Source organism: Coffea eugenioides, chromosome 2, assembly GCF_003713205.1.
Source record: "Coffea eugenioides isolate CCC68of chromosome 2, Ceug_1.0, whole genome shotgun sequence".
NCBI classification, from domain to species: domain Eukaryota; kingdom Viridiplantae; phylum Streptophyta; class Magnoliopsida; order Gentianales; family Rubiaceae; genus Coffea; species Coffea eugenioides.
Window position 1 is genome coordinate 5,025,748 of NC_040036.1, and position 68,661 is coordinate 5,094,408.

The 68,661-nt window shown below is 39.1% G+C and overlaps 5 protein-coding genes across 9 annotated transcripts in view; 2 read left to right on the top strand and 3 right to left on the bottom strand.

Moving 5' to 3' along the window:
* Positions 1-270: 270 nt before the first annotated feature.
* Positions 271-20,709, bottom strand: LOC113762040 (structural maintenance of chromosomes protein 6B). 2 transcript variants are annotated; one of them, XM_027305284.1, is made up of 28 exons: positions 20,342-20,709; positions 20,076-20,181; positions 19,197-19,330; positions 17,291-17,346; positions 16,919-17,005; positions 16,368-16,688; positions 15,035-15,154; positions 14,544-14,678; positions 13,628-13,704; positions 13,434-13,509; positions 12,878-12,952; positions 12,603-12,707; positions 11,826-11,995; positions 11,629-11,731; positions 11,180-11,292; positions 9,698-9,902; positions 8,727-8,858; positions 8,479-8,593; positions 8,290-8,375; positions 8,114-8,209; positions 7,073-7,209; positions 6,899-7,001; positions 5,869-5,948; positions 5,690-5,768; positions 5,396-5,453; positions 3,812-3,909; positions 2,083-2,177; positions 271-518 (listed from the first exon to the last, which is right to left on the bottom strand). In XM_027305284.1, the coding sequence occupies exons 1-28, from the start codon at positions 20,496-20,498 to the stop codon at positions 461-463; spliced, it is 3,177 nt and encodes a 1,058-aa protein (XP_027161085.1). In that variant the 5' UTR covers positions 20,499-20,709; the 3' UTR covers positions 271-460. The 2 variants fall into 2 exon arrangements, with proteins under 2 accessions (XP_027161085.1, XP_027161084.1); XM_027305283.1 differs by having other exon boundaries at positions 11,180-11,295.
* A 696-nt stretch (positions 20,710-21,405) lies between these two features.
* On the top strand, positions 21,406-23,348 carry LOC113754994 (QWRF motif-containing protein 7). Its single transcript, XM_027299127.1, has 4 exons — positions 21,406-22,273; positions 22,407-22,496; positions 22,609-22,716; positions 23,265-23,348. Exons 1-4 carry the CDS (start codon positions 21,419-21,421, stop codon positions 23,346-23,348), a joined length of 1,137 nt encoding a protein of 378 aa, XP_027154928.1. The 5' UTR covers positions 21,406-21,418.
* Positions 23,349-23,750: 402 nt separating this feature from the next.
* Positions 23,751-28,643, bottom strand: LOC113762273 (leucine-rich repeat receptor-like protein kinase TDR). Its single transcript, XM_027305650.1, has 2 exons — positions 25,527-28,643; positions 23,751-24,407 (listed from the first exon to the last, which is right to left on the bottom strand). Exons 1-2 carry the CDS (start codon positions 28,198-28,200, stop codon positions 23,974-23,976), a joined length of 3,108 nt encoding a protein of 1,035 aa, XP_027161451.1. The 5' UTR covers positions 28,201-28,643; the 3' UTR covers positions 23,751-23,973.
* Positions 28,644-53,185: 24,542 nt separating this feature from the next.
* Positions 53,186-61,258, bottom strand: LOC113763844 (protein RFT1 homolog). 4 transcript variants are annotated; one of them, XM_027307809.1, is made up of 15 exons: positions 61,063-61,258; positions 60,867-60,946; positions 59,732-59,826; positions 58,063-58,223; positions 57,577-57,728; positions 56,986-57,104; positions 56,094-56,257; positions 55,869-55,943; positions 55,621-55,692; positions 54,952-55,089; positions 54,695-54,850; positions 54,331-54,383; positions 54,052-54,230; positions 53,823-53,911; positions 53,186-53,602 (listed from the first exon to the last, which is right to left on the bottom strand). In XM_027307809.1, exons 1-14 carry the CDS (start codon positions 61,154-61,156, stop codon positions 53,851-53,853), a joined length of 1,599 nt encoding a protein of 532 aa, XP_027163610.1. In that variant the 5' UTR covers positions 61,157-61,258; the 3' UTR covers positions 53,186-53,602; positions 53,823-53,850. The 4 variants fall into 4 exon arrangements, with proteins under 4 accessions (XP_027163610.1, XP_027163607.1, XP_027163608.1 ...); XM_027307806.1 differs by having other exon boundaries at positions 53,186-53,682; XM_027307807.1 differs by having other exon boundaries at positions 53,186-53,721.
* Positions 61,259-64,465: 3,207 nt separating this feature from the next.
* Positions 64,466-68,661, top strand: part of LOC113762586 — a 21,362-nt gene continuing 17,166 nt past the window's right edge. The window contains exon 1 of the mRNA XM_027306098.1: positions 64,466-64,604. Within this exon, the coding sequence (XP_027161899.1) occupies positions 64,577-64,604 (28 nt within the window). The 5' untranslated portion in view covers positions 64,466-64,576. The remainder of the gene's footprint in view (positions 64,605-68,661) is intronic.

Below are 68,661 nucleotides of genomic sequence, written 5' to 3' on the forward strand. Positions count from 1 at the left end.
ATTGATTGCTAGATTTGAGGTGCAGGAGAAAAGTGGATTTGTTTTTCTTGAGGGAAGGAGAAGATCAAAGGGCATCGATGCCCTTTAATTCATAAAATCACGAGGTTGGAGCGTCTGAAGCTAATATTGGAGTGCAAATATCATGTCTTTTTTTTAAAAAAAAAAAATTAAACATACATACACCTAGAGAGAGAGAGAGAGAGCAAAGGATCAGCTAATTCATCATCAACTTGAATAATAAAACTTAGTGAAGTTTAAAGGTACACAGAGAGAGAGTGAGTGAGGGCGCATGAGCATGCTGGCATCGCATACAAGAAGTCTTCAAAAATTTACAGTCAATTTGAACAGTCGATCTCTTGAAAACTTTTCAGTTTGACAAGTCGATGTCTCCCTCAATTCAAGAATGATGAACCATATAAACGCTGTAGTAAAGGGCACCAACTGCATGATGAACCAAGTATCATGCTCGAGGAGCAGCCATTTGTTGCTTCTTAATCCTCTGATCCTGTTTCACCATGCTGAATCAAAAAAACATCAGACATTAGATATGCTGTATTGGCATGGAACTGAGAAGTATGTGTACATGCTTCACTCAACCCTCGATTCAAGAATGCCAATCAAATGAAAACAAGTAACGATAAGAATTCTGCCAACTATATACAGCATGTCTAGAACAGCCTGTTTAAGCAACTTTATACATAAATTTTATGCAATCCTGATAGCTAGAAAATTTTCTTGAGAACCAAAAATGCCTAAATATCAATACACGCCTCGAGAACATCTTGACATGAGCCAGAGTGCCACACGGCATCAACAGCTATTGAATTCAAGCACACATTGACTCGAGATAAGCCACTTCTCCTGTTGACTACTATATCCAGAGATTGATACTTTAAGGAGTCCAAAAAATATATTGATGAGACTGCTATTTAAGTCTTCCGAACAAGGATCAATTAAGGCACAATGTTGATTTTTTGGGAAACATTCTAGCAAATCCAACTTCAGTATAGCTCATTGCACTTTAGGCAATTTAGCTCCAATTCACATAAAGACTTAAATTTTAATTAGTGGCTTTTTTTTAGAAAGTAGCAGATAACATTCAGAGGTTAACAACCAAATAACTTGTACAAAACTATCCGAAATTCTCGTACACCAGCATAAAATTTCCAACTAACTTAAAAATTATAGGGTGCAAGAACCGTCCTATGAGGATGGAGAAGGAATAGCTTTCTAAGGGCCATAAAACCACTCTTAAAGTCTTCCCTACGATCCTGCTTCTTATCTCACAAAATTAAAGGATCTTCTGTTTAGAGAAGAAGCAAAGGAATTTTCGGTCTCAATGACATGATAAGGAGAAAACGAAACATTCCGTAGACATAAAGAAATTAACCAACCAATTAAGGAAAAAGTTTAGAGTGAGCAATTCACATTCCATACCACAGCAGTATTCCTATTCAGGGAATTTAAAAAAATCTAAGATATGAAAACAGTAGACTTCTCATTAAAATCCATTAAGCTGCGCTTAAAATGGTGTGCTTATCCATTCAATTTGTAACCAGCGATGCAATTCTCATGATAGAGGATTGGCTAGTTGGCAAAGAACTCTCATAATTCAGTGTTTTTTATAACAAAAAGACACCAGAGAACACTTCATGTGTATCCCTCCACAGAAAGGGGACAGCTTACTATGGAATTTGGTAAACACACAGAGGTGAAATTCAGTCATACTAAAATGACAGGAAAAGATTATGCGAAATGAAGAAAGCCAAGGGAAAATCAGAATCTGATAAATTTTGTGCATTGTGCATTAGTGTGGACAACCTGGAATGAAAGAAAGGGCTTTTGAAGATTTTTGGGAAGGAAAATACTGAGGATTATTCTCTCTTTTGTTCTTGGAGAAATCACCACTTAGTAGAAATCTTTGAAGGTTCCCTGTATACTTTTTTGATGCAGTTTCTTTTAGCAAAAAGTTATTAGAAGAAAATCCAATATGACCACAATCCCAGGACACCATAATTGCGTAACTCAATGGTGAAAAATCATGTTCAATCATGAGACTAATTTTTGATGGTCAATAATTACCTTATATCATGCGGGGTGATAAATATCCATTGGGATCCTTGTGCCAATGCAAAATCCACTAGAGTATCAAGGCTGATTTTTCTGCTAACTGCATCCTGTGGAGAGTACATATACCATATCACGTGTTTGTTAAGAACACATACAAAATGCAAACAAACACAAGAGGATACCTAACATACACAGGCTTCACGAGGCCACATAAGATGTAGGTGATCAACTAAAATACCATAAAAATATGGCATGATCTAGAAAGAACTGCAGATTCAAAAATGCAGTTTATTTGCTTAGCTGTTTTGTTATGCGCACCAAAGGGGGCTGGAAAAGATTTTTGAAACCAATTTCCAGAAAGAAACAAGTCAACTGTCTCCATCAGCAGTCAAACATGCACCATGCAACTGTCTCCATTCTGTGGAAGCCAGTAGTAAAATTCCTAATTGCAACTACTTAGATGACTTCAGCACCCCTTAACAAAGAATTTTGTATTTGATTTAGCTGTTCAATTCCATTTGTCAAACATGCCGAAATTCCATATCCAACCACTCAATTTCCTTCAAGAACAATAGAAGATGAAGCAAGCTGAAACCCAATTGAAGATATTAATAATTCATCAGACACCAGTCTCAACAAACTTGAGTAATAAGTGATATTCACATATCCTTATATTTGATTAATCATGCCACTAGAGAATGCAAAATCACCCAAAGTCACTTGTCTTGCAAATTTGAATGTTGGCATACATAAAACTTGCTGTATGAAACTAATTTCTAGCTAAGATCACAGATGATGAAGAAGAGCTCAAAATTCAGGTAAATTGTATTAATAGACAAAGTGGGAAACCTACGTTTACATATCTTTGGGCTCTACCTTTCTATTTCTTTTTGTAAATAATCCATAATCCAATCCATTTTGAAAATTATTTCATAATTTATTAAAGAAAAGTATTAAAATAAGCGCTTGATAGTACAAAATAGTTTAGCACAGAAGGGATTAAAAAAGCTAGGATTTCCAAAAGAAGATGCCATCCGTTGTTAATTAAATCTAAGGAGAAAAAAGATGTCCAACTGCTATCTTTCTTGGTATATAAAAAGCAATGATATTTAACCGTAACAATCATCTATTTAAAGCAAGTCATTTTTTGGTGTAATCCAAGAACAAGACATTCAATTTGGAATCGACACAATATAGCAAACAATTTCCTAATCCAACTAATAACTTCAACTAGGCTACAAAATTCACATTGATACTTAACATTTATGTGAGCAGAAAACCAGTCTAGTATATTAACTTATCGATGAGAGAGCCTGTGGTGGTTATCAAGTTAAGAGATGAATATCCTGGTCTCAATTTTCACTCCATGTTTGCAGACTATAGTTCTGTACCATGCTTATTTGCAGATCCCCTTCTAGCAAAACACTGCAGTCCAGGCTCACATATTATATGGATATATAGAACTGAATCGCAGTGCTTGGTGGTAGTCTTAAGCCTTCTATTGTCTACCAATAAGAGTTCAATAATAAGAGGCTGATAAAACATGAATTTGCATCTGGGGTAATGATTGATAAAATCAGTCAACATCACCATTCAAGTAACTTCGACAACTCAATGTAATGTTTTACTTTAATCTACTGACAGTATTAAGCTAAGTTCAATACAGTAGCAACAGCAAATTGACACAAAAGAATAACACCAAAATATGGTGAAAATTTTTTTTTAAAAAAAAAAAACTCACCATAAATATATCAAATTCATCCATTGCTCGAAAAGGAGCTTCTGTCATCTCATGTAGAGCAAGGGCAAAGCATAATGTCGAAAAAGACCGTTCTCCACCTAATTTAACAGAAAAGAAACTGAACATATTGACAAAGAAAATGGAAAGGAAAAAACAAATCTTTGAAATGACTAACGTGCTAAGTACAAAGATTAACACAAGGGAAAAAAAATTCACAATGAGGTCTGTATGCAAATGACAATTGATACCTAGCTCCTGCCCACTATTTTTGTCAGAGGTTTTGATTTGGGATATTCTGAAAACAAGTGTTTGGATAGAGTATTATTTGGAATAATTACTGTAGCACTTTTTGTGATGTAATGTATGTGAGATAAAAAGTAGTTGGGAATATAAAAAGGTGAATTGGGAAATGTGATTATGATGCAAGCGAAATATTATTTGAAATAATTTGGCAATCCAAACACATTTCACCCTAAGATTTGATGTTCAAAATGGATTGGATTATGGATTATTAAGATGGCACTAAGTCGACACAATTATACATCAAACTGCACCAACTCTTTTTCATCAAGCACATTTCACCCTAAGATTTAACTTTATGACCCTTACTTTAGAACAAAAAGGTTTGTTATGATCCTCAAGTGTGTGAAATTTATCTCTCTATCATAGGCTCAATAATTTGTTTAAAACCTTGTGTCCAAATAATATCTGAAAAAGAGGCAGTTCTCCGATCCTCAGCCATGAAACATATAAACTCTTGCAACAAGATTTCATAGCAATGTACAGAGCCAGAGGTCTCTCTGTAGCCTCTCTTGTGTTGTGATCATATAAGGCAAACATATATTCTAAGACCAGTCTTGCAAATTGAGCAATGATTTGATGCCTAAGCAAGCAGTATCATAAATTTAGTTCTGTTTCCATTTTTTGATAATTCCATTTAAAGTACCCGTAAAACATGTAAGAATGGGTCAAGAAGGGTACAATGATGCAAATAGAAATTTATTTCAGGCACTATTGAACCTGTTGGAAATGTTTCCTACAGCTTCCCTTCCTTGTTGGGGGCTACACTCAATTTTACTAGCTTTACTTTGATAATTTTAGCTCTTCAACTCAAAGCAAGAGCTGTTCTTGCAACAAAATTGGTTTGCTAAGTACTCTCATGCTATCTTATTCTAAATCACTATAGAATATTGATATGCTAGCCAAAAGATCTCCTGCCATGTAACTGAGCAAAGTGTCCCATTTAATTGCTTAGCCGAATGTTCTGTGACAAGTACCCTTATTTTTCTATTAAGACTAACAACAACAACATTATACATGTAAAAAGCAGAGAAGCAATCCTTGCCAAGAGAACCTTGAAAAAATTCAAGTCCCTAATATGGTCTAGACTATGCCTACATTCAATCTAGGCTGAAGTCTTGGCTCAAAGTCCAATCATGCATGTTTAAGCGACATAGACTCTGGATTGAGTCCACTCATACACTGTGACACCTAACTACAACCCATCGAAAAAAATTAGGGGGGAATAAATATAAATTTCCCTAGTTTGCAAAGAAGTCAATTATCTATCAGTCAGAAAGATACCTGAGAGGCCTCTAGTGTCACAAACACTCTTATTTGATGCATCTTGGGGCATTGTTACCTGAGGACAAAGGAAGACGAAGATCAAAGATCAAGAAGAAAGTGATAGGTGTCTTCACTGAGGAACGATTATGAAAAATTGAAGATCAAGAAGAAAAAATAGTAAGTTGGAGACCTGCAGCTATTTCAAGCAAAGATATCTTACATACCAAACTCAACTGGACTCTCAACCAATAGATGAGAGAGAGAGAGAGAGAGAGAGAGAGAAGTCCTAACAACTTGTGTAAACATGCTTACCTCCACAGAGAGGGTCTCTTGCTCATAACTAACTATAACCTTGCCACTAATCCCTTTCTTCCCCAAGTGTGCATTAAATCTATTGCCAAAACAATCAATCAACAAGTTGCATGAAACAGACAAACTAAGAGATACGACTTGAAAGAGAAACTTCTAAAACTATTAAACAAAAGCCATACTTCCATGTCAGCTCGCGCTTTGCAAGAGTGGCATTCCTCTGGAACTTGCTTTGCCGCATATCTAGGGCCCTTCTGCATGTCTGGAACAAGGCAGGATTCCAGAAATCAAACATCAATGGAACCAAAAAACCACAGAGTTACTAAATAACTACATAGAAGGATAAGAAGCACACTAACTTTCTGAACAAATGTTCAAACCCCAAAAAAAGCCAAATCAAATTGAAATGGACAGCGAAACATCTACATGACCATGGCCCCAAACAAAGAGAAAATTGTAAACAATTGCAAATGGACACAGACACTAACCATATAAACCATTATCAGAATTTAAAATCAGGATAGTAATGGGCATTAAGTCTTCTACATAAATATATACAATGGATTCAAGTACCGGAGAAAATAAAATAAATGCATATATGGGGAACCAAGGAAATGACATCAAAAGCCACAAGGATTCAACTTCCACCCAAATTTAGTAAATCAACAAAGTTTAGTCTTCGATACCAGGAAGGTCCAAAACTGGAAGAAACAACAAAACCAAATCAAATCCGAAAAACTCAAGAAAAATCAAATCAATGTGAAAGGAACAGCAAATCAACATCTATATGACCATGGCCCAACAAGTAAAAAGAAAATTATTACCATTTGTAAAAGGACAAACACATTAACAATATAAGCGATTATCAAAATTTTAAATTAGGAAAGTAGTGGGTATTAAGTCTTATATACTAATACTTACAATGGATTCAAGCACCAAAGAAAATAAAATAAGGCTAAGAAGCTTGGAAATGACATAAAAAACCATTCATGATTCAACTTCCCACCAAATTTAGTAAGTCAACAATGTTTAGTCTTCCATATCAGGAAGAATGCTAATCTAGCAGGAAGCAATGAAGTTGAAACCCAAAACTTAGTTATCAACTAGCAAAAAAACAAAGAAATATGCAGAACATTGGACGTGACTGCATATCTGTTTGCATTGAAATTCATGAGTAAATTTAAGAGAAAAGAACTTTCACAGTTATCTCACTTTCAGTTTATCTTGAAGTGTTTTAAAAATTTGCTCCTTCCTCCGGATTCTACGATGTTTTCTTTCGTATAACATTCTAAGGTCTTCAATGGACTCTTGAAATCTGCATGTGGGCAACTTCTCAAAAAACTTATATGTCAGCTTATTTCAACTGAAATATGTCAAAAGACTTACCTCTGGCTCTCACGCTGGAGTCTTTGATTTAGCCTATTTAATTGAGCACTTAGCTCCTCAGGGTTCATATCACAGCAGCCACCTAATGCTTCAATCTCGCTCTCTGGACATATAATTGAAGCCTTTTTGCAACTCTCCTGCAATATTTCCATGAAGTTCAGAATAGGAATTCGAATTTTGCCGCATGTAATGGTTTCATTCCACACCCTCACCCTCCTCCCAAAAAAAAACAAGAAGGAAGCTGAATTTCCTCAAATTTTGCTGGAGGAAAGCAATGAAGATGAAGAACGAGAAAATAAACCAAAATTATAATGCACACAAGCATATAGTCCACAGCAATACAAGCAGGGACAGGTTATAAAGGAGCACAGCCACTCCAGACCGAGAGATAAAGCAACATGACCTAAACAAGGAGGACTATGCTAATAAAAAATTACATATCAATTCCAGAATATGTTGAACCTTTGACTTCAATATGTTGTGTAGCATCTTTGCAAATAGGCTACAGTAGGCACTGGCAAACAAGCTGATGAGATACACGGCCATAACTGTAGCTGTTGATGTTTAGAGCAAGATGCTGAGAAGAAAACTAGGAGCAGCAAAGAGGACAGCAGAAGAAGAGAAGAACTCTCAAGATAATTTAAGTATCGCAGCTTACTCAGAGAGAGAGAGAGAGAGTTTGAAGCACACAAACATAGCAACACGTATCCAGACATGTACCATGTACATAAAGAAGAATTTTAGTTCTCAATCTCATCCAAATAAGAGTCTACTTTCAGCAGTTCTCTGCTCAAGCAGGGAAGGCTTCAAAAGATGGCCAATATTCTCAAAGGTCAGCTGAGTTCTCTGCCATTCGGGGGATGGCAAAATTTTATAGTGGGTCGATTTGGAGTAACCTGAAGTCAGAGAGATACCTCAAACCATGAAAATAACAAACTTGTACCTTTATTCCCAGTTTTCAAGAACATAATTCAGGATTAACTCAAGATCTCGGCATCAATATAACCAAGATAGGAATTTAAACTTTCAGAGGAGGGTTACCTTACGGTTGTGCTCAAATTCAGAGCACTGTGCTTTTGCTGCTTCTAGGTCAACAATAACTTTTGCAGTCATCACTTCCTCAAAGTGTTTCTTCTTCTGAATATGAGTTGGACATAGAGGATCTCAGACTATTGCTACTATGGCAAACTCAAAGTATATAGAAACAGAGGATATACCGCTTCTGCTTCATTCCTATCTTTTTCAATCTTCAGTAGCTCATCCTCTGCTTTTTCCAACGCATCAATATCCACTTTTGCCGATTCTGCGTTCAAATTACAATGTCAAAGCATGCAATATATATATATATATATATAGTCCTGAAGTCCTGAAAGAAGTGCTAGACCCATACACAAAATTCGTTATACCACATAATTTTTCAAATGAGGCCCTTAGACTGGAAGCTTTATCTTCTGATTCTTTCAATCTCAACTGAACCTTTTGAAGCATAACGTCCTGTTCTTGTATGTCCTCTTGAACTTTCTGCATATTGGGTAGAGGGAAAGTGCATCCAACATAGAGATATTTTAGAAGAATGAAGGACAACTCTTGACTCTACATATAAATTTTCAAAAAGCAAGAAAAGACATAATGGTCAAATGGCTATAGCACAGACAGAAATCTCATGATGAAGCTCATCAGCGGTACATGTACTGGCAGGACAAGCATCTGCTGCATATGATTTCATCAAATCTTGCAGTTTGAGTTCCTTAGACCTCAAATATCGCTCCACTTGATCACATTTCCTCTGATAAACATTGAAAAACAAAAAATAAGAGTAAATAATTGTATCCATTAGAAATGATACCCACAGAAGACTACATTCAGCCACTTCTATTTGATGTCATGTAAGAACCATGAAAAAGACCCTTGAAAGTGAACAAGGAAATCTCTGAGGTCTCAGATATGATGTTCCAAGTTCCATAAAGAGTTTCAGAGAGGAACAACCAAAGACAATTATGAATGCACCTGGCCATTAATTCTCCAATGGCGCGGCCCTAACCTGGCTTTGCCATAGAGGCTGCCTTTCAAAGTGTGTTTCAACTAGAACACAAGCCACATTAGAGTAAAAAAGAGACTAGAATAATAAAGTTTATGCAGCGCCACTTGTACTCCCAATATTTGTTCGTCAACGGTATTTCCAGACCAGAAATTGACAAATCAGAGGGACCATTCATAAGTCTGATTCAGCATTGATAATACAAACAGTTATGATGATGATGATTGAGCATTTGTTATTAAACCCTTCGTTAACCAGGCAGACTAGTTGGTAACCTAATTGTGACCTGTCCCACAAGTTCTAAAGACATATGCTTAAAATGTGCCAATTGCAAGTAAAAACTACAAAAGATACATCTCATAATCTATCAAACACCTCAAATGATGCATGCATGATCAGCAATTTTAAGAAAATCAGTTTGCTTAGAAAAAACCAGCAGTGTTAAAATAATACTCAGTTCAGGACCTGTAAACAAGTGAAGAGGGCAAGAAATGCGACAGGTCAGCCAGAAGAAAAGCAAAACATGTGCAAAGAACTGAATCATTTAAAATGATAACCAAGTTAAACATAAACAAGAAAACTATCACCTTTGCACTTCCCAAGTTGCCTTGAAGAGAGTGAAGTTCTTCCTCCCTATTTCTTTTCATAGCACGTCCTTCTTTAGCCTCTTGTTCGTTATATAAGGCATCTCGTTCAAGCTCCTTTATTTGATTTTCATATGAACCACAAAGGCGGACAGCTCTCAATTTCCTATTTGGGGGAAGAATTGTCTGGGCTGGACCACGGGAGAACCTGCAGATACAATCTCAAGAAACATTCATAGTCTTGCATTAGATAAAGAAAATAGACCCAATAAAGAATACAAGATATGTATTTAGATACAAACAATAATTACGAACAAGAATATCATTCACAGAAAACCCGCTTTGTCAAATATACCTCATTCATAATTGCATATATGTCCTGAGATCATTAGACAATAGCAATCGAAGCAGGGCTCAATCCAAAGAAGTTTCATACCACACAGAATAAGCTTTTAGTGGTCTAATTTGCAATAAACTAAAATCAGAAAAAGGTTTTGTCGATGCTGCAAATTGGTAAAGACATTCCTCTTTGGTTCTCCATGAAACCTAATTCCTGTTTGGTCACATATTATTGCTTCAAATGATCCTCACCACTAATAGAGTGACTAATTTTCAGTACACAGATATACGTGGGCCATTTTAAAAGTAGGAGATATGACTAAACTGTTAAAACTTGTGAGGTTCAAAAGAAAATTGTAGTGAATAAGTAATTACTTGTGCGTCTTAAATCTGGAGTGCCTGCTTGTTAGTTCTAATGGTAGTTTTGAAGTTACCCATCCAAAACATTGACATGAACAATAAATAAAAGGAGCATATTGATGAAAAAACCAGCTGTGACTCTGTTAATAGCAAGATGAACCTCCAATATTCTCCCTAGACATTTAGTCAAACCACAAATTCAATCTCAGCCTTTGAAGAAAAGACAATTTCCGAGGTTTAATCCTAGAAGACCAGTGCCACGGCCGATTCATGGCTGGTACGGTCCAATTTTCAAAATGCTGTCCTTCACAAGCTACAGACAAACTCATTTACATACAGAGCCACCATAAAGAGGAAATGAGGATTGGGGTAAGCAACAGAATATAGTATTGTTGTATCATTTAAAATAACTGCCAACATCAATGTACATGGTAGAAAAGGATTTTACTGGAAAATCAAAATCAAGGAAAAACCCACATGCAAGATTAAGCACTTAATACAGTAGGTATAGCTTTAAATATCCAGGAAACCTAGCTTATTGGCACTTGCAAGGATGTTTAATTAACAGATAAGCAAATGCTTCGAAAAGCAATTTTCTTGTATGCATCCCATTCAAAGAAACTGGAGCTGCAAGCAGGTATTACTTGTAATTACTCTTTATGATGATAATCTTCCGTTGATAGATACTATTCTACAGGGGAACAATAAGACACTTAGGAACAGAAGACACAATAGTGTAACGCACAAATGTTGCTAAATGGAAGGTCATTTTTAATTTTATCTCACATTTTGAATCCATCAGACGTGTACACCTCCTTCAAGTTTGGAACCCTTTGATCAAAAGCAACTGCTTTTCCATCATTGTAGTCCTTAACAAGCACTTGCCTCTCAGCATTGCCCTGCTAGATGTTAAAAACAAAGTCATAATTAATATCCTTACAAGATGTTAAAAACACCAAATAACTTTTAGCATTTTTCAAAGGGTCACAACAAGGTCATAATTAATCTAAAACCCAGTTGCTGAGATTAGAGAACTTGAAATACACAATCTTCATTAAGGAACAAGCACATGACCAAATGTCCTCAATGAAAACATGACAAGATAACTAAAAGCACAAGGAAAAATGGCATGCTTTAGTATGGAATGCCAGGTCAATGTACCAGGCAGTACAAAAAGACAGAATGACAAGCTTATTGAGATATGGAATTACAAGAAATTATCATCAGAAAATTACCAGATCAATCAATACATTGACCACAACAGCGTTGTCAGAATGTAAAACAGAAATTGCAGTTGGATGTTTGGTTTGTGGAAGCATGTGACTTGGGATATTCAACCTGCACAAAAAGAGAGTATTGCTCTAATAAGTCACTTGATGGAGGTAAATGCAATATCTGGATTTTAAAGTAATGCATCCAATCTGTTCATAACCTTGGTCTTGAAAAGTCATATATGATGATCCTAAGATGGTTGTAGTTTGCTTGCTTAGCGCATGCTCTCAACTGAAGAGAATCTTTGTGATCTGTTACAATGAAAGCATTAAGCAACCCTCCAACAGCATTCTCAATAGCAATGCCCCACATGTTACCATTATCCAAGGTCTGCAAACCACATTACTAGATGAAATAAGAAAGAAATAATATCTGAAGTTTTTAACCATATATAAAAGTGAATAAACACGCTAATGCTTCTAGATTCATATACCAAGGCTATCAAATCATAAATGAACATGTCATAATTGTATATCAACAAAGTGGAAGGAACAAATAAAATAAGCCAAAGACAATTGGTTACTATCTTAAAACGAATTAAGAGGCTGGGAGTACATGGGGAAGGATGTATGCTTATTTTTCCAACTTTCTGAGGCGAAAATATTAAAATGAGTGATCAGAAGCATTGATCAAATAACTGGAGAGGAAGCGAAATAAAATATCACAAGAGAGCAGCGTAGAAATGGCACTTGTAGAAAGAAAATAACAAAATAAAATAGTTAATGTTGCTCTGCATAATAAATAAAAAAATGAAAAAGCTAAAAAACAGAAGTCGTGGGTGGGGAATTTTCAACAATAAAACACAAAATAAAAACTCAGCAATCAGAACAGCAGCAGTCAACAATCAAAGGAAAATAAGTAAGAAAGAGCAACAGCAGAATCATCTGATACATATACATATACACATATATATATATATCATTCCGTAATACTTTACCACATGGGAACCTATCGGACCAATGGGTGGCTTTCGGAATTTATGGTGATGCCTCTCAATCACTTGCAAAAGAGCTATCACCCTCTGTCCTCCAAAAGCTGAAACCTGCAAGGAAAATAAAGCATGACATTACAGTGGATGCCCAGCAGCAGATGCTTTGAGACCAATTGGCTGTTCAACTCTTTTAGTCCAACATAAATAGCACCAATAAAGAAGTTGCAATTAGGTTGACACACTAGACAAGGAGAAGCAACGTAAAAATATGTTATCTTTACCTTATTCTTTTGATTCTCTTGGAGGCCACGAATTTGAGAACATATACCCTGATGCTTCTTTTCATGATCTTCAATCTAAAAATGGGCAATAAAGTAATGAGACAACTCATCCAATACATCTAACTACAGAAGCAAACACCCAGATAAAGGACAATACTCAGTCAGCTCAACTGTTACAATCATCATTAGTGATTGTCAGCACAAAATTTTGATGGAATATTTTACATATTATCAAAGTAAAAAAGATGCAAAAATTGGCAATCAATTATTTTCACACAGTAGCAACTAAAATCATGATTTAGTCTGCTTTCAAGAAAGATATGTCACATGACTATTCCATGACAACCATGGTATCAATTGTCTGCAAACAAATATGAAGTTCCCAACACGTTAAGGAAAAAGTTACAGGCAACATTCCAGGTGTTCAGTTTTATGCAAGACCAGACAAATAGGTAACACTAAAAAAAGTTCCCTTATTCAACACGTTTCAGTGCTGCAGAAGAGGTCTTACAGCTGTTAAGGAATTCAACCACTTAGGTGGTTAACAAATCCAAACCTGAGAAGCGATATTTTTTATCTCATCCTTCAGCTTGGTTACAGTGACTGATAAGGACTCCTCATCATCCTTCAAACTGAAATAGTACCATTTAACATCAAAAAGAAAATATCTAAACTGTTAAACTATGTATCCACAGACAGAAGCTCACAAGCATGTAATAACAACCTAATGCGATAAAAATGTAAGATAACCTTTGCAGCTTCAACTTCAACTCACTAATTTCACCTTGAATCTCCTTCAATCTTTGCTTCATTTCAAACTCTTCAGCCTAGAGCAAAGCAACAAAAAAAAAAAAAGCATAAAGTTACTTTGACTGATATTGTCATTCTTACAAATAATCTCGCTCTCCAATTTTTTACTAATATGATAAAATCCACCTTAGATAACGGAGTTCCATGTAACTTAACCTGATTTTGTTGTATAAACAGATTGGGAATGCGTGCATAAGAGGATCACAGAAAAGATATTGCATTTGCCAATTATTACACCCTCTGTTTCAAAGGAGAGCAAATAAATATCTAACCAGCTAAGCCAGTTACAGAATTTTGAACATCAAAGTTTGTTCACTAAAATATGCATCACATCTTCAGCAGATACCAAGTTCAATGAAGACAAGAAAACCACTCTTGAACCAAATATACTCCACATTGCCATCAAGTACTTTAACTTTGAGTTATTGTAAAACACAAAAGATAGCACTTATATCACATTATTATACCGAGTTAAAGCAATAAAAACTTCAAAAGGTTATTATTTATTCCTTCACTGGCTGATATCCCATGCAATGTATGAAACACCACCTGTAGCTGACATGCATTTAGGACTAACATTGACAACAACAAACAAGGTGCTGAGTGGATAGCTATCACATCAAAGGAGAGATACAAGACATTGAGTAGATTGCTAGCACATCTTAGTACAGACATATGACATGTCATTTAGGTCCTGGCTTGTCTTGATGCTTTGGATTCCAAAAGTCTTTTATCAAGCCTCACTACTCTACCATCCAATAAACTCTTATTTCTGTATGATGACCAAAAAAAAAAAAAAGAAAAGGGAATCCCACATATCATTAGACAAGAAATAATGAACAGAATAAACCAAAACCTGAGTATCTTTTATATGCTGCTCCTGCATTTCATGAATTTGTCGCTCAAGCAACTTGACCTGTTCAACCAATTTCTCAATGTGGCTGGTTTTGCGTTTACAATTGCCGTCCAGCTCAAGCTTCTCTTTCATGGCCTAAATAGCAATGGCAAGCATGCAAGTCATCAAAATTCAGATAAAGCCAACTTTAGCAATGAATCCATAACCATTCCACATTCATGAAAGAACAATTCTTCAGAAAAGAGTTTCGGACATAATTGAGAAAGAGAAAAACAATGAAAAAGGATTCCTATAAAAGAAACTTTGGGTCTAAACAAAGCTTTGCATGGATATCCTGGCGACTTTTTGCTTATGCAATCTTAAAAGTAGCATAGCAACATATGTCCAATGAAACAATGGGCGCAGGCTATAAGTTGTTACTTGTGCAGTCAATGAACTCACTTAGTAGCCTTCATAAAAATTACAAAGTGAGGACACAAGCAATTCAGTACCAGGTGAATAGAGTGCTGCAAATCATCCTTCATTCTACGTACTTCTGATGTCCTTTCCATAATATGCCCAATCTGAGCTCTCTTCTCGATTATCTGATCGTTCAACTTATCCATCTTGTGCTGTAGAAAAATAAAACAGCAGAGTTATCAATCAACTAAATTGTCAGCAGAACAAAACGAAATTAAAAAATGGAGATTGAGATTTATCCACACATAAAAAAAGCACGTTTTGAAATCTAAAGGGACTAAAGAAAAGGCCATTCCAACAATACTCTAATAGGTAGGATGAAAGCTATACAGGAAAAAACCATTCCAAGCAGCTAGGCACCATAGAAGTCCTTTCCTCTTTTTTTGTTGTTCTAATTTTGGAAGCTTGAGAAACATTAAGGTAGATGTGTAGAGAGAGAAAAGAAAAATAAGATTCCCTTAAGCTATGACATGTTAAATTTTGCATAAATGGATGTTAAAGAAGGAGAATTACGAAAACTGTGTGATAAGTATTTAAGGTAGGCTCTTCATCTTAAACTTAATTTGCTGAAGGAGAATAAGAGCTACAGAACCTTGGCAGCTACTTCTTCAAGCAAGACTAAAATCGTTCCAACAACTTAGTTAGGTTATCAGTGAGCGCTAAATCAAATCCAAAGGAGCTGGACGGTACATGAGAAATAGAGGAAATACTGCAGAATAATGGGCTGCCCGGAAATTGCAGTGCTTGTCAAACGCTATGAATGAACTGGAGAAAAACTGGAAATGCTACATTCATAGCTAGCGTGAAGGTGTCAGATGGGATGATGTCAACAGCCCAAAGGACTTAAGTTCCATAAAGTTTGCTTGTAAGGTTTTCATTGTTACCAAATGAACAGTTCCACATTAGATATTTGGAAGCAAACACTTGAAACCGAAGCTCAAATTTAGAGAGTGAGATCTATCATCTCAATGCACACCTGTCAATCGCCAATTAACTTCCACAAATACTTCTGCCAGAAATCTCACAACAGCAAGTAGAATAGGTCGCAATCATCATTCAGCCATGTTACATCCAAAAGTTTTGTAACTCTAAAACTACAATTAATTATCCTCTCCAATTTTCCCAATTTTACCCATTTACAAACAAAAACACCAATTGACAGCAAAAAACATTGAGAATGTTGACTTAAGAAAAATTATCCCAACCCTAACATTAATGCTTTTTTCTCCTTGTTTCTTGAGTAAAAAATCTTCAGGGAGTCATAGCTAACAAACATCAAATACCAAATAGTGATGAATACAATACCAAGCAGATCAAAGCACACCATCCATCTCACCAAGAAGACGCATTATTGAGTTTACCTACCTTCTGATGATCTATCTTTGCTTGACAAATGGGTATTCTATCCTTCAGCTTTTCAATTAATATAGCTTGCTCTTTTAGTTGTCTGTCAACATCATATACCCATGACCAAGCCAGTTTCTTCTTCAAAAGCTGTACCTCTTTGGAAATTTCTTCCACTTCTTCCATGCTTTTAATCTTGGTCTCCAACTCATCAAGCTCCCTCTGTAATGGGCTTAATGACTTTTCCATTTCAACAACATACACAGTAGCATTGTTCAACTGGTTTTCAACATTATTTAACAAATCACCCAGTCGCTGAAGAAGTGTTGCCTTGTAAAAAAACTACGAAAAAATGTATGTGCATCAATATCCAACCAGTAATCGATAGTAAAAAAAAAAAAGCAATGAAACACCTTGGTGATCAGTTGTAAAGGCATTTGGCAAGCAGTGCAATTTGTACAGACCTTGCTTGATTGCATCTTAGCCTTTAGATGTAATTCACAGCAAAAGAATTGCTGAATTTTTAAGTAACAGGAAAAAGATGAAATGTTTAAAAACTTGAAACTTCATACCTTAAACTTATCTTTGTTATTTCCGGAATGTAAAAATTCTCTACTTTTGTCTTGACTCATTATAACACATGGATTCTCAACATCAATCTGCAAATGAAAGTAAATATCAAATTTCCAGTTAGACAGAACAGGTACAAGAAGCTGACATTCCAGGACTGCATCAGACTACAGCTTTCACTTCATCAAAGATCTAAAGCAGAACCAAAATAATGAGATAAATGTAATAATGTTAGAAGGAGAGGGGAAAAAATAAAAGGAAGAGACAAAGAAGATGAGAGATGTTATTTCTCTTTCTTTAACAATATCAAGCAACTTACACTTGCATAAAACAATCAAAATAACCTAGAAGAGTACGTTCTTCAAAATACTCACATTGAAATGCTCCACAAGCTCAACAAGTTCCTCTCTTTTACTAGCCACTATCTTGCCTGTCACATATGCCATAAATAAGTAGAAACAAGAGTAATTTTCAAAAGATCTGACAAATCATTAAGCACTGACATTTATCTGCCTCATTTATACATATTTTACGGGCAGAAAGACAAGGACAAAAGAAAACAAAAATTATTTCTTACCTGAAGACAAGGTGCTGCATTTTCTAGTGCATCTCAAGTAGCATTTTCTAGTGCATCTCAAGTAGCACTTTTGAAATGTATATGAATCATCATGTCATATGAAACTAGACTTTCAAACATTTAGTAAAAACTGAACCTAACATGAAGTATCCATTCCAAAAAATGCAGTCAGAGTATTTACTTCATAACCCCACAGAAAGGAAAGTGGATTTGCAAAAGAACAAGAAGCATAGGGCACCAAGCAGGACAACTTCGCATGCGAAGTAACCAGGTGATCACTGAAACTGCTAAAATACCATCTTACTTCTTTGAACATATCCATGACTCTCAAAGGAAAGTACGACCAAAAAAATACTTATTGCAAGTGTAAAAGAAAAATGAAGTTAAGGGTGTTGGTGAAGTACCCGTTTTCTCACATTGTCACGAAAAGTACACCAGGAACATGTAAACAAATTCATTGATAAGAAAAAAGAATAACTATCAGATCTTTTCTGGCCAAAGGAAAATTTATCAATGACATAAGGGAAGTCTAGAATCCAGTTTTGTAGACTTTACTATTTGAATGGTTAAGATGAACACATTTATACTTTTCTTGGCATAAAAAATTTGTCTGGATAATTCTTATAAAAACATGAGAACTAATGAAAAGAAAGATGACAGAGTATTTATCAACTCAAGCATTCTAAGAAGTAATAATCAACACATAAACTTTTAAACTAACCATGTCAAAAGCTACTTTTCCGAGATGTTCTGCCTGGTGTCTAAAAGTTCCATCCCAAGTGTCAATTCGTTATCATGGAGCATATATGTTTCATACTTTTTATCAGATCCTTGTTTTAACAATGAATAGGGAAGATGACAGCTTACAACTACTTACCACTATTTGGATTCTTACCTTCCTATCTCAAAGCTAATATCTGACTGTAGCATACACAAATCAAAAACCAATTTTTCTTGATAATAAAGTTCAAATACAAGTAATCCCAGCAATCCAACTAATAATTAGCTCAAAATAGTAAAGCACAGCAACTAAAATGTCCGGATGCCGGATTCCATCCATAGCCTCTAAGCATTCAAGTTCAAATTTTAGTGGTGTGGTATAACCTAGTGAACTAAGGACGATAGATGAGAGCAACGATGAAGACATCAATCAACCTAATTCAGATAAAACGGCTTAGTTCACTATCATAAATCTTGAAACTCTTCCCCTTTTTACCTTAAGAAATAAGACTATCTAGAAACTTCTCCACACAGAGAGACACACACTCTCTCACTCATTAAATTTCATGCCACAATTAGTCTTTGCGTGCAATGAATTTCGAAATTAGATTAATCAGGTTTACAGTCAACTAAGTCCTTTATGTTGCTTGAAAAGATCAAATTGCCAATTAGCTTTTATTTACCAAAACTACCAGCATCTCGATCTAATGATGGGCTTCTGTACAAAAACGTTTCATGGGGATGCATAAAACAGAATGATGCTAAACTTGAGATCATCTCCGTTGCTCCTTTGAGCAAACTAAATGCACATAGTTACTTCCTTTTTCAGATTACAGCTGTTTTCTTTGTTGTCTAACTAAGCCTAACCTCTTCAATTCCAGCCATAACGTTCACATAAACATTGAGAAAATAAAATGTTCCAGAATGTCGTAATTCATAGTTATTGAAAAGAAAATTAAATTCCAAAAGCATTCTATAAACACCTTCATAGCTCTTTAAAATGGTGGTAGAAGTTGACTGCAAAATCTTTCTCTCAAGAATGATCATGTCACCATATGTTTCTGGCTTGAAAGCATCTTCTCCCTGATTTTTTATTTCCACCCAGATAGATGCAGAGCTGCAGATGGAAACAAGGCCAATAAAGTTTATTAAGTTCAATTAGGGACAACATATTTGAAAATTCAGTTGTAATGGTCCCTACATACACCCTTCAGACCTATAACGAAATATGACCATGATGAAAATCACTTAGAACCATAGTATGCTTGTACGAATTAGCTAACTTTGAACAAAAAAGTTACCTGTGTGAGTAATTATCAAACAACCACCAAATAAAGTACATTGGATGAATCGCCAGATAGAAGAAAAATCTTTGAAAACAATACTTGCAGCTTAATTAACATGATATTGAATACATAATACGCTTCATCAGCACTAAACAACTATATTATTTGTTCCCTCCTGCAAATGACCACTGTTTACAGTAGTTGAACAGCCTGCAGCCCACAGCATGACCCTGTCCCCACTACCAAAAGAAAAATCAAAGCCTCTCGTAATATGTAGCAACCACTCATGCCCACCATCCTTGCTTCAAAAGAAAATTCAAGGCTGTAAAATTCAGGGGCATAGTATTGTCATGCAATACCCAAATACCAGATAAAACACGTTCAACAACTCGTGTAGTATTTCATTATGGTTAGTTGGGTAAGACGTGGCGTGGCATGCCTGCTTAAGAAATACTTTCCATCCTAAATATCAGTCACTGTATTCATCTTTACAAGACAATAATTGAACTCACACTGCAACAGTAATGCAAATATTTCAAAAGGAGACACATCAGAACAAGAGATAAAATTGAAAACCTGCATCCTGTCTTTATAAAATCCTTCATCGTAGTAGCCCTTTGTGTGGATTTGGCTCGGCATCCAAATGCAATGCACAAAGCCGTCAGTATCGCACTCTTCCCACCTATACCCATTCAAATCGACAAAAATTTGTAGCCCACGAAACAAGAAGCATGAAGATTCCACGAAGTTGGACCCCACACAGTTTACCGGAGAAACTTACTAAAGAATTAGAGTGTGTCTTTGTGAGAGAGATAGTATAAAGAAATAGAGAGAAAACTCACTTCCGTTCTGACCAGTGATGAAATTGACCCAATCTCCCAGTTCGATTTCGAGATTAGAGTGGCACATAAAATCTCTTAGTCGAATTCTGGAGATGATGCCTGCCTGAAGACGCCGAGGCCTTAGGATTGGGTCTGTATAAACCCTAGATGTCGCCATCAGACCTGGGATCGAGGTTCCTTCCTCCTAAAGAAAAAACTAAGGAAGTGCTTTTCTTTTTCACGGAATAGTGGAAGGCTGGTATGGGGGAAGTAGTAGTGCTTGCGCTAGTAGTGGGGGTATCTCGGCTATCTATCCCTCCACGGATTGGCGTACGGACGGGACCTGGGCAGGGCGTGGGAAAATTTGGCGGGAAGACGGATATGATCAAGTGCTCCAGTGAGGGGTAGGAGTGGTTAAAATGTGTCCCTCAGATTTTACTGATTTATAGCACCATCACCGCACTCGACGGCATCGTTTGCCAGGTCAGTGTACAAGCGAAGAGATGGTTAAAAATAGGATCACGGGGTTTGATCCATTTAAGGCTGCAACACTTTTTTATGATGTAATATATGTTACTTGAAAGTCACAGAACGTGTTTGGATAGGAGGTTATTTAAAATATTTATTTGAAATGATTATTGTAGTATTTTTTTATGATGTGATATACATGAAATAAAAAAGTAATTAAAAATTATATTTACAATGTAAGCAGAATAAAATTTGATTTTTTTTTTTTTTTTTGTAATCAGGAGATTGACAGTTTTCAATTTTGAAGACGGCTACGTTTTCAGGCTTCCCACCAGCGTCTCTCAAAAAAAAAAAAGAGGCTTCCCACCAATGAAAAATTATGCGAGTATAATAAAACTCGAAAGAACAACCAAACGACTACCCACCAACCTATTCGGTGCCAATGTCAAAATTCGTGGAAGCATTATTGAACACCGACTCGTTTCTCATTCTTGAGTCCTTGCCACTCAAACGTGGTTTCCACCCAAAGGCCATGGTTGCTAGCTTGGACAAACAAACAGTTACGTTCAAGAACTTCACATATATACGCATGGCATTCCACATTGCTCGGTCCAAAAACCGCATTAGCAAATGCATCCATCAATGGAGAACAGCAGCAATGGCAACACTTGCCATAAGAAGCATCATCCATTCACTAATCTTACTCGTTCGCCTCCCTTGCTACAAAGCAAAAGCAGACCAGCTCCAGCGGATGCACATATGCAAGCACCAAATTCTCGGCCCGCATTGCTGAATCCCTCAAAATCAAGGTCTCGTAAAGTCGAGGAGAGTACTCCGACGTCAAGAATCGATCGAAAGAAATTACCTCCAGAGAGTAGAGATGATGCTAACAAGCTTCTACTACGCAGGCAAAGTAAGATGGACGTGCCTAGACGATCGAGGTCCGCCGGTACTTCTCCTTCTGCTTGGGCTTTATCACCGGGTCGATCATTGCATCCCCCGTCACCGGCACCTCGGCGGCCACTTGATTTAGTGTCAAAATCGAAGAGGGACTCTTGCAGCGATAAGGGTAGCAGTGGTGTAGTAAGTGGGGTCTTGAAGTACTTGGGCAAGAAGATCAAGAAAGCGTCCCGCCTACAAGAAGAAGAACATCATCGGTTTCGCATTATACATAATGCACTATTGCAGTGGAGGTTTGCCAATGCAAGAGCTCAGGTTTCAACGACTGCGGTCAAGGGAGCTGCACAGAAGAAGCTTTTCAACTTCTGGCTAAAAGGGTCTATAATGAAAAACGCCATAGCTGGAAAAAGAATTCAGCTGCAAAGGCTCAACCAGCAGATCAAATTATATCATATACTCCGTTCAGAATTCTGTTTGCTAAAAGAATGGGCGAGATTGGAGATCAAGAACCGTGAAGCTGCGGAAGGATTGGCGACGAAATTGTCAGCAATATCACGCTGTCTCCCTTTGGACCAAGGTGCAAAGGTACGCATTTGGTTTAATCTCTTCGTGGTTGGTTAGTTGTGAATATGTGATCCTCATATTTTTTTTCACCTAATTTCCACTCGTAGGACGAGATTCTAATTCCTAATCAATCTTCAATTCTTTGCTTGCACAGGCAGATGTAACGTCATTGCTTGATTGGATGATCATGGCGACGAGAGTTATAGAAAACATAGGAGCAAAGATCACAAATATTCAAGCGCAGGTATAATTAAAACACCAAAGGATTATCGCATGAATCAATTCAGTTTACATATTTATAAAAACCGACTTCTGTAAGTTCTCCAATTTTCGGTTTGAGGATTCTGTTGGCGCAGGTTGAGCGACTATGTTACATGTTAACTGAGCTTTCAGTCATAGTGAACGAAGAGAAGGATTGCGCTATTATGCTCGAAAAGAATTTGGCCACGGTTGCATCATTGGCGGTGAGTTTCTACAGGATTTTCTTTGTTTTTAAAATAAAAAAAAAAAACTTTTCTATTCTGGGTCTAACTTATAAAATATGTCTATCTATCTCTGTTTTGATTAACTGTTTCTTGGAGTGTTTTTAAAAAATTTTAATATAGCAGTGTATATAAAAAATTTTATTATAAATATTTTTTGAAATATTTGATATACTGTATGGATGAGATTTTTTTTAATTATTTTTATTTGTATATTATTACAACATTGTATTTAAAAAACTTATTTTTTTAAAAAATGGTTGATCTAAACGGACTGTGCAAAAAGTTACTGTTCAAGTACAGCTTGCGGTCGATGTGGGCTGATCGCGCATCTCGAGTTTAGACCCAATAGTGGCTTCAAATAAACCAAAACTAGGCCCATAACCCAACCTCAGTTATCAATGGGTTTTCTAAGAAACTATTGCGTCTAATTAGTGCATTGTATAGCAATACATTTCCCATGCACAATCTGATTAGTTAAACTCGAAAAGCTTCAGATCTGATTGAAAGTTGAAACCCTCAATTTGCAGGCACAAGAGACAAGTTTAAGGTTGCATTCCATACAGCTTGATGAAGAGTCTAGAAGAGTCAATTCAGCAATTCTCACCCCTTAGCGTAAAAGCCTTTTGATCTTGCACTACACTTTGGTGTATTGCACGCGCGGACGTTGCATGGTGAAATTTAACAACATTTTCTTTCAACTCTCTATCATCATGCATATTTGACATTTGGAGTGATACGAGAAACATTATTATTATTATTATATTGATTAATTTTTTTACATTATTAATGTATGCACCAATGGAATTAAATGTATGTTATATCGTCTAAATTTGAATTTGAATACAAGATTTTTTTATACGTGACGTGTATTTAGAACCGTTGGATAACAATATGTCGTCCATATGTTTCCGGTGGAGAGAGGTGATGATGCTTAAGCTGCTTCAGCGGTGCTTTCATTTGTTTCTTCAAGCCTCTCCGGTACCTGAATTTATCACCAATAGCGATTCAACAAAAACTCAATCCATCCCTCATCAAGGGTTCGATGTTTATGAAATTTGCACGCATATATTAAGAACCATTTAACAAGCTTAATGTGCGAGTCACGGCAAGTGATAGAATCAGAACACTTGGAAGTGGAAATAAGAGGGAAAAAAAATTGACTTTCCTATACCAATCCCCACAATCAAAATTAGAAAAGTGAAAAAAAAAACCCCAAAAAAAAAAATCCCATTCCTATTAGCATTCAATTATAGGTGCCGGCTTTTGTGCCAAAGGAATAGCATCGCAAGCAGTGCCATTTTCTTCGCCGCCGCCGCCTCCAGTTACGCCGCCTCCGGGCAGTTTCCTCTTCGGCTTGGCCTCTTGCAGCATTGATACTACATCCCTCATGGTTGGACGGTCAGCCGGATTTCGACTGGTGCAGATCAATGCAATTCTTAGCACTAGCATCATTTCCTCCCTCACAGAGGCACACGACGCACCAGCATTTTTGTCCAGAATGTCAAGAAAACCATTTTTACTCTTAACCTTAGACCTCACCCAATCTACTATACTATTCCCATCCCCAAATTCTGCATCCACAGATCTTTTCCCGGTCAAGATTTCCAATAACACCACGCCGTAGCTATAAATATCACTCTTCTCATCGACTTGCAGCGTGTAAGCATATTCTGCAAAAACAAGTCGCACCAACTTCAGAGAGATCCATTGCAAAAAAAAAAATAGAAATGAACGCTGAAAATTTGAAAAGGAACAAGCTGGAAAAGCATGGTAGGATTTTAGCCTCAACCGCCCAAAGCATTTGACTTTGGATTCTCGTCAAGGCATGTACTAGCATTAAGCATGTTTATCAGACACCATGAAACAAACTTGACAAAAATAAGAGGTGGGACCAATTGACGAGAGAAAAGTGAAAACTAAAAGCAAAAGGGGTCTTCACGCCTAATAGTGCGCTATGGGGAAGAGCAGTAAATCACGGCGAGAAACATCCGAAAAGATAAAGATTGGGGCATTGGAGCAGAGAGTACAGTGCACAACATAATGCCTCCTGCCTCCTCTGATTTGATTGTACGGGTAAAGCTCGGCAATTTCAGTTCCATGGCGACCAACTATTATCCCTAGACCATCCTGGTAGTTATCACTAGGCTAACTTTAATGTGTCTTGCTTCAAGTAAGAAACTATTGAATTTGATTACATGTATTTCATCAATATACGTGCACAATGGTTTGATTTTACCTATATTTTGAATGGGTAATTTTCAAAAGAAACATTTTTTTTTAGTCCACTTACACGAATTTTTTATACACCACGAAAAGGGCAGGTAGCATCTGACAAAAATCCATAACAAAACTTAACATGTCCACCAATCCACTAAATTGACTTGCACCACATAACAATAATGTGCGCAAGACATGGCACTACCACGACCATGGGCACGCAAGAGGAAAGGGCAAAAGGCGTCTCTCGTCACCCAACAGAAGGTACAAAACCGACATGACGACACAACTACGGATATTCCCTACTGGCAGCGAATGAAGCAGACTCCCAATTCTTAGTTTAAGGAACATTTATTTTAGTTACTTCCTTCCAACTACTTCTGGATCTTGATTGAACCAACATACTTTACACAAACCAAAAAGGGCAAAAAAAAAACAACTATTAGAGCTGCACCCAGTAGCAGTGAAAGATTGGAAATTGACTTTATAACATCACGTTCGGCAATGAAATTAAACCCCAAAATCATAACTTTCGCAGCAGCAAATCACAGCAAAAGATGACAAGAACGTACCTGGAGCAATGTAACCGTAAGATCCAGCGATCACGGACATTGATTCATCACTCTGGATCAACTTAGCCACTCCAAAATCGGCCACCCGAGCCTCCATCTCGCTATCCAAAAGTATGTTACTGGGCTTCAAGTCGCGGTGGACGATCACCGGATCACAGTCATGATGCAGATAAGAAATCCCTTGAGCCACGCCCAAAGCAATCTTGTACCTGGTGAGCCAGTCTGCCACCAAATTTTGATCCTTATTTTTGCCATGCAACAAATCATCCAAGCTCCCATTGGGCATGTACTCGTACAACAACATGGTACATTCGTTGTTGCTGCAACATCCCAGCAATCTCACGATGTTCCGGTGCCGCACGTTCCCCAACACATCAACCTCGGCCAAAACTCCTCTCCTCTTCCTGATCGTCTCCTTGTGCTTCCCCCATAGCTTCTTCACCGCTATGATCTCGCCACCTGGCATTTCCGCCTTGTACACCGTCCCCGTGGACCCCATTCCTAGGATCTTGTCCGTCATGGTCAAGCACTCCAACACATCCTCAGCCGTGAAGTTCAATCTCTGGAATGCAGTTAGTTTCCACGGCCCGACTTCCCTGTCTCCGGCGAATCTCCTTCTGTAATTGGCATGAAAACACCGACTGGCCGCGATTAGAACGAACAATCCCATCCCAAAAGCAGCGGCCATGATCCAAACTATTGCACCGGCCGTCTTCTTGGGTTGCTGCCTGACCTCCACTGCTCCATCCGCGAGTCCATCGGTCCGGCAAGGCTTTTTGATGACCCCACCACAAAGCCCTTCATTGCCAGTGAAGGACGACGGATGCAGGCTAGTGAAGACGGAGCCCGAGGAGGGTACAGGACCAGTGAGCTGGTTGTAAGAAACGTTGAAGTTCTCCAGAGTACTGCAGTTGCCGAAATTCGACGGAATTGCTCCAGTAAGAAAATTGTGAGACAAATCCACGTCCGTAATGGAGGGAAGTGTTGATATTTCCCAAGGAATAATCCCTGTTAACGAATTTTTACGCAAATTCAAATGTATGAGCTTTTCACAGTGATCGATATCCCACGGGATGCTTCCAGTCAGATTGTTTCCTTCTAGCTCAATCTTGTACAAGCTTCGACAGCCTTTGAAATCCGGAATTGTACCAATGACGTCTGCAAAGCTAGCTGACAATATCTGTAAGGCTGGTGCGCTCCAGATATTATTCGGCAACTCAGAATCAAACGAATTTTCCGATATATTCAAGTACTCTAACTTGACGGCATTCCCTAAATCTTTGGGAATCGGCCCAGTGAAGTTATTCCTGCTGATGTCCATGAATGTAAAGTTCGGCAGGAAACCGAAACCTGACGGTATTGAGCCGTTGAGTTGGTTGTTTTGAAGCCGAACACGATTCAAGGCTGTGCAATTTGCTAGACTTGAAGGAAGCTCGCCCACGAATTGGTTGGAGAAGAGGATGAGCTTGACGAGACTGTTGCTTAGGCAAAGACTTGGCGGGATGGGACCCGAGAGCGAATTTGAAGAGACGTCTAGCTTTTGTAGCTTTGCATTTGAGCCTAACTTCTGAGGTAGAATTCCGGTGAGTGAGTTGTTCCATAAACCCAAGATTTCAAGGCCAGGAAGCTCACCAAATCCTTGGGGGATTTCACCTGTTAAGTTGTTACCCATCAACTGCAACTGGGTAATCTCTTTTAATCCTGAAAACGAGACCGGGATCGTGCCTGTGAGGTTATTATCTGACAAATCAAGTATCTTCAGTGATGTCAACTGAGCCAAACTTTCTGGTATGGCGCCCGTAAAATGGTTCCTGAAAAGCAGCACCGTTTCTATTTTTGTCAGGTTACCTAGCTCAGCTGGAATCTCACCTGAAAGATTAGCTGTCGAGATGTCAAGATATACTAAATTCGCTAAGTTGCCCAGATGAGAAGGAAGCCCACCGCTGTAGCCATTGTATCCCACCTCCATATGCTCCAGCTGATTCAAGAAACCTAATTCATTTGGAATTGGACCGGTCAGATTATTTCCAGCTAAATGCATAAACTTCAGCCTAGGAATACTTCCATAACTCGCGGGTATCGGGCCTTCGAAGTAGCTTCCCCCAAGGTTGAGGTACTCAAGATACCTGAGATGAATGGTTTCATTTGACAAAGGGCCGATGAAGCTGTTGCTGTAGGCATTCAGGTGGGTGAGGGACCTGAGCCTGGATATGCCAGGTGGGAATGTTGAATTGAAGTAGTTGTGACTAATGTCAAGCGTTCTAAGAAAAGGGAACTCAAATATGGACAGCGGTAGAGTGCCGTCAAATGCGTTTCCGCTCAAATTCAAATGATGCAGGTGGGAAATGTATGTGATATCGGCCGGAATGATGCCTGAGAGGTTGCGCCTGGAGAGATCAAGGGTCGTAACTTGATTGGTTTTCTTGTCACATTTGATACCCGACCACGTACACCATACTGGAAATTCAGGTTTGGAGAAGGTTGGTGCGGGGTCCCAGTCCTGGAAGGTGTTGAGAGGGTCTTTAAGAGAAGACTTGAGAGAAAGAAGGGAGATGAGTTGCAAAGGAAGAGCTGGGCTGACGGCAGAAATGACCGGAGAAATTTGAAGAAGAGCAACGATTATCAGTAGTGCTAAAAACTTCGGTCTGAGGAAGAGAGAATGGTGTTGGTTCATGGTTGTGGGATTGAAGGAGCAGTGGCGGTGATAAAGGTTGATGAGAGGTTGGCTTTGCTAAGAGATAGGGTAAATTTAAGGGTCGAAAGGCTTTGATGGCTAGAGTAGCTTTTTTGGAGTGCAGGGAGCAGAGGGTGGTGTTTCATGATGACGATGATTAGTTTCTTCAGTGGGTTTTGTTTGGTACGAAGAGAGAGAAGAAAGGAAGAAACTACTACTATTGCTACTGCTACCACAACTGTTGTTTCTTCTTCTTCCTCTCCTTCTACAAGAACTTTTGGTACTAAAAGTTCTGTTTGTAGCTCCCATCATCAAAACAGTCTCGCTACAAAACTCTACACATATCAGTTTACGACACTACTCTAGCTCCTTCCTCCTCTTAGTATGTATTTTGTGAGTTTAAGGACTGATTTTCTTGATTGTTCTGTTGCTTCTTTTGCGCTCTCTCTCTCTCTCTCAACTTTGTCTGCTATATAAGACTCCCAGCTATACTTTTGGTTTTCTTGGATTTCTTTCCGCTTTTCTTTTATTTCCGCTTTTCATCATTCCTTGTTTCCTTTATCTTTCGCCAGCAGAATGTTGATGATATATTTAGACAGTGAGGGCAATGTTCCGTCGCAGGATCCGAGAAAGTGATCTCAATTTCCCTCCAATTATACCAAAACTGTTACGCTTTGATCAATTGCTTGCTTGCTTATTCTCTTTTTCTTTTTCGGGTTTTCCTTCTCCTTTTTTTTTTTCTGTTGGAGATAGAGAGTGCTTCATGTGACAGCAGGTCGTGGAGGACCGCCCCCATCAAACAGAGAATTACGCAAATCAGCCCATCCTTCTTTTCATCATCAGAATCATTGGACTAGAGAAGTGTGATTATACTAATTTGCCAGGTGCCTTGCAAATATCTTGCCCATGATTGGCCAAGTTAATCATCTTAATTTCTACGCTACGGCAATTGTATTACTTGAAACCGGCAATTAGGAAGAGACACCGAGAAAATACCGCCGCTGCAGCGGCTGGAACTGGCATAACAACTCTGACAATGTCGTCCAACAGGGAAAAAGTAATAATGGTAAGATTATACTTACATAATAATAATGTGCAATAAGACTTTAATGGGCAAACGTATATAAATGAAAGTCAACTTAAACAATAAGTAATTAAGGATATTAATTCGTTAGTAGTGTTTGATTCGATCTTCAAGCCCTCTCCTTTCTCTTCCCTCGTAAGATTTGGATTCTCTCGCGAAGAGTACAACAAATAAAGGTGGGTGATTGTTGGTGAAAGTAAACAGCCGGCAGCAATTGAAGACCCGAGGGATTCATAGGCAACAGCAACAGGCATGCATGAAGATGGAAAATCTTTCTAGGGGACGTAATAATGGAGATGCACAAGAACAGCTACCACAGTTCTGTATTTACTTCGTTTCTTCTCGAAGGAGTAAATCTTTTTGTGTACTATTGAGGGCTTAAGCTCTTGAACATTTAACGACTGCAAAGCGGCCAGATGATTCAATAAACATTTTTATTTTTTCCCGGCCAGATGATTCAATGACGCTGAAGCACTTTGCCGGCGAGTACGAGAACATATGACATGATAGCAGTAGTGCTACAATTATGGCTGCCAAGTATTAAATTCTTGTCGCTTCATTGTCAGTTTTGACTTCTATAGCTCATGAATGATGACCATTTCCTTTGTATCATTAATGTCTCCAAAGTAGTAGTATTATCCTAGAAAAAAGAACAAGCTTTAGAGACAATCATTCTCAATTTCCCTCAAGCTTTAGACGCTTTAAATAATCCTGCGTTGCACATTTTGATGATTTGTAATTTTCGCATTGGGACGAGTGGAATGCTGTTCTCATAGTTTTCATTGCAAAATGGAAGTTACTAAAAAAATTTTAGAAATCAAATACTACTCTGCTTCTTACATGAACAAATGACAAAGATAGTAAGCGCTCAAATACCCACTGTATTTTTTTGTTAAATAAAGGTCGTTTGACAAATGAATTTTTTTGGTGTTTATTTAAAGCTCTAGTATAATTAATTGTAAAGGTTGTAGGAAAAATTTTAAAATAAAAAACTTTTGTCTTTTCTTTTTCTTTCTTTCTTTTTTCTTTTTTTCCTCTCTTCTTCTTCTTCTTCTTTCCCCCTCCCACACCAGAAGAACCAGCGCCAAACACTGAAATTTTTTTTTTCTCTCTCCCTCATCTCCCTTCCCCCTCATCCGCCAGAAGAACTAGCGCCAAACATGAATTTTTGTTTTTTTTGCTTTATCTCTCTCCCTCTCCTCCCTCCACCGCCACCTTCCCCCTCCCCCTGGCTGCAATCTGGTCGCGAGACCAGATCGGGCAGAGGGGAAGGGAAGGGTGGCGGGAAAGGGAGGAGAGGGGGGAAAGGGAGAAAGAAAAGTCACAAAAAAAGGTGGCCGGCGCCGGTGCCGGCGACAAAGGTGGTGGAGGGTTGAGGTGGAAGAAGAAAGGACGGAGGGAAATTTTTTGTGTGTTTTACATATTTTGAAGTGTGTAAGTTAAAAATTTTGAGAAATTTTTTGAGAGTACTATTGGTAAATAAAATTGTTAAAAAATTGGTAGGAGACAAATTTGGGCAAAAATTCATTTGCCAAACAGGCCAAAGTACACTTCAAATATTGGGAAGTTTTTCAAATAAGCAATTTTGCCAAATGAAGGCATTTTTTTTCCTTTTTATTTGTTTAGGACTATTCAAAGCATTATTCTCCTCTCCCCCCCTCCCCCGGGCCGCGGCCCGCGGGGAACTCCCTCCAGTAGGCAGTAGGATTGGAAACTTGCTTGAGAAGTCCTCCAGTTTTGCATGTATCACCCACACTACTATGAATTGTCACGAAGCCGCAAAAAAAAAAAGCCGTAGACGAACAAACATATAAAAAGATCAAATTAAAAAGCAAAGCGGTTCGTGATCAGACGCCAATCAGCAATGAGCAACAAAAGTTAATTGGAGTTTGGATAATATTAGCATAAAAATAATAAAAGATGAGTATGTACCAAAGGTTCCGTCCTTCCTAGCTCCGAAAGAACTAGCAACAGAAAAGCTTTCGTCTGGACTTACGCAAAGTGGCAATAATATCTGTTTCTATGTCAGCGAAGAACAAAACAAATGAAGGCCAACTAGTAATTAATTAAATGATTCAAACATTGGCAAGAAAGAAAAGTGGGGAGATAAAATAAAGCTTAAATTAATAGAACTAAGGGGGAAATTAAGAAAGCCTGTTGCATTGGTAAAGGATGCAAAGTGCACAGGTCTAGTCTTCTTCCCTATGACTATGAGTACGAGCCTTTCTTGGATGAATTTATTGTTAGTGCCTACCACAAAGTAATTTGACAGTAGCCCCCTTTCTCCATTCCCATGATGATCGGGATCCCATCCCCACCCACAGCCGAAATGGCACTCTTCCCACACCAGACCAGACCAGGGTTTGAATAACAGTAGCAGAGGCAGAGCTGTATCATTTTGCATGGCGTCATACAGACAATAATAATTAATATTTCCGTTTACTTTTTCTCATCACTTCTTGGGGGCCATTGCACAGAGATTTTTTTTTCTAAAAAGGAGCATCCATTAATCGTCCAGCAGTACTTTGTTGTAACTTTTATTGTATTTAAAAAACTAATTTTTGAAAAACACTCAAAAAACAGGAGATTCAAACAAAGCCATTTCACCGTAAATCGCAGAACTAGTAGTCACTGGCCGTGTGTTTATCATACTAAACTTTAGAAAGACAAAAAAGGATTTTGATATCCTAAGAATGGTAATTGGAATAATTAGGTGCTATCGAAACGTAAAAATTAAGAATTTTAACTTTCACTTTCACTTTTTTACAAGACAAAGAAGTTTGGATTGCCGGTTTCCGTCGAAAAATTACGTCGTTTTTCGTGATCACATTTCCCTATTATATTTTTTCCTCACATACATCAAATCGCTACAGTAATTTTTCCATGAAAAATCATGAAAAATGCAATCCAAACACAACCTAAAAGTCAAATTTCTCCTCTTGGCAATCAGGGCAACTCAAAAAGTGATTTCGTAAGACATTTGGATTGTGAATTTTTACAGAAGAATTCTTCTGGCATATTTCGTTAGGAGTATTTTTTTTTTTTATCTCAACATACATAATATCATTATAATTATTGGCACCAGAGGAAGCTATTTTAATACATATCAAAATATGTATCAACAAACACTCAATAATTTTATTAGTTCAAAATTTAATAATAATAATAATATCATGCCGTAATTTTTACTCTCTAGCTCACAACACAAATATCTCTTAGATAACTCGACAACTGAAATTTCTCGAGTAGCCAGCCTCTCGAGCTTTCTCTTCAAGAAGCAGCGTTCATAGACTAATTAGCCGAGTAATTAAAAAGCCTAAACAAATTCGGATTTGGACTCGACACTTATGCTTCAACCGACAAAAGAATTAAAGGTGACTTGCCAAATTAATTTGCAGGACTAGACACTTGGACTTTAACCACTAAGATATATGGTAACTAACTAATACTACTATCATGCTAGTACTAATTTGACAACGACGCTAACTTGATTCCTATGAAAACTAAAATAACTTTTAACAACCTAATTAATTTGGCAACTAACAAAAACACTTTTGACTTTGATGCATATGTTAGATTATCAATCAAGTTTTGTTTAATTTTTCTAATATTGCCTTCCTTAAATCAAACTCTTCGATGTTATCTTCTTCAATGCCATAACGAGTTTGAATGTTAATTTTTCTAATATTGCCTTCCTTAAATCAAACTCTTCGATGTTATCTTCTCCAATGCCATAACGAGTTTGAATCTCGGTATAGAAAACTCAGTCGCTATATAAATGATATGAAACACTAACTTGCGATTAATTTTTTAATTTCATCTTCACATGTAGTAGTGGACCAAACTCATACTTCTTGAATCATGTCTTGGCTTGATCATTTTTATTGAGAAATTCAAACATATTCACTTATTCTCGATTGAACACTTCAAAATTAATTCATCTATATCATCAATAAAATCTTTCAAAACCACAAAATCATAGTCACCATAACTAAAATTTTTCACCATCAACAAAATTTTGCTTTAATTTGTCCACTTGAACAGTCTCATCCATTAAAGTAGTATCAAATTATTCAATTAGATTGTTCACTCCACAATTGTTCTCAACCAATTCAACTATTTGATTTTCTTATTCAAATAACTCATCAATTCGAATTTTACCTCATCACGATCTTGAATCACGTCATTAATTTCACTAATAATTTTGTTTTCTTATGAAATTTCTTTTTGAATCACAATTTCTTCATCTTGAAATACAACCCGATTAGAATTCACTGAGTAGGTGTTGTTATTCACATCAAACCATTCAGGTTCATGAGCAAACCAACCCAATGAACTCCTGCGTATTCACAAATCACAGTAAAACAAAGTTGCGAATTTTTTTTTAACAAACCATGAAGAAAAGAATTCCCAATATAATGGCAATGAAAAAATGTAAACAGGACTTTAAAATTATTAAGTCTCCCTTGCCATCTTTGTATGTGTGAATTTTTTAAAAACATGCAACTGGACTTTAAAATCGAGATAATGAAGTGCCTTGCGATTCAATTCTCCATTCCTTTCTAACTCTTTAATTGCAATGCTCCATGATTCTGCGCCTTTTGCAAGTTCCATGAACCCTATTTGCGCAATATCCTAGACTCCAATAACTCTAAAAAAAAATTCTCCTTCAACATACTCCAAGTCTCAAATTCATTCATTTTTACCACCAAAGATGAAAACCGTACAATATAGATAATATGGATCCATATTTCATTTATTAAAAAAATTCAATCAATTATGACCAATTTATGTTCTAATTTTTAACAATAAATTTTCTATTTTTGTGTCCTAATTTCGGGCACAAGCCATAGGATTGAAGTCCAAAACTCTGATAGCACTTATTGGCACAAAAAAAAAAAAACACACACACACACACACAAACATACAATGGAGTCTATTTTTAACACATATCAAAATGTGTAGGAAGAGAAGAAAAATAAATACACCAACAAACGCTCAATAATTTTATTGTTTTAAAACTTGATAAGAATAATACCAAGTCGTAGCTTTTACTCTTTAACTCACAACACAAATAACTCGACAACTTGAATTTCTCAGATAGGTTATCAAGCTCTCTCATCAGGAAATAATCTGTCATCACTAGGAATATTTATAGACTAATTAGCGGAGTCAAGAATCTAAACAAATTTAGATTTGGACTCAAGACTTATGCTTAAAGTTAAACCGATAAAAGAAAGGTAAGTTACCGAGCTAATTTGCAGTACTAGAAACTTGGACTTTAATCGACTCAGATATATGGTAATTAACTAACGCCATCCTAGTACTAATTTGACAATGACACTAACTTGATTCTCATGGAAACTAAAACAACTTTTACCAACCTAATTAATTTGGCAGCTAACAAAAACACTTTGACGTTGACACATATGTTGGATTATCAATCAAGCTTAGTTTAATAATTTCAACAATAATACATCTTTCTCACAAAAACTTCACAAAATTGCAGCTTGAAGTAATGGGACAATTAGGTATTATTTGATAATCTAATTCAACACTTAAATTTCATAGATTCAGATCTTAATCTGTTTAGACGCGTTTGATAATAAAAGATTGAACATCTGAATTAATTTAAATAAAACTGAATTTTTTAAGCAAAATTTGCTTCTAAAAACAAGTGATAAGCTATTCATTTATCACTGAATATGATATACACTCAAATGTATTTGATTTAATAATTAATAATTCAATAACTTAATAATTTCATACTTCAGATTTCAAATTTCAATATTCATCTTCAATTTTTTCAAGCGTGCCCTTAGTTTGAATCATAGTTACTTGAACATCTTCATTGTAGTAAAATTACAACGCTCCCTACAACATCATTGCAGGTGAAATCAGAGGAGAACTCCATTGTACAATGATGCGACTGCCAAAAACCGTGTCCGAGCTGATGCGGCCGACCTGATTGGAAAAGTCGAGCTGGGATCGTGCTAGGTGACCTGAGAAGAAAGAACGGAGGTGGGACTGATGTCCCTGGGATAACTCCGACGGTCAAGTTAGTTTGGCCGTAGAAGGATGTAGTAATAGTAGAGAATACTTGTGAGTGTACCTTGTGTAGTCTTGATAGCGGAGTATATATAGGACCGTTCGAGTTATAGTTTCCTTATGGGAGTCAAAGTTCCCTTAGGGTTCGGAGTCTTCCTAGGGTTTCCCGCGGCGGCCCCTAAATGTTCGGAGACGGCGGCCCATCAAGCCCATCATAGGAGACCCTCGACATGCCGAGCTGGCTTTCTTAGGCCGAGCTGGCCCATGCCAGCCTCGAGGTACCCACTGCCGACCTGCCGCGTGTGGTCTACCGACCTAACACATGTCATGCGCGGATTTGCCCCACTACACTAGCCCCCCTTGAGTCTAGAGTCACCGAGGGGTCGCGTGAATTTAGACCAAATCTCGAGGCGTCAGGTCTGCCAGGGATGGGACCCACGATCCCACGACCGTGCACCTTGTACGGATAACCGCCACGCATGCTGTCATAACCGTCACTTCAGGGGTCACGTCCGCCCATGACGGTAGTTGTTAGCTCAAACGTTTTCCAAGGTGACGGTTTCTCAGCAACAAATTTTGAGATTTCAATTCGGGACTCTTCAACTTCCCGCCCTGGTGGCCTATAAATAGGCCCTACCAGACGTCACTTTCATGCTTCCTTTCTCATTTCTCCTCCTTCACAAATTTTACCAGCTCGCTCCCCGTCTAGAGAGTTCCAGAGTAGCGGTTTCCCTTAAGCACATATCAGCTCTTCATCCACTAGTAAGTCTTCTTTTCCCTTTTATGTCTTCTTCCTCCACGCACTCAGACATCACCAGCTCGGCACCTAGGCGTAGAGTAGTCCGACCTGCACCTATAGAAATAATCTCTTCCTCCTCTAGCTCTTCTTCTTCCAGCTCGTCAGAGTATCTACCTTCCCCCATTCATTCTCCTACTTTAGAGATGGACCAACCCATCCAACCTGTCCGGCCTGACGCTGGAGCTGCCGACCTAGGGATTCCCCTAGAGGTAACTCCAGCTCGGACCAGGGCGGGACCTTCCAGGGGGCCGGATATCGACTTCGGGGAAGTCGAGCTTATCCCCCCTATCCTAGACCAGGGAAGTGTCGACGAGCTGGTGGGGAGGTATGATATCCCCCTTCAGTTCGAGGCCAGGGCTGCCCGACCAGGGGAGTACGCTTGCCGACCTCCTTCTGAGTTTGTGGCTATCTACAGGGATCAGCTCATAGCTGGTCTCCGTCTTCCCATTCCCCAATTCCTTTACCAAATTCTAACCTTCTGGGGAATTCGTATAACCCAGCTCGTTCCAAACGCCATCAGATCGATCCTCGGCTTTTTTATTATGTGCCGAGTCCTCGAAATTCCATACTCTCTAGACCTTTTCAGGTCATTCTTTCAGATGAAAGTGAGCGGGCCAGTTCATGGCTGGTTCTATTTTGCTCGCAGGAGCGGGGGAGAACTCCCAACCCGCGAGCTGTTCACGCATACCCCCTCTTCCATTAAGGGCTGGAAAGCTCAGTTCTTCTATGTGAAGAACACGGGTTTCCCTCCCCTGACCTGGAGGGAGGAGACCCAGGTGTCCGACCACATTCCTTCACCTCTTCCTGCGGCCGAACTGGACCTCCTGGTCAGCTCGGATGCTCGATTATCGGTGAAGGAATTTAGCAATGCCCAGCTCCGGTCGGCGGGGCTGATTCGAGCAGAGGTGAACGACCCTGCGCCTGACCTCCGACCTCTCACACCCGAGGAGCTTACAGCTTGTAATCCCTTTGATCTTCTTTTCCTTGCTTTCCTTTCTTTTCCTTTGTCGCACGAACTGACCCCTTTCTTTGCTCTCAGTGAAGAGGTTCTCCCAGCTTCTGAACATAGGAGGGACAGGCAGCTCGCGCGCGGCTACCTCGGTACCCTCCTCAGCTCCTGGTGACGTGGCTCCTCCCCCACCAGAGCCTATTCCCGCAGCTCAGTCTACCCCCTTGGAGGAACCCAAAAAGAAGAGGAGGAAGACCACTGCCAAGAAAGCCAGGACCGAGGTGACCACCTCGGCTACACCTACGCCCCAACCATCTCCTACTGGCGCGTCCACGGAGCACTATGGGGTCAACACTGCCGAGCTGCAGGCCTCATCTGAGTCGCCCCCTTCGATGTGGCGGACGAGGAACATCATTCCTCTCAAGCCCCCAACCGAGCTGAGCACACATCCCCACCCACTCCATTTCTGCCCGAAGTGGGGGTTGTCGATGAATGACCGAGCTCAGTTTCCAGAGGCTGCTCGAGAGCTCGTCAAAGGTTCGGTGCTCCCACGCGACCATCATTTTATCCAGCTCGCATCCAACTCCGAGTTGCTGTCGCACTACTACCTGAGCGCAGCCCAGGTAGCTTCTTCACTTGGTACTTTATTAGTATCCTTAATCCATAGACTTCTCATAGTTGGACCTGCAGCTCAACGTCGCCGGTGCCGAGCTGGCTCAGCGATACGAAAACATGGGAGAGAATCTCTCCCTGGCTGATGCGGCCAAGAACAAGCTGTCCAGTCAGCTCGAAGCAACCGAGGCAGAGCTGGAGGCAACGAAAAAGCAGCTTGCCGACTCCCAGGCCGCCTGCGAGCTTGAGAAGGAAAAGTCCGCCGAGCTGACTTCCCAGCTAGAGAGTGAGCAGAAAAAATCAGTCGAGCTAGTGGAAGCGGCCAGGACGGAAGGGCGCCAGCTAGGCGTTCGAGATTTTAAGAAGTCCGAGGCCTTTATGGATGATTTGGCCATCTTGAATGGCCCCGTCCTGCAGCTGGGCTACACCAAGGCCATGGCGGATGTTCAGTCTTTGAATTTGCCGGGCTTTGACCTGAGCAGATGGCCTGATTATAATCCCCAGGCTGCTGACCAGATTGACAGACTCGTCACGGGCTACTCCAATGGGCGCGACCTGGCTGCCTTGGTCGCCAACCCTGCCTTGCCTGCGACCTCCCCTGAGCAAGAGCAAGAACAGCAAGGGGAGAACTAGAGATAGTGACTTAGATAAGTCTATTAGACTCGGCCAGCTCACTTTTTGTATGGCCCCCTCGATGTTTTTCCTCTTTTTGAAATGAAATAAATAGCCTCTGATGGCCTTTCTCGTCCAACACTTGTAAAAATTTTCCTTTATTCAAAGTCTTTGGGTACATAAAAATATCTCAGCTCGGGCATTGAAACCGTTCTAATACGGGCCGAGCTAACTAATGAAGTGAAGATCAGACCTGTCCAGCTGATTACCTCAGCTCGGACAAACTATCAAGAAAAAACCTCAAAACTGAGTGGTGCCAAGATAGGCCCAACTAGATAAAGTGAACCAATAAATTGAACTAATAAAACATAGAGCCGACCTGTCCAGCTGAGCACTTCAGCTCGGGCAAGCCCCTAAAGGAAAAGCTTCAGATTTGAGTTGTGCCAGGTACGTGGAACTTCGCTTCCATCCTGGCGGGCCAGCCTACAATAACCCGCTCGGTCAGCCTCTTTTACCACGTAGGGACCTTCCCAGTTCGGATCCAACTTACCGGTGCCCACAACTCGGCTAACGGAGTTTTTGCGTAACACCAGGTCTCCTGGCTTGAAAGAAATGCGCCTTACCCTAGCATTGTAGTAGCGTGCGACCTGGCCCTTGTACTTAGCCATCCATATAGCCGCCTCTTCCCTTTGGTGCTCGACCAGGTCCAAATTAAGCCGCATCTCCTCATCATTGTCTTGAGCCACAAAGTGTTGCACCCTACCTGAGGGTACCCCAACCTCTGCTGGAATCACCGCTTCGACCCCATATGTTAGGATAAATGGGGTTTCCTGGGTGGCCGTCCGAGGTGTTGTCCGGTAAGCCCATAGTATGGTGGGTAGCTCCTCCAGCCAACTAGTTCTCACGGACTCTAATCTTGTCCTCAAGCCATGCAGGATGGTTCTATTTACGTTTTCGACCTGCCCATTGGCCTGGGGGTGCCCCACTGAAGTGAAGTGCTGCTGGATGCCGAGCTCCGTACACCACTCTCGAAGAGATTGATCAGCAAACTGTCTGCCGTTGTCCGAGACGAGAGTCCTTGGTACGCCGAATCGACAAACTATGCTTTTCCAAAGGAACTTCTGAATAGACCTGCTGCTTATCGTGTTAAGGGGCTCGGCCTCTATCCACTTGGTGAAGTAATCAATGGCTATCACCAAGTGCTCACAACCCCCTGGAGCTCGGGGAAACGGCCCCAACAGATCAATTCCCCACTGGAAGAATGGCCACGGGCTGCTGAGAGGAATCAATTCCTGAGTGGGGGCGTGATGGATCGGGGCATGTAGCTGGCAAGACCTACACCTGGCTACCAGCTCGGCTGAATCTCTAAAGATGGTGGGCCAATAGTACCCCGCCAACATCCCCTTCTTGGCTAATACTCTCGGGCCGACGTGGTTGCCGCAGATGCCCTCATGCAGCTCGCGTAAGACGTAATTACCTTCCTCAGGCGTCACACACCTCAACCAGGGCTGTAAGTAAGATTTCCTGTATAAAATCCCTTGTGTGAGTACATACCTCTGTGACTTGAGGAGGATCTTGCGGGCCTCTGTCCTGTCTGGTTGAAGCTCTCCCTGAGCTAAATACTGAATGACAGGATCCATCCAGGAGCTCACTACCTGAATGACCGCCGTGCTGACTTGGTCATATGCTCGGCTTTTAACCATCTCCACCAGTATTTCCCGACCTATGCCTCCTGCCGAGGTGGAGGCCAGTTTGGATAAGGCGTCAGCTCTCCTATTTTGGCTCCGCGGTATCTGCTCAAGCGCAAACTGCTCGAACAAACCCTTCAATTCGTGTGCCTTCGCTACGTACCTTCTAAGCGTCCCCTCTTTGACTTCGTAGCTTCCCCACACCTGGTTCACTATCAGCTGTGAGTCACTATAGATTTTTATCGACCTGGCCCCTAACTTCCGGGCTATCTCCATCCCTGCAATCAAAGCCTCGTACTCTGATTCATTATTAGAGGCTCTGAAGTCGAATCTTAGTGCATAGGGCAGTTCTTCCCCCATAGGGCTAATAAGGAGGAGACCTGCTCCGCACCCCTCTTTGCTCGACGCACCATCCACGTACAATGTCCAGGTGGGACCTGCTCGTTCCACCGCCTCTGCGTCCTTCCTAGCCTGGATAGTATCCCCTGCCAGTTTAGCCTTGTCTGCTTTTCCAAGATGCCCGGCCTCGTCAGCATCGGCGGCCTGTCCGACCTTAGCTGCCTCCTCGGCCTCTCCGGCCTTGGCAGTTCCCTGGGTCTGCTCGGCCTCCACTGCTTTTCCGGCCTGCCTATCCTTGACGGCTTTTTTGACCTGCTGAGTCTCATCCGCTCCTCTGGACGGTCTGTCCTCGGCAGCTTCTTCGGCCTGCCGGGCCTCAGCTGCTTCTCCGGACGGTCCTCCCTCCGCTACCTGTGTGACCTGGGTGACCTCGGCAGCATCTTCGGCCTGTAAAACCTCTGCTGCTTCTTGGGCCTGGACGGCCTTGGTAGCCTCGTGAGTCGGTAAAGCCTTAGCTGCTTGCCCGGCAGGTACCTCCTTACCAACTCCCCTGTTCCTCATAGCCTGCATGTCACTGGCCTGCTTGACCTCCGCTTCAGGCGATCCAAAGGATACACCATCTGCTATGAAGTCTGCCAATGCTTGGGCTTTGATGGAGGTCCGGGGCTGGTAGCCCAAGTCATACTCCGACAGCTCCACAGCCCACTTTACCATCCGTCCCGAGGACTCGGGTTTGGAAAGGATCTGCTTCAAGGGCTGGTCCGTTATGACCACTACAGGATGAGCTTGGAAGTACGTCCTAAGCTTCCGAGCTGCATGTACCAATGCCAGAACATAGCGTTCTACCGCCGAGTACCTTGCCTCGGCCCCCTGCAGGGCGCGGCTAACGTAATACACCGGCTTCTGCGTTCTTTCTTCCTCTCGCACCAATACTGCACTAATGGCCCCCTCTCCCGCAGCTAAGTAGATGAACAGGGTCTCCCCCAACTCTGGAGAGGTCAGGGCCGGCAACCGTGCGAGGTGGGCTTTCAGCTCATCGAATGCCCTTTGGCACTCCAGGCTCCATTCGAACTGCCGATTAGCTTTCAGGACCTTGAAGAAGGGCGCTCCCCGAACTGACGATTTGGATAGGAACCTGTTCAAGGCTGCCATCCTCCCTGTCAATCGTTGTACCTCCTTTATATTTCGGGGAGGAGCCATGTCCGTGATAGCCTTGATTTTGTCTGGGTTAGCTCTGACCCCCTCTTTAGAGATCATGTAGCCCAGGAATTTGCCCGACCTGACCCCGAAAGTACACTTCTTGGGGTTTAGCCGCATTCGCGAGCTCCGAAGGACCTCGAAGATCTCCCTCAGGTCGGAGACGAACTGCTCCTGGGTTCGGCTTTTCACTAACATATCATCCACATAAACCTCTAGGTTCCGGCCGATCTGATTTCTGAACAGCTTGTTCACCAACCTCTGGTAGGTTGCGCCTGCATTCTTCAGTCCGAATGGCATGGTAACGTAACAGTAGGTCCCGTCCTCAGTGATGAACGAGGTCTTCTCCTGATCCCCCTCATCCAAAGCTATCTGATGGTACCCCTTGAAGGCGTCCAAAAAACAGAAGATCTCGTAGCCCGTTGTCGAGTCCACGAGCTGATCAATCCGTGGGAGTGGGTAACAGTCTTTCGGGCAAGCCTTATTCAGGTCAGTGAAATCCACACACATTCTCCAGGCTTTCTCCTCCTTCTTGACCAGCACCGGGTTGGCTAGCCTGGTAGGATAATAGACTTCCTTAACGATCTTAGCCTCCAGTAACTTACCCACCTCGCTCTTAACGACCTCCTTTCGCTCAGGAGCGAAATTCCTCTTCTTCTGCTTCACTGGTCGGACGTTGGGATCTACATGTAGTCTGTGGACTGCCAACTCGGTGGGTATTCCGGGCATATCATCAGCGCTCCAAGCAAAAATCTCAGCATACTCTTCCAAGAGAGATTCCAAAGAACTTCGGATCTGCTCACCCAGGCCGGCGCCGACCTTCACCGTGTGCTCGGGTCGGTCGGGCTGGACGGGTAGCTCGACCAATCCCTCATCTGTCTCCAATCTTTCCCCCCTCTCCAGGGGTTCCCAGGATTCCAGACAAATCGTCTGAGCTACCAATTTTTCTTTGCCCTTAAGGGTGGCAATGTAACACGCCCTTGCCACCTCTGGATCTCCCAGCACCTCAGCCACCCCATCAGAAGTAGGGAATTTCATACTGAGGTGCAAGGTGGAGCAAACAGCTCGGAGGGCATTCAACGTGGGACGTCCCAGGATCATGTTGTAGGAGGACGGCTCCTTAACCACCGCAAAGTTTACCGGAATCGTTCGGCACTTCGGGGACACCCCCACCGTGACCTGGAGAGTGATCATCCCTTCCGGCCTCACCGGAGGACCAGCAAAGCCGATCAACGGAGTTCGGACCGGTACAAGCTGTCTATCCTCCAGCTGCAGCTCCTTGAAGGTCTTATAATACAGCACGTCTATGGCGCTTCCGTTGTCTATATACACCTTCCTTACCTTGAAGTTACAGGTGATGACTTCTATCACAATGGCTTCATGGTTATTAGAGGCCAAAGGGACTGCGTCCTCAGGTCCATAGATTATTTCCTCATACATCTTCAAACGCTTGGCCGAGCTCTCCCCCGTGGGAGGGGGTCGGTTATGCCGCCGAGCTGCATGACTATCTCCACCCGCAGGTCCTCCGGCGATGGTGTTAATCACCCCTGCCAGGTTCTGTATTTCCTGCTCGGGAGTTCGGCCGCGGGGCCCCTGAGGCCGGTCCCGCGGGTAGCTCGGGCGTTCCGACCTGGGCCTTCCCCGTTGCTGGTCAGCTCGTTCCTCTCGTACAAACTGCCCCAGATGACCTCGTTTGATGAGCTTTTCAATGTCTTTCTTGAGGTGACGACAGTCCTCCGTATCGTGCCCCACATCCCGATGATAAGCGCAATACAGACCTTGATCCCGTCTACTTTTGTCCCCAACCAAAGGTCGAGGAGGTCGGGATAGCCCCTCCTGCTCCATTACTGCGAGCACTCGAGCTCTGGGTGCCGTGAGGCCAGTCCAGGACTTGTCCCCTCCCATCGGGCGACTCCTGGGGAGGCGGTCATAAGCACCCCTCCTTCCCTGGTCAGGCCGTGCCCTCACTTGGTCGGCGCCCTTCCTGCGCTTGTCATCCCTCAATTTTTCTTGTGCACTCTTAAGGCGATTGGCTTCCTCCGCGTTGGCCTTCTCATGGGCTCGATCTAACATCTCCCGAACTGTCTTGGGAGGTCTCTCCACCAGCTCGGTGTACAGCTTTTGCTTGCGCAGCCCGTTGATGAAGGCGGCCATGACCACCTTGTCGTCGCGATCTCGAACCTGAAGGGACTCATTATTGAAGCGCACCATGTACTCGCGTAAGGACTCCTCGGCCTTCTATTGAATAGTCATGAGGTGCGCGGTGCTTTTAGAATAAGCTCGTGAAGAAACGAACTGTGCTGAGAACTGCCGTGCGAGCTGAGTGAAAGAACTGATCGATCTAGGGGGAAGCCCCTGGAACCACTGCCGAGCCCTTCCTTCTAGGAACATTGGGAAGGTCTTGCACCTGACCGCATCCGCGGCTGTTTGTAAACGCATCTGCGTCATGAACACAAACAGGTGGTCTTCCGGATCCGTAGTTGCGTCGTAAGGCTTCATGTTCGGAATTTTGAATTTCGCGGGCAGTTGAAACTCCTCGATATCGAGCACAAAGGGGGAAGCAATGTACCTGTCCGCTTCTGGGTCCAGAAGTAGGTCCAATTCGTCCCGCACCTGCTGTCTCTCTCTCCGGGGGGAGAGGTCTTCCCTGGGGAGCCTCCGGACGGGCTCCGGGTGTTCAGTCCGGGAGTTCTTGTGAGAAGGCTCCATGACCTCGACTTGCTCACGCGTGACTTCCCGGTGTGCTCGCTTGGCCCCAGTTTTGGTGGGACTCCCAGTTCGGGATTCTGACGGATCTGCTCCCTGAACCTTGGGCTCCTTGTCCTGATGACCTCCCGACTGCTCTTTGAGATAGTTCATGATTGCCTCGAAGGTGGGCAGGTTTTCGGCCACTGTCTGAACCAGTTGTTCAGGCGGGATTCGTGAGGGCCCTGCCCCTCCTTCTCCGGGTGTTGGACCCCGAGAGGGGTTTTTGGAGCCACCACGCTCGGTCCCCTTGGATCCGCCAGCGTTCCTCTGCGACCTAGTCTTCGGCATGACTCGCAATGAAGTGTAACGTGTTTCCCACAGACGGCGCCAATTGATGCGACTGCCAAAAATCGTGTCCGAGCTGATGCGGCCGACCTGATTGGAAAAGTCGAGCTGGGATCGTGCTAGGTGACCTGAGAAGAAAGAACGGAGGTGGGACTGATGTCCCTGGGATAACTCCGACGGTCAAGTTAGTTTGGCCGTAGAAGGATGTAGTAATAGTAGAGAATACTTGTGAGTGTACCTTGTGTAGTCTTGATAGCGGAGTATATATAGGACCGTTCGAGTTATAGTTTCCTTATGGGAGTCAAAGTTCCCTTAGGGTTCGGAGTCTTCCTAGGGTTTCCCGCGGCGGCCCCTAAATGTTCGGAGACGGCGGCCCATCAAGCCCATCATAGGAGACCCTCGACATGCCGAGCTGGCTTTCTTAGGCCGAGCTGGCCCATGCCAGCCTCGAGGTACCCACTGCCGACCTGCCGCGTGTGGTCTACCGACCTAACACATGTCATGCGCGGATTTGCCCCACTACATACAAGTTTTAGGAAATTAAACAATCGTCTCAGTGACGTTTATTACCATCTAGTCACCCCTTTAATCTCCGAACCCTCAAAATGTGAAAACTTCGTGGCTAGGGACTTACTGCAGCGATTGAATGAAAAGCATGCCGATCTCCCATAAATCGTCAGGCCGAAACTCAACTATGCACTCCGCTGTCTATTGACTCTATAATAAAGAATGTGCGTTTAATCGATTCTTCCATCTTCTCAAACAAGAAAGTAAAGCCATTTAAGAGAGGCCTACCATCAAAACTGGCCGAAAGTAGAGTCGCCTTCTTCTCGTCTGTCGAACGAGAATAAATAATGCCCGTAATAACTACTTTTTTTTTTTGTCAGACTTTTTCAAGTTAGCAATTAAACATAATCCCAAAGTTAACCTCAAAAGCCGCGACTCTTGAGGCAACCTTGGGGACTTAACTACTCAACCCTCAAATCCCTTAGAAGGGATGTGGGACAACGGGAAGGTTAGTAGGGAAGCCTCTACTAGGCCTTAACTAAGAACCCATTTACCCCAGAATCCAGAATCCCCCCCCCCGACTTACGTCTTTTGTCTCTTTTTGTCAGACTTTTTCAAGTTAGCAATTAAACCTAATCCCAAAGTTAACCTCAAAAGCCGGCAACTCTTGAGGCAACCTTGGGGACTTAACTACCCAACCCTCGAACCCCTTAGAAGCGATGTGGGACAACGGGAAGGTTAGTAGGGAAGCCTCTACTAGGCCTTAACTAAGAACCCACTTACCCCAGCCGTAATAACTACTTGAGTAAATGCAAATGCGTCTTGTGATTGTGAGCAAAGCTCCCGCCCCAAAAAAAAAAAGAGAGAAAGGGATAGGAGTCAAAATCAACTGTCACTAGAGTAATTGGTCATCACATGTTTTTGTGGAGTGAAAATCTTGCCTCTTATTATGTCGTCATTAATGTGACTTCTCTTAAATTCATATAGATGCATAATGCATCCGTGTAATCCAATATTGATTTAATCTCCATCAATTTCCTTTAATTCAATTGGATCACCTCTTTAAAATATATTAGAATAAGAGAAGAAACACTTGGGTCAATAGGTTAGAAGAAAGATAGCAAGGCAGCCGGAGGCTGCTAATTAAGGATGCGAATCTCCTGCGGTTAGCAAGAGGCGCACCATCCAGCGGAGTGGCTGACTGATTTTGAAATGAACGATCAAAATTGAATTGGATTACATTAACCCGATATTTAACTGCTCATTGGAGGGTCCGACTCCATTTGTAACCACTGAAGAACCGGATCCGCTAATTAACGGCTATAGAGATAACAGGGGCGGTACAGCCCAGGGGAAGAGGGTGGGCCAATCTTGATCATCCATAAGATGGGGTCCAACAATATTTTGTCCCCTTAATACCCTTCAACCTCATCCAACACCTCATTGTCTGATTTGTCGTCAAGTGTGTCACACGTGGCCCATCACGCTTCGCTCGCGTGACCCGCTCTTGCGTGGTGATGATGTTGAGCGTGCCCACTGCACCCCACGCACGTATTTTCAAAATTTAAGAGTTTTAAGCTGTGGTGTTTTTTTAAATATGTGATTTATATGAAATAAAAATATGATTAAAAATAAATAAATAAACTTAAAGATAGAAACATTTGCAGTATTTATAAATTTAAGAGTTTTTTAATATTTTGATAAAAAAAACTTCCAATAAATCACAATCCAAACAAGAGCCAAGAATTTTGAAATTTTAAAGTTAGGGACATTTGCAGTATTTATAAATTATGGACAGTAAACTTCTTTCACGAGAAATAGAAAGCATTCGTCCTTCATTGCAAATACAATAATATTATGAGATTTACTATCATCTTTTACGGCATATGTATCACAATCTTATTTTTTTCTTTTATCTTTAAAGATTTTTTCCCCACTTTCCTTATTTGCTCTCTCACTACATTTTTAAAATTATAGGCATGCTGTGAATTATTCTCTCTCTCTCTCTCACCACTTTCCAAGTTATAGGTCGTATAAGCTTTGTTATGATTTTTTCTAGCAATGCTCTATTATTGCGTTGAACATACTCAAATTATTTTCTTATTTTCTCAAAGCATCACAGCGAATACTTATTTATCTTTTCTCAATTACCTGCAAGCCACGTAATTTTACTTTTATATTATTACTTTTTTCTTGAATGCAGAAGATCCACTTACATGGGAGTGAGTAGTCAATCCCAAGGGAAAAACCTTTGCCCATCTTATTTTAATTGACGGCTGAGTTTAAATTTTGAATTCGGAGAGAGTACATGGAAAATCAATTGTTCGTTTCTTTGTTCATCATTGGTCGTAATTCATTACTCGCGCGGTCGAGCTGGAACCAAAGCAGCACACTGGTCCACACGCTACGCGAAAATAACCCCTTGTTTTGAGTGGAAAAGGGGCTTTTCTAGTTTAATTTTGTCTTCTTGGTCTTTCTAGTTAGTGCAATTCTAAATTTACATTAAATGTTGTGAGAATTATATTAACAGGATAGAACTGAATTGGAAAGACCACAGGACTATTTTAATTCTTAAGTCAACCAACCAAGACGCTGTTTGATAATTCAATTCATCACTTAAACTTAATTGATTCAGATCTTAATATATTCAGACGCGTTTGATAACAAAAAAATGAACATACGAATTAATTAAGTGGCACTGAATTTCTTAGGCAAAACTTGCTCATTCCAAAATTAAATGATAAACTATTCACTTATCACTGATTGTGATACACACTCAAATGTATTTAATTTAATACTTAACAGTTGAATAACTAAACAGATTTAGATTTCAATTTTCAATTTTATCAAATGCATCATAAATTTGTATGTTTTTCTATATGTATAGCAGTACTTGTGCCATTTGTTAACGCGTCTATGTCCAGTACTGGATATTGGTTTCATTCGTTCATGAGATATGAATATCGGTGTGCTTCTATTATTGAGAAAGGAAAAGATTACTACTTGGATGAGGAGAGGACGAGGGGAATCCAAACACAGGATATGTTAATCAGTTGTCGTGAGAGTAGGAAAGGACTCAAAGTACCCAAATGGAAAATGACATTTTAGACAGCAAATGGCAAAGAGGGATGATGAAGTCAAGTGAACCCATAGTACTATCCAAGCAAACCTGGGAAGGGTCGTCCTCGTCCACAGGAGCTGGGGCTGTGGTGATGCATTTTGTCCATTTCCTTGATGCCTGACAGTTCCCAGTAAATGGTGGACTGCTCATTAGTCATTACTACATTCTACTGTCAAAACAGAAATCCACTCTAATTAAGAAAATTACTAGTACTGTATGGCCCTATTTATTACTACTTATTTAAACCCCCCCGCAGCAGCTCTACCTCATCCCTTTAAACTTCAATAATCAAAGCAAAGAACAAAAGGAGAAGTAGTATTAATTAACAAGTACTGCTGTGTTGCACTTGCAACAGCGACCAATTATCCTAATCAAGTACACAATTCAGGTGTTGGACCAGACCATCATATGCGTACTTGTACGCTCCACTGCAGGGAATTTCGGAGGTATTTTGGTTCAGGAAACACAGGGTACAATCCACTGTGCATGGGTCCAATGCAAGAGATAGGCCTATTATCAATTTACTACCATCTACACAGTAAAAAAGAGAGGGGAAAAAGGATAAAATGATACTGATGAATAAAGTAAGGAAGCGAGGGCAGGGCGAGGGCCGGGGGGGCTGGGGACAGCGACCTCGTGTGGTGGCGGAGGCGCAGAATTAATGGGGCTGGAAACTTGGGAAACGGCATGCAAATCAGTGTGGAGCTGCCCACTGCGGAAGCTTAGCATTAGCATGCGAAGAAGAATCAGAGGACCTGAAATAGTAGTAGTATTTAGCTACTTTATGCTTTTCCCTTTTCATTTTTTTTTTGTGGTTGGCGAATGGCGGGGCTGCTGCAAATATTGCACCAAATCTTGAAGCCACCAAAAACCAAAAGGTATTTTTATTTATTCCTCCGACCACCACCAAAGTGTTTGCTTAACACCATGCAAGATCAAACGAATTACAAATCGTGTTCATATTTTTTTGCTATCCAAGAAATGTGCACCATATATATATATCTAGCACTAGCAGGAAAAAGGACACGCTTGCGGCCTACTTAAAAAATTGTATTATTTGCGAACGGTAAATTCAATGAAAAATGAGTTTATTTATTCATTAGGGTTCGCAGTTGCGGAACCAATTGTGAGCCCCGTGATTTTTTCTTTAAAAAATTCCAATTTTTAACTCCCGGGAAAAAAAAAGTTTGAACTTCCAATAGTTTCTTTCCTACGCATAATGCAACCCGTGTAAAGAAATCGATAAAAACCTAAGAAGGATAGACCCTTTTGATGAGGTAGTGACGGTGAAGAAACATTAATGGCTAATAAGCTGAGTAAATAACGGAGTGGGTACTTGGGGGGATTAGAATCCAAGATATCTTTCACTCTTATGATTAGACCAATTGGGGCCTTCAAGGCAAGGATGCTTTAGTCCCTAAAATACAAAATTTATCTCACTTACATAAAATTATTAGTGAAAGTAAGATTGATTTTATTCTTAAGTGGGACAAAATTTATTTTTTAAGGATTAAAGTGGAACAGATTTAATATTTCGTGGAGCAGACTTTATACTTCAAGAACTAAAATGGGATAAATTTTATACTTTTTAAGGACTAAAATATCTTGCTATGAAGCTTAAGTAGGTACTTGAAAATAGTTAGAGGATACAAAGTGGAATTAACCCTTCTGAAAAAGAAATACTACTACTAGTAGGGAACAAAAAAGTTGCAGCTTCTTCTAGATTTTCGCAAAACCGAGTCGGGCGGGCCTATAATGGCGTATGGGCGACCCCCGCAACCACAGTAAAAGCCTATGACTCAGCTGACCTCCACAGTTCGCAGAGGCTCCACACCACCGCAAGGGCAGTAGGGCACCACCACAACCAGGGATCGCTAGTGTTTGACTTCACAGTCGCTTGCCCCGAACCCATCTCCAAAAATGTATATATATCCATGAAAAGACCTTCTTATTCATCATCCATCATCATGTTGTTACAAATTTTTTTTTTTTTTTTACTGTTAGTGGTGGACAATATCATTGAGCTTTGAAGGTGAGTGTTTTGGCATGTGAGACTTGATTCTTAAGTCAACATAACATTTCCTATACATTCCACGACGAGGATGTGACTGTGTTCCTGCTTCCTACAGTATTAAGGTGCTGTAGGAAGCACGTCCCAGTTACATAAATTCCTGAAAACTGACAAGAGTTAAAGAAAAGAGTAGTGTAAAAACAGACCAAGATCGTGTATTATTCACAATTATTTTTGTCAAGGGATGATGATGATGAGATGGACAATTTAGTGCATGCTCTTCATGATAATCGGGTTCCAACTGAGGGGTTTTCTTTCCTGAAGATGTGAGATGCTAACTTTTACGTGAACGTTTCTTGGCCCGGACTGAAAAAGAGAGAGTCCACAAATCTCTTGCTCAGACCCATTTCATGCCATCTCATAATGAATTAGTGGAAACTAAGTTCGACTTTAATCGCGGTGATGTGAGAGTTAATAGGATGGTTTATTGATCCATTATGATTTGATTACGAAATACTATCCGGTGAGGAAATGGGAGGGTATACTGCCACCAAAATAGAAAAAAAGGGTCCCGCACATTATCATTACATGTCATGTTCTATCATTTTGTTGTCGTTAAATAAAGATGCTTTAGCAGAGAAGGCATATAGGAGTGCAAATCTTAGCTCCACTGATTATTTCTCCAAGTATAGGTGGAGATATGATAAATAGACAACCAAATGATTTAGACCTTCTAAAGTAGGTTAAAGAAAAGCAATAGAAACCAACGGGACATATGGGTATTAGGAATTTTGCTTCAATTAGATGCCAAGTTAAAGCTAAAGTGATAACTCTTGAAGTCCATTTTCATCATAATGTACACCATACTTCAATCTTTCTTTTCCTTTTCATCTGCCATCAAGAATGAACTCATCAACTCAAATGCCTATCATCTACTACTACTACTACTGTATCTTTTTGACCTATTCATCTCTTCAGTTCAAAGCGGTTTTTTTTCTCAAAAAAAAAAAAGCCAAAACCTACCCCCGCTTTTATATTGGTTTAGTGACAGTGGGGTAGTTTGCTCAAGAATTGGTTCATCTTTTTTTTTTTTTTTTGTCAAGAATTGTTAACAGAAACCCAAGCATTCATTCTTTCTACCTTGAAAATTCTTTATCATTAGAGGACCTCACTCTACAGTGACAAACAAGCCTTTATTTGCCTACTCATTTGAATCTGACTGCCTATGTGCTATTGATGTTTTCACTTTCGAGGAGCATTACCAGAACAATTCGTTTTAATGGTGTATGATAAATGCAAAAAGCTCTACGTTTTACTGTACAATCTGCAGCTATTCCCTAGCCGGAATAGCTTGGCCGCCTACTCCGTCCGTGGCCACTACGCTCTACTTTCGGTCACGAAAAGAACCCTATATTGCTAAGACAAATTTTTCTGTGGCAATTGTATGTGCTTCCTTGTATACACTACTCATTCATCCTTGGTTTTGTTTAGCCAATTGTTATTTTGGAGTATTCATTTCATCATTTTATATGATGTGAAGTATTCCAATCTTTTAACCAGACTAATTTTCAAAGACTGTGTAGAGTCCTTTGGCATAATAGTAGTATTTGGTTAATGAAAATAGTCAAAAAAGAAAAAAAAAGATTAGCAAGCAAAGCAAAAACAACGCGTTTTTTTGGTCACTGACAAGAGGTGAAAAAAGAGCACCAATTTCCGTTGGCACTCGGACAAATTTCATCGAGGGATCCATTCCAACCTTTTAAGCCAAAAACTCAAAACCTATCATGATGTTGTTTTGGAAGATTTCAAGTTTTTTTCTAACTTCGTCCACTTCCCTTTTTGAAGTTGGATGCTTGTCTAAATGCTACCATTACTCACAGGTCTACCACATAATCATCAATTTCACATCCCACTTTATTTGCTTTTTCACCTACCCATGCTATTAAGTAATAATTACTTACGCGATAGGTGAGAGTGAGATGATACAGCATCCTGTTGGTGCCGGTGCCGTTGGAGGACAGCCCATATCATATTCCTCTTCTTCTATCTAAGTGAGGGTATAAAGGATCATCAAACTCCCGCTTCATCCATATGATCTATCTCCCGTCATTCCTCGCTGAATATTGTGCTTTTCATAGTTGCTTTGCCTCCCAGTCAAAGTGTCTCAGTATGAAGTTTGTTTTAAATTCATACGGATGTGTGATATGTCCGTCTGATCTGATAGTGATTCAATCTCTGTCAGATTTCCTCGACTCAGTTGAGCCTTTTCATAGTGTATATTCCACCCTCTCCCGCCCCCTAGGAGTAGAAATAGACCAGACATGTATCATTACGAACAAAAAAAGTTGCTTTTCTTCTCTGTACACGTACACGCTAATATTTTTTTCCCTCACTAAACATCATGGCGGACATTGGTCAAAGATTGATATTTTGACACCATTATAGTCAATCTTAGTTAGCTGAGGCCTCAAGGATCTTCCCTCTAACAAATACAGAAAATAAACAATATATATATATAAATTGATATTGCTGATAAATTGCCCAATCTGGTTGAACATTTTTTCAGATAAAGTAACTGAAAGATTTGACTCGATAAGCAACCATATTTAGATGTTAATCATAACCTAAACACTGGAAAAGATTTGTGTCAAAATTATTTTGCAACCCTCCAAATAATCCCAGTCGATTTGGTTAGCTAATCATAGAGGAATCGAACTAACACCATGCATCGATAGCATCCTCAAACTAGCAGCAAATGTGCTTCTAATACCTATGACATATTTGCTCGTCTCTACTCGCCAAGACAGCGGAACTTCTGCGACAAAATACGCTGCTGCACTCTAGGCTCATGCTAGTTTCGTAAAACAGCAGGATATTTTTCACTCCATAAGAGTCCCAGGGTAAAAATCTCAAAGTGGAAGCAAACGGAGATTCACGAGTATCTACTTTTTGGTAGTTGTGATACAGGGACAAAAACGGTGATAGTGGCTAACTTTTTTAGTCTTCATACATATCCATTACATGCTTGAAGAAATCTGCAAAGCAAATGAATAATCTGTACACCGAAAAGTTGCAAAAAAGGTGGTATTGAATCACGTAGTTGACAACCATGTAATTCTATACGTACTTTTACATATCTGACAAAAACAAAATGATGAAACATAAGCAAAGAGTCCTTCGATCTGATAATAATTTCAGACCTACTCAACAGTGAAAGTAGTGAACCTAGAAGCATAAAAGCCCACATTCCACGGGGCTGTAATCTACATGTCCAGCGATCTCCATAGCACTACAGAGATTTCAAGGCCAGAAAGAAAGCAAGAAACACTTGCAGTTGAAACACAAGCAAGCAGTAGTGATGGAGTTGATGTGTCGAAATAGCAAAGCACTATTTCTATATACCTTGTGAAAAAACACAAACATATGGTTACTTTGATAATGTCCCGTGACCTGACTCATAACCTTCATTGCTTGTGATTGAACTGTCAAGAAGCACCGCATGTTTATACTTGTGCACTAATCTAGTATAGTTACAATGCACGTATCAAGAAAAAAACATAGATAAATTCAAAAAAACAGAGGAGACAAAAAAGACCGAGAGCAATAGAAAAGCTAATATTACCTTCAAAAAACTTCGAAGGTAATTGGATTCAATCAGCATGCTCACGAAAACGTACAATTTTGTTGATAAAAGGCCTCTCACCACGATAGCTATTCATTGAAATAAGAGGTATATTATGAAACAAAGCAGAAGCTAGAGAACATTTTAAGTCAATAAAGACGTATAACTTTGGGTAAAGGCCGTAACAACGTTCTATATCAGTTTAAACACAGTAGAAGTGAATACTTACATGACAATTGCTGCTATAATCAGACAAGCAAAGCCAATAGAGAAATGGACACAAAACGTCGCCCAGAAGTTATCCCGGTCCAAAAAAAGAGTCTCTGATATCAGAGTAACAACACATGAAAATACCAAAAGAGACCACCCTGAAGGCAAGCAGCTCCAAAAGGAAAATGACAAAGAACCCTGAGAAAAAGTAACTGCATGTCTTTAGAACAAGATTAAATCCTACGTTTAACATACCAAATCCCAGATGAAAAAAATCTTGATCTGACGAAAGATATACCTGGAAATAATTTTTGATGAATATTGCTGAGTAAATAATCCTGAAAATCATATCTAAGTAGTAGTTAATTTTTTTTCCGTGTATTTCATCATACAGGAACATAAAGTGCTAATCCTGTGACACTGAAGGCATTAACTTTTGATATTCATTTAATATATGGCCTACCCAGCTATCAGTTCATGTACACTGCATAATGACCTTTTGTTCTAAAGCACATAAGAATATCTCTACAAGTAAAAGTAGCAACACATGATGGAGAATGTGGAAAATTAAGATACCGATATGCAAGGTAAGAGACCGATATGCATGCTAATATAGAATCAGCTAAAACACCAGGTACTGCCAAAAGATAACAAAAGGATACTCAAGGAATTTGCAATAATTAGCCCAACTGCACCAATTGATTGTATCAGACAGACATTTAGCACTAGGTAAATCAATGAGAAAAAAAGCAGGAAATCGTTCCAGCGCCTGAGTGAATTCTCTGTTGCAACTGCATGCAAAAAAGCTTCAGATGTTCCTGTGAACGAAAAGGGTAAAAACTCAATTTTTCACTCACACACTACTGTATGGAGAAGTTGCCCACAATTGATTAGGTAGTTGCATTATTACATCACTAACCATTCATAGCCAAAGTGACCACATAAAGCATGTAATATCTAAGGGCTGTTGAAGCTTCCCCATCACTCCATTTCCGACCATACAATATTCTAATAAGAGAGTAAGAATAGCTTGGTCCAAACGCCATAACCATGAGTCCTACAGAATATGCAAAAACAAGAGAGCAGGCTAAGAGAATTGCATAATCAAATTTTTGCACAAGGGAGAAAGAAAAAGTAGATTGGGGCTAATGGCCACACATGACTAACAGGACATATAGAGGTAGCCTGGTAAGACCTACAGCTTCAAGGCTACTAATAACTCTTTTTCTATTTATAAAAATCAAATACAAGTAACCTGAATTGCAACCTCGTCTCCACAAGGCCTAAACCCCTTGTAACAGAGGGTTGTTTTTTAACAAAGATCAATCGAAGTCAATAAAATTTTTGTATTCATTGGCTTCTTAAACTCAATTTGATAGGCTATCTATTGTTCGATAATATGTTAGGAAAAAACCAAGCCAGTTAATTAAACTTAGCTTTTTCATCCACTTGATTAATCCTCCACTACAGCTATAATAGCAACTTTATAAACCAAACTTGATCAAACAAATTAATCAAAACAGAAGAAGGCAAACAACTGGTAAAAAGTATGATTAGCAAGGTTCTCAAAAACTCTATAAAAGGCTACCTATAAGCAAAACCAGTTTCAAAGCATCTGTTAAACAACTTGCCAACTTCCTCTTCTTCTGAGTATATTCTCCTGCAAAGAATTATAATATTATCATGAGCACGAACGTCCCACAAAATAAAGAGTGAAAAAGTGACTGAAGAATTGAGATATAAGAGAACCCCAAAAAAGAGGGCAATACTAAAGATTGAAAAACCAATTCATTGCTTAAAATATGATCTGAGAGTGAAGATGATGGCGAAATAAACCTGATGCAGACCTTGCAAAGGTAGCATACGAACTCTCTTCAAAAGGTAGAAACACCAGCCTCACTACTAAACTGCCTGAAAGTCAAACCAGATTTTGCTTTAAAATCATGCTTGTGAAATATGTGTTCAGGGTCCAGATCAACAATCAAGTCAAACTACTAATCATCCATTTTCAGGGAACCATGAAATCAAGTCTTGGAAAACAAAATAGAGCGATCAGTTTACCTAATTTGTCAACAAGTCCATATACAGCCTGATTATATGGTGTGTCAAACCATACAAGGACCATCTTTTCTCCTTCTTGAAGAATCAACTTCCTAACTGACTGAAGAGTGAACAACCTACACATGGCTGTGAGTTGCTTGTCATAGTTCATCATGTTTCCTACACTGTAGAAGCATTTATTGTTAACTCACAAAATCTTCAGTACAACTAGTGGCATATCCAAGAAGGAAAAGTTAATAAAAAGAAAATTGTGACCATACTCATCTCTATCAAAGATAATTTTATTTTAAAAAACTAGGCCAGAATAATTTATGTTTATCTTACAAAGATGTTAAATTTCTTAAGACAAAAATCATTATAGACAACAACACGTAAAACAAAACCTTTGTAATAACTAACAGCTCCCTTTCTCATTGTGCATGCTTGATATCTTGATATTAACATCCCAACCACCACTCCATAGGCTACTTTAGAAGTTAAAAGATAACGGATATCCTCAGCAATTGAAATATAAGACGCCAACTAACTATTCTAATTGTTTAATGTATCTGTGATAACATTTACAAACACTTAGTGACCCCACAATATTTGCATAGCTACTCAACATAAATTCCGACATCGACTGCAATCATACATAAAAGTATTATTGATTATTCAAATTGGATTTAATAACAAGGGATATTCTGGCCATCACTTTAAAATGGCCTGAACTCTGCATGCAGAATTTGTGTATCACCCAGATGGGCATCATGAAACAGCAAGGACAAGCATAGGAACTTCCTTAATTTTGCCACAACATCAGTATAACATCTCCTGGCTTGGAAAGACTAGAGTTTTTCCCTATTTTCTACTTTTTTTTAAAAGAAATTCAAGCAAAAATAGAAATACGAACCTGAATGGAAAAAGATCAGATACTTTATACATACGATAAAGAAGAAAGTAGCCCCAATAACCAGCTAACATAGAAGCTCCATATGCAGTTTGTGACAAGGCAAATACAATAGCTTTCTCCTGAAGATTAAACAAGAAGAAGGTTGACATAAGCATACCAAAAACTTTGCTTCCTATGTTTCCAACTTTTATGCCATTCAAAAGCTGATTCCCACTTCAGAAATTACAATTTTGACCCAAGTGGCATAGCTCAACTTACTTAGGTTTGTTATTTTGACAAACTTTGAAGCAAAAGATGGATACAATAACTTTGAGAAAAACCACAATACACCATACAAGTAGAAACATACAATTAGAAAGAAACGGGGAACAGCCTATACAACCAATATTATTTCAATTTTTTTAGCCGTAATCCATGTCTAAATAACAATTGACAACATATGGACCTTGTTCAACATCTAACTGTTCTCAACTCCATAGAGTTAAATTAAATGGAAAAAGAAAAAAAATGCCAACAAAGGCTAAACAGATTCCTAATATCAATATCTTATACCACCCACTATAAATGAACAAAAGATTGAACTGTTGTTACCGTGTCAGTTTGCTTCACAATGAGAGCATATGTTGTCAGACACCGCATAAATGTAGCTACAGTTTCAATTACTAGGCGCAGTTTGAGTAGAAGCAAATTTTGAGATAAGATATAAAAGGGCTCAGCCAATATCTCCAATACGCACGCAAAACCTGCAATATTTCATGGAACATATATTGCATTGGATGGACTAGTTAAGGTCATCAACATGCAGTATCAAACTAGAGTGAAATGAAGAGTCAATAATCATGTCTTAGTTTTCTAGGCCAGGACATGTCAAGGAAACTTCTCTCAGTATGTTGAGAAACAGTCAGAGTTCTCCATGGTGCATGCTTCTTTTGTATAATAAAACCCCAAAACTTATGCAAACCTTCAGAATTAATTATGTCACACTTGATGAAAAGCTGAGAGCAAGGAAGCAATAGATAATTACTCAGGCACGATAGAAAATTGATTTTGGAAGTTCATAAAATGATTTCATCTTACCATTAATCAAGATAGCTTGTGCATATGGACTCTGATAACCTAACCCCTGCCACCAGAGAACTAGTGCACATCCTGCAAGTGTAAAAAGTATTCCTAGGGGGAAGGTCATCCAAGCTACTTTTAGAAGTCGTGTTGAATTTTCTCCCATTGAAGTGTCATCACTACAAAGAAGACATAATCAGGATTCAACCTTTCAGGTCTAAAAAAAGGGTTAATCACAATTAATCCCCTTAAGGTATACCCCATTTCTTGCTTTATCCCTAACCTTTTTTTTTTGTCTCACTTTATCCCCTATTGGACAAATTACCCCTCCATTATTCTAATTTTTTTTTCTCCTTTTTGTATTTTTTTCTTTCCCCTTTTTCCCTCTATTTTCTTTGTCTCTTTCTTCTTTCGTTTGTTCTTCCTTTTTCCCACAAGAAATTTCATTTCAGTGATTGAAACTAAAAACGAGGAATTGCAGAGATCTACCTTCTCTTCATGTGATCACAAAATATTCAAACCCTTTCCCCAAAATACCATTTTTTGCCCTTTCAATTCTTTTGCCTTTTTCCCCCCTTTCCCATCCCAGTTTCTTATTTTATTCTCAGGAAAACATTACAAGATAAATTTGTGACATGATTAATTATCATTAATTGGAATTTGCAACACATGGCATCATACAAAAGATCGAAATTACCTTTTGATGCCTTTCAAAGTTTCACCCTTAAAACCAATTACAATTTCCAGATAAAGTTTTCTATTGAGAATGATAGAAGAGAGAAGAAAGAGAAAAAGAAGTAAAGGAGGGGGAAGGGGAGGCGAGAAAAAAAGATAAATGAAAAGTCAAAATAATGGAAAGGTAATTTTGTCCTATAGGGGATTAAGTAATAAAAAATAAAGGTTAGGAGGTAAAGTAAGATACGGGGTATACTTTAAGGGGATTAATTGTAATTAAACCCAAAAAATTAAATATTAAACCTATAAACTACACTAGCAAGTGTTACATTTTCATAAAGTAGCACCAGAAGACCCATTGTGTAACATAATCGCCAAAGTAAAAATAGCTAAAACAAGTTCACAGGCAAATGTTGAGCAGTTCATCTTTACAAAGCAATGCTACATTGAAAACAAAATTGACTTTCCTAAATATCTTAAGTAGTTGATGCTAAGATTACGTTGAGATCACTTTGATAGAAGGCTTTATAGAAAAGGTAACCGTCAGCAAAGATTCCATTTTCTCTCTAAGGTTAATTTACATAACCTCATGTTCTCACTTTTTCTATATATTCACGCCAAGTTAAATCAGGATACCCTACACTAAACCAGGGTAGGTAAACTAATTTTTGATGTGTAAAGATATGTAAACAGAGAATTCTAATCAAATAAAACCAAATGCCACAACAATTTTCAGACATTCATGGGACTTAACTAAACTTCATCAAATTTTTATGAATCAATAAGAAGTCATCATGCATTTTACTTCAAAATATTTAAACTTCACCATTTACTCACCATCATGAACAGAGAAAAATTAAAACAGATACTTGAAAATGACCAAAAAAAACCCGAAATAGTTTAGAGCTTGCTTAAAACTCAACACATATCACTTTCATTGCAAAACTTAACCATCCACTGGCAGAAAGTTATCACCAAAATAATAATTCAATAGCCAATATTTTGGGTATACCATCTAAAGTCAGCTCTCAAGCATGCTCGCCGAAAGCCCTCCCGACTAAGGAACAATATGCAGGTGACAAACAGATGGAATTGTACAGCATACAGCTGCATAATGTTTTTAAACAACAAATGTTAGGCATTACTCAATGGAAAGATAATAAATGATAACTCGATTATAGAATGTATGAGAAAATCCACAAAAGGTAGGTCAAATAACAAAGATCATAAAACTACAGACATTGACTTGTGATGTATTAAAACAAACAGATTCTAACAAGTTCTGCCCCCTAGAAAACTTATGTTAATCTCACTTTTCAAAAGATTTACTTCAAGTGCAACATTCAACTTGTGCAACTACTATGGAAAGTTCAATAAAAATATCGAGCTTGAATTCTTTAGTCTTCGCTAGATCAGAGAAAGAAGATTTCAAAATGGTAGCAAAGAAACATTATGGCAGGCCCCAACCTGAAATTAAAAAGGACGATCACATAGTATTCTGATAAAAAAAAGGGGGTGAATAATTCCAAAAAAAATGCCAGGTCCTTTTTCTAACTACTTAGAGTCAGTAATCAACATCCTGATTCAACCATTCTGTTCAATTTCAGCCCAGGCCTTATTACATTCATAAAATCTCCTGCTTCATGAAATCAAAGAAGAGAAAGTTAACCCTTCTGAATTATAATTATCCCCATTCGTCTCAACATAATGCCATACCTTAACACAACAAAAACAACATTAAATTGCAACAATGACACAAACATCAGTTATATCACAATTAGCTGGAAAAGTCCATTATTAATTTACACCGTCTAAAATAGGCATTGCTTCCCAATATTAAGATGCTGGTCGTACACCAATCCCTCCTCCTCCTCTGTACTCCTCCATCCCTCACTCCCTTAAACAAGTAACTTTAGAGCAACCTCCATCACCATACCTTTGTATTGCTATAGGGTAACTAAACCACTTTCTGATGGGGGAAAGTCCCCAATCATAGCAAGTATTTATGAGGTGCTTTGTTGATAATCCGCATTTAATCAACTGAGGAAGCGCGACCATCGAACAATAACAGGCTGTATTGACCCTATAGTGATGCAAAATAAAAATTTGAATAAAAAACGACCAAAGGTTTGATTAGAAGAGTATACTGCATAGTCTTCTTCGGTAAGGTGGCGGACGATCCATGAATTGAATATAAATGGTATTCCCCTTGATAGAAACTGCGTGGCTACAAAATACGAAAGCAATTGCTTACCAATCAAACCAACTTACTTGAAATTCAAAAATAAAAGAAAAAAAATCATGCGCAAATCAATAAAACGACGAAGCGAAAAAAAACGTTACCCAATAGGTACTTGAAAGTTCGAGGCAAATTAGGGGTACAGTCAGCTTCTCCGGAGGGCTGAGACTGCTCCGGAGAAGTTGAAGATTCCGACATTACTGATTTCTAGCTTCTGTAAGTCTAGAAGTAGTATCTATAACTAAAAACTTCTATAGAAGGAGAACGGCGGTGGTAAGGGTGGGATCTGATGGAAGCTGATGGCAGAAAACAGCAACGGTGGTTCCGGTTAGTCCGAGTGCGGTCTGAGAAATGGCCCCATCTCTTACATTCCTTGGGCCTTAGTGTTTGTTATTTCAACATTGGGGTCCTCAATTTTGTAACAGCCCTATTTTTACTTATTTTTGCATCCAATAGAGGCCCATTGGCCCATTTAAGAACTATGTATAAAACCAGGCGCTGTGACTGCTGATTGCCCCCGCCCTTAAGTGGGATTTGGGATGCGACCAGTCCAAGAAACAGGGACAATACGTTTGTCTTGGATTTTTTTTTAAGGGCTGAATATTAGATTACAGGAATGTTATTGTTGCAGAAAAAAAACAAATTAAATAAATACTTTATCCCCTTATTTAATATTTTAAAACAAATGTGCTCTTGCTGTTGCTATTTTATTTATTCATTCTCTTGTTTTTTCTTTTTCACTACTTTCTTTTATTTATTCATTCTCTTTTTTATTTTGTTTTACTAATATTTTTATGCATAGTTGATTAACCACTATGTTATTACGATCTAATTTGTTACTATTATTATTAAAAATTAATTTATTTTAGACTTTGGACATATTATTTTAAGTAATTTATGAAATAGCCTATGCACATAGATAACATATACTTTATTATAATACATACTTCATTATCATTATTACTTTCAATAACAAATAGTAAAAAAGCTAGAATTAAATAAAGAATAAGTGTAAGAAGATTAAAATTTATGTATAAATAATAGTAGTAAAGAGAAAAAAATAGTTAATCACATGAGAGAAGGGAGAAAAATTTAAAAAAAAATATAAAGAAAATGGACAAGTAGAAAAAGGGCAACAAATGATAAAAATAAATAATATAACAATTAATATAGAATGGATGCTTTTATACTAAAACATGAAACAGGTTAATAAAGTGCCTATTTATTGAGTCGAGTAGCATAAAGTGTAACTAAGATAAAGTTGAAGGAGAATTTATGCTCTCAATCCTTTTTTTTAACTCAATACACACAAGAGGCCCAACACTAAAGAAGGTATTAATTTTGACTCCGAAACTATTCCCTCAATTTGTATCTCAATGACGATATTGATCTATATTTTAAATTATTAAAATTGTCATCATCTTAGGGTCTAAAATACAAATCTACTATTGGTGAATTTAAATTGAATACATGATACTAAAAAGAGATGGTGGAATCTGCAACCCTCTAATTTGGCACACCTGACCCCCAAAAAAAATAAAAAAAAAGATTTTGTAATTTGCACTTTTTCCCTTAACTTTCTTCGAATTCAAGCTACATAGAATAATTGATGAAGAAATGGCAGGTGACGTGCATGGGGAAGACAAGTGGCAACAAGGGTTATGACGCCAGTTTACTAGTACTACTTTGGTGTTGTTCGGCGCTTCAGCGGTTTAGCAGAAACGGGACGTCGGAGTATGAAGGGAACGTTAGGAAACAAAATTGACACGTCATGTCTATCCATCCATCTCCGTCAATTAAAATGTACTATTAACAATGCCCTTTGAGCATCCATTAAGACAATCTTTAGATACGTGGCATTTTTTTTATGTTGTTTTAGATTTTGTATAATTTGAATATGAAAAGTTATTAGAGAGAACATTATAAAATTTGATTATCCAAAATCAGAATTTATAAAACAAGAAATCACCAAATAATCACTTCATGCCCAAAACAACTAAATTACTAAAATTTTACTAATGCTTAAAAACTTCTAAATAATTAGAAATAGGAAACATATAGTTTGTTCCGTTGTTTGAGTAATTTGTTAAGCCGCCTCAATCGAGTTGACAAGGACATCATTGTATAAATATAAGAGATATTAAAAGTTGAATCCTCAATCCTCATTTGTATAAGAATAATGAAATGAAGAAATATAAATATATTGGCTCGAACAATTTATTTATTTTTCTGAAGAATTGAAACCAATGCTAACTTTTAGTCAATTTCTTGGTATCCAAACAAAATAAAGGAATTTTATAGTAGGAAATCAATCTAAGATCGACTTTCCAAATGAATGCATGTACTAATTAATTAGCAGATCATTGAAATAATCACATCCGATTTCCTTACGGCACAAGATGCTTGCGTAGATACCTAGTACGATAATTTTAGAAACCTCCCATGAGATTTTTAACTATTTCATTAACCTCCCTTTAGGTTTTGAAAATTACATATACCTCCATCGAGACTTATTATCTTATAACATCCAAATCCAACAAAAAATTAAAAAGTGATATTAGAGGAGAGAAGTTAATATGATTTCATCATTGTCCCCATCTATTAAATTGTTTAATTAATATAATTCCAGGCTAAATATTAAAGAAAACACTAGAATTTGCGACTTATCATCAGGGTTTAAATCATATATGGCATAAAATAGGATATTATTCTGTGTATTTTACTTAATATAAGATCTAAATTACTCTTTTCACTTATGAACACATTGTCAAATATGACCAATAACAAATAATAATAAAAAAATCAGCAACCAAAATATTACAAGAAACGAATTTTAATACCATAAAAATCTCAGCAACTAACGTTAACATTTTGATAAGAATATTTATGATGTTAAAGTTTGTTCTTTGTAATATTTTTGTTGCAAAATTTTTGATTATTTATTGTTGATCATAGTTGTTAATGGGCATGTAATTAAAAAGAGTAATTTGGATATTGTGTTAAGTGAAAATATAAAATGATATATTATTTTTTGGTACTATATATAATTTGATCTCTAATAATAAACAACAAATTTTCGTGCTTTTCTTTAATGTGTAAGTTGGTATTAAATTAATTAAATAATATAGTAGATGAAAGGCAACGATGGAATCATGTTATCTTCTCTCTTCTAATATTGTTTTTTAATTATTGGTTGGATCTAAATATTACAAGAAAATTAAACTCAAGAGAGATTAGTATAATTTTTAAAATTTGAAAAAAAGTCAGTGAAATAGTAAAAAACCTTAAGAGAGGTTTCTGAAATTATCCCATACCTAATAAACACTTTTATGCAAATGCAATTGTTTTGTGACATAACGATAATAGACAACAAAGAACCCATAGAATACTAGATTCAGCAAAAGGAGAGGGACCAGTTTGAAAAAAAAAAGGAGAAAAAATCAACACTACGCTACAAGCCTACAACTTCCTAGAGAGACAGAACTCTATTCCATTCTATTCCATCCATAAAAAGTATTTATCCCTTCTCCTCCAACAAATCAACCTCAAAAAAAGAACTAAAAAGAAAAAAAACCAGTCCAACACCCACAGCGGCATTGACAGAGAGAAAAGAAGCACATGAGGTCATTTGGTGGTGGCAGCAGATGTAAGGGTGGTTATCTAAATTTAACCACTGGTGAAAACCATCACCTATTGAACCCAAGATCTATATGGCGATTATTAAGAAATAAATAAACGATAAAATAGCGGAAGCGTACCTGAATCCATATTGATAAACTTGATACTTGAATCCCTAGAGATTTGGGGTGGCCTTCCAGGTCAACAGGTATTCACCGATCCTTTGAGAGAGGCCTTTAGTTTCTCTCTGGTATCTTTCCTGACGATGGGATATCAGGGAAGAGGTATTTTGTGGTATTAGGGAATACGACAACTAAAACGATACCTGTGACCTGGGGACCATAACCCTATTTATAGGTAACATTCCTGTTACCTTTGGAGCCCTATTTCAGCCCATCATTGAAATAGGAGCCCATAAGTTTCTACACATAAAAGGGCCCACATCCTATTAGATACATTAAACCCAAACTATATTTGATCACTTTAATTGGGTTTAACCTTAATTGACAGTTTGCAATACATAATTATTCACATATAAGTCCAATGTTGGATTAAGGATCCAACAATCTCCCACTTGGACTATATGTGTAACCTTATAATTATATTTTGCAATTAACCGTATGAGCTCAACTTTACTGTCATTATCACAATGTATCTGCAACCAATTCGGTCCATCAATTACACCAATATAGGATCAAAGCGGCCTTTGTTACAATTTCGTAACTCGACCCATCAATGGTCACATATATCAATGCAATTGAATGACATGAATTATGATGTGGATGTGTAGCATGAAAATTTCATGTAATGTGACCAAAACATGCCTATTTCCAACTGGTCCACCTTAAATTTTATGAGATCAAACCATACCAAAATTAGAGTGCAAATAAATCCAAACTTTATTTATGCATAAAATATCCTTAAATCCTTAATAACTGAAAAATATCATAAGAGCATTTAAAATAACAAACTCCCACAAAAACTATACATCATTTAACACGACACCCATATGAGCAGTATGCTCATGAAACATTTTGGGTGGCAATCCCTTAGTAAGCGGATCCGCAACCATGGAGTTTGTCCCGATGTGCTCTATTGATAACTGTCCATTCTGCACTCTTTCTTTAACAGTCAGGAACTTGATATCTATATGTTTAGATTTGGTCGAGCTCCTATTGTTATTGGAATATAAGACTGCTGACTTATTGTCACAGAATAATTTGAGTGGTCTTTCAATGCCATCCACTACACGTAATCCTGTGACGAAATTTCGCAGCCAAATTCCCTGATTGGATGCCTCATAACAAGCTATAAACTCTGCAGCCATAGTGGAAGATGCTATGAGGGACTGTTTAGCACTCTTCCAGGATATGGCACCTCCAGCCAACAAGTAGACATAGCCTGACGTTGACTTCATAGTATCTTTGCATCCAGCATAATCGGAATCAGTATACCCAATGATCTCCAACTCATCTGACTTCCGATACGTGAGCATGTAGTCTTTTGTTTTCTGTAGATACCGTAAGACCCGTTTGGTTGCTTTCCAATGATCTAATCCAGGATTACTCAAATATCTACCCAACATTCCAGTAATGTATGCAATATCCGGACGCGTACATACTTGAGCATACATTAGACTCCCTACTGCTGAGGCATAAGGAATCTTTTGCATCTCTCTTTCCTCAAAAGCATTCTTGGGACACTGCTCAAGACTAAATTTGTCTCCTTTAGCCACAGGGGTGTCACCTGGTTTACAATTTTGCATGCCATATCTTTTAAGGACCTTTTCGATATAGCCCTTTTGTGATAGTCCTGAAATACCCCGAGAGCGATCACGGTGTATCTGTATGCCTAACACAAAAGATGCATCACCAAGATCTTTCATCTCAAAATTCTTAGTTAGAAATTTCTTGGTTTCATGCAATAGACCAATATCGTTGCTGGCAAGCAAAATGTCATCAACATACAATACCAGAAAAATATATTTGCTCCCACAGAACTTATGGTATATACAATCATCCACTAAATTCATCTCAAAACCAAATGAGATGATCACCTGATGAAATTTGAAATACCATTGTCGAGATGCTTGTTTGAGCCCATAGATGGATTTTTTAAGTTTGCAAACCATATTCTTTGGATCTCCTGATACAAAGTTTTCTGGTTGCACCATATAAATCGTCTCATCAATGTTACCATTGAGAAACGCTGTCTTTACATCCATCTGATGTAACTCAAGATCAAAATGTGCCACTAATGCCATAATAACTCTAAAGGAGTCCTTTGAAGAGACTGGAGAGAAGGTTTCTTTATAGTCGATACCTTCTTTTTGTGTAAATCCCTTAGCGACAAGACGAGCTTTGAATCTTTCCACATTGCCTTTCGAATCCCTTTTGATTTTAAATATCCATTTACAACCAATGGGTTTCGCACCTTCTGGCAATGGGACAAAATCCCAAACATCATTGTCCTTCATGGATTTAATCTCCTCATTCATGGCATCGATCCACTTTTGAGAATTTGAACTTTCCATGGCTTGACGGAAGTTGATTGGATCATCTTCCATCAATCCAGAGTCATCCTCATGTTCTTGGAGAAAAACAATGTAATCATCTGGCACTGCACTTCTCCTTTCTCTAGTGGATCTTCTTAATGGCACTGGTTCTTGAAGAGGAAGAGTTTGTTCTTCTATAACAGTTTGCTCTTCGACATTGTCTTGATTTGTTGTATCATGATCAAATTCAGGAATAGGGTCCTGAGCAAGAGTAATGACACCTGTGGGAATATTAATATATTCCTCTTTAAAGACAATGTCCCTTACTGTATGTTCTCCCCCAAACTCGACATCCTCAAAGAACCGGGCATTTCCTGTCTCAAAAATTGATTTGGCTGTGGGATCATAAAACTTGTAACCTCTGGATCTTTCAGAATATCCAATAAAATAACAACTAATCGTTCTTGAATCCAGTTTCTTTTCATTTGGCCTGTAAGGCCTTGCCTCAGCTGGACACCCCCAAACATGCAGATGCTTTAAACTGGGCTTTTTCCCTGTCCAAAGCTCATAAGGGGTTTTGATAGTTGCTTTAGTTGGAACTCTGTTAAGAATATATGCTGCAGTCTTAAGTGCTTCTCCCCAGAGTGACTCTGGTAAGGTGGAATGACATATCATACTCCTTACCATGTCTTTAAGCGTTCTATTTCATCTTTCAGCTACACCATTCATAGTGGGTGAACCCGGCATAGTGTACTGTGGAACGATACCGCATTCCTCTAGGTATTTAGCAAATGGTCCTGGACGTTGTTCACCTGAACCGTCATATCTACCATAGTACTCACCACCACGGTCAGATCTGACGCTTTTAATTCTTTTGTTGAGTTGATTCTCAACTTCGGCCTTAAAATTTTTGAACACGTCCAGTGACTGTGACTTTTCAGAAATGAGATATATGTAGCCATATCTTGAAAAATCGTCTATGAACGTTATAAAATATTGTTGACCATTCCAAGCAGATGTAGGAAATGGTCCACAAATATCTGTATGTATAAGTTCTAAGACGTCTAAGGACCTATTGGCTTCAAATCTCCTTTTATTGGTTTGTTTCCCCTTTATACAGTTAATACAATCATTAAAATCTGTAAAATTCAAGGGGTCGAGAATTTCATTTGACACAAGTCTTTCCATTCTCCGTTTGGAGATATGTCCTAATCTCTTGTGCCATAATGCAGCTGAATTCTCATTGGCTAATTTTCTTTTAACTCCTCTAGTACTCAAATGCAGAGATTCATTAAATGAGACAATTGTGTCAATTAAATATAGATTATCGTAGTGCATTAAAGAACCAGAGCCAACCAATTTTGAATCATGAAACAATTCAAATTTTCCATTTCCAAATGAACAGAAATAACCAAATTTGTCCAAAGCAGAAATAGAAATTAAATTCCGTCTAAATGACGGTACAACAAATGTCTCATTGAGATCCAAATAAAATCCGGTCTTTAACAATAATCTAAAAACTCCAATTGCCTCAACTTGAACTGTTTTGCCATCGCCCACGTAGATATATCTTTCACTATCATTGGGCTTT

Coding starts and splice junctions, on each gene's coding strand:
- LOC113762040 (XM_027305283.1), bottom strand. CDS start 20,498: ATGGCGACATCTAGGGTTTATACAGACCCAATCCTAAGGCCTCGGCGT. Junction 8,594..8,726: donor AGCTTCATCATGAGATTTCT/GTCTGTGCTATA, acceptor CCCAATATGCAG/AAAGTTCAAGAGGACATACA. Junction 5,454..5,689: donor AAGAGACCCTCTCTGTGGAG/GTAAGCATGTTT, acceptor CTTTGTCCTCAG/GTAACAATGCCCCAAGATGC.
- LOC113762273 (XM_027305650.1), bottom strand. CDS start 28,200: ATGAACCAACACCATTCTCTCTTCCTCAGACCGAAGTTTTTAGCACTA. Junction 24,408..25,526: donor TTACGGTTACATTGCTCCAG/GTACGTTCTTGT, acceptor TTGTTTTTGCAG/AATATGCTTACACGCTGCAA.
- LOC113754994 (XM_027299127.1), top strand. CDS start 21,419: ATGCATCCATCAATGGAGAACAGCAGCAATGGCAACACTTGCCATAAG. Junction 22,274..22,406: donor CTTTGGACCAAGGTGCAAAG/GTACGCATTTGG, acceptor TTGCTTGCACAG/GCAGATGTAACGTCATTGCT. Junction 22,497..22,608: donor TCACAAATATTCAAGCGCAG/GTATAATTAAAA, acceptor CTGTTGGCGCAG/GTTGAGCGACTATGTTACAT.
- LOC113763844 (XM_027307809.1), bottom strand. CDS start 61,156: ATGTCGGAATCTTCAACTTCTCCGGAGCAGTCTCAGCCCTCCGGAGAA. Junction 59,827..60,866: donor TTACCGAAGAAGACTATGCA/GTATACTCTTCT, acceptor AACATTATGCAG/CTGTATGCTGTACAATTCCA. Junction 53,912..54,051: donor ATTATAGCAGCAATTGTCAT/GTAAGTATTCAC, acceptor TTCAATGAATAG/CTATCGTGGTGAGAGGCCTT.